Source organism: Panicum virgatum, chromosome 8N, assembly GCF_016808335.1.
Source record: "Panicum virgatum strain AP13 chromosome 8N, P.virgatum_v5, whole genome shotgun sequence".
NCBI classification, from domain to species: Eukaryota; Viridiplantae; Streptophyta; class Magnoliopsida; order Poales; family Poaceae; genus Panicum; species Panicum virgatum.
This window is the reverse complement of record NC_053152.1, coordinates 35,206,053-35,270,743: the sequence shown is the minus strand read 5'-3', so window position 1 is coordinate 35,270,743 and position 64,691 is coordinate 35,206,053. Positions and strand designations below refer to the sequence as shown.

At 44.8% G+C, this 64,691-nt stretch overlaps 1 pseudogene; it reads right to left on the bottom strand.

The window, feature by feature from the left end:
* Positions 1-10,750: 10,750 nt before the first annotated feature.
* Positions 10,751-52,834, bottom strand: LOC120684979 (annotated as a pseudogene).
* Positions 52,835-64,691: the final 11,857 nt, after the last annotated feature.

Genomic DNA, 64,691 nt, shown 5'->3' with positions numbered 1-64,691 from the left:
CTCAAAAAATAAAAGCTAATAAAAGTGTTACTCAGTCTGTTTTCATTCTCTAGCCCCTAAGCGGATCGACTCATTGCCGGATCATGGCTCGGTCTTGTTCTTTCCTGCCACTGAGTACTGGGTTTTTATTTCAGGCCTGAGTGACATACACAAAGTATATTCGATTCGGAAAGTTTGAAGATAAACCAGTCGGCATTTTATTTTCTTGTATACAGATGTTGCCCTCGACTCCTCTTAATCAATCGGATCCGGCTAGTTAAGGAATCGATCGATACTGTAAAAGATATATAAAGGAATTGAAATTGTATAGAAAAGATTGAGCGCTTGTTGCGCACCCGTTGCTGCAAAATTCAGGGAGATGAATCTTATGGACCACGACACGCTAAGGTCTGGAAGCTCTGCTTATCTCCAGTGCAGGTCTAGCTCTTTAGGTTCGTGGCGTGCCGATCAATTTAACCTGCAAGTGACAAGGGGGGAAAATTAATCAGTAATTGCAGAACATATCGGCTGGTGTTTCGAATAGTTCCATAAAAAATGATATCGGCCATGTAGTCCGATACGCCAATAGGATCATTGGCTATTGAGCCAAATCTCATGCAATAGCTAGAGCTAAAATTAAACAAACTCAATTATAAAGAAAGACAACTACCTTGTTAAACTCAATTTATTATCACCATTAGTCCCATCGGACTGTGACAGCGCTAACAACCAGATAATAAATCAAATAAAACTTGCCGACGAATATAATCATATAGGAGTTTATTCTTAACTCGTGACATTGATCGGCTAGGATAGCCGACTCGAGCCATAACAGATCGAATCGAACCAATGAATCTAACTCAATCGCACCACTCAAAGATCAGACCTAACCGAGACAATCTGAGATGATGAAACCAAGTTAAATGAATCGGTCGATAAGATTGGTCCTGACAAGGTACAAGATTTGATCAATGAATGTAAGACAAAGATAACTAAATCTATCGGTTATCGTGGATCTGCAAGAAAAAGGATTAGATAGCAGCCCATAGATCTCTGATCAACATGGATAAATTGTGAAATCTAGTGAAAACTCAAAAAAGATCGGACCTAACCAAGGTAGTCTTATGAGCGATATTTACATAAGAATGATAACTGGTGGATAAACTAAACAGAATTACAGCGATGCACCAATAATTAAAGCTTAACCGATCTGATAAAATAACGGATGGAGTACTACCTAGGTTTTTCTCTTCCTTATCTCATTCTCTTCACAACATGATGAAAATTATGATGTGAGCAACCTTGGAGCCTTGGAGGTAGCTAATACAAATGGTTGAAAATGTCCTTAGAATTATTTGACTGACCACATCATGAATACCATTCCAGTGCAGCTATACCAGCCATCGCCATCTATCGATATCACTTGCAGTACGTACCACTTGAGTGAGTGCGAAATTGTATGTAGAATAATGTTTCGATGACAACCGACCATATTGACTAGTGGAAGAAGTTTGGTAGGATGACAAATCTTATTAGGACGACAGGGACTTGGACGAAGACAGTGTGGTTGGGGTAGGGAAAGATAAGGACGTAGATGAAGACTGGAATAGGTCTCTCTTTTGAAACCAAAAAAAAAATCATATATTCCACCTTCTTTTTATTCTTTAATTTATGATATGATATTCCTCGCACAATTTGTTAACATTTGAACTTTGAATGCAATTATTGTTCTGTTCTTGGGACCAGTTGAATTGATTTTTTACCTTACAATTGAAGAAAAAACATCAAAAGTATAAAAGAAGCTCCAACCTGGATTAAAAGAGCTTTAGTATCGGTTGGTGGCTCAATCCGGGACTAAAGGGTCATGGTAAGTTTAAAAGAAAGGCATCACATTTAACATCTCATGTGTTGTGTAGGTGGGATGATAAAGAAGCTATACGCGAGGTAAGAGATCTTGGGTTCGAGTTCTAGGTGCAGAATTTTTTTTTTTTGCCTTGCCACAGCCCTTCAGTCATGGTTATTGACCCAGGACTAAAGACCTGGGACCTTTAGTCCTGGAATGATAGTCTCGGTTGGGAAACTGGGACTAAAGGGATTTCTCAACTGGGACAAAAAGTCATTTTCTCTACTAGTGATGATTCATGTTTTAAAAATAATAATAAACAATGTCCCCAGATTCAGTTTCTAGTGTCTGGGGCCAAGCATGCATAGTCTGCAAAATGACTGATGACCCGATGTACCAAACTGAAATATACTTTTATTTTTGGCAAAAAATAAACTAAAACATACTTTTCTTTATCGTGGCATACTTCATTTTTTGACCGAAACATAAACATACTTTTGTTTGTGCAAAACTGAAACATAGTGTTTTGTTCCATTTTAATGCAATACTTCACGAGTCTCTGTGTCTTTTCACAGAAGATTCGACAAGAACTTATTTCACAAGGATGTAATACTTTTCTCAATGAAACTTCATCCATGCTAATTTTGGGCATTAATTAAGGATTTGGTCTTATTTCCATGTATAACTACGATACCATTTTTTTCCTGCGAGCTAGCTGTGTGTATCATCTACTGATCTAAGTAAACTAGAACAGGAGATATAGAATACCTAATTAACAACAGGGAGTAGTACCTAGGTTCTCTCTTTCTTGTCTCTTTCTCTTCTCACTATGGATGAAAAATATGATGTGAACAACCATATGTATAGGTAGCTAATATAGGTGGTTGGGAATGTCCATAAAATAATTCGTATCATGAAATATCATTTCAACTGGTCATCGCCATCGATATCACTAGCTGTACCTGATTGAGTGTGAAATCGCATATGTAGAATAATGTTGAGCTCATGAAGTCGATGACAACCGACCATCAGAATAGTGAAAGTTTCGGATGATGACCAACCTTATTAGGACGACGTGGACCTTGACGAGGAAGACACAGGAGTACGATTTGGGCAGGGAAAGATAAGGACTGACCCTATCTTTTGAACAGAAATGTTATTCAACCGCACTGCTATAGGCCATTTTCTTGATTTGATGATAATGATATGATATGATATTTCTCAATGTACTACTAGTAGAGTAGTAATTATTGTTAGTAAATTACTCCCTCTAGATCTATAAAACAAGCCATGCATTTTCAGGTTGTTCTAAGTCAAATATTTTAAATTTTGACTTACAAGTAAATTTTTATATGTTGAGTTGTGAGATGTGAAAGTGGTATGAATAGATTCATCTCGAAACGTGGTTTCACAAAAACTATAGTTTAGCTATATTTTGTAACTATTTTAGAGCAAAATGTATTAATCAAAATGTATCTTGAAGAACGCGTCAATGTCTCAAACGACTTAGTTTCATGGACCTTCTTTAAGCGCTTTTCCATGCAATGCAAGGTAGTAAACCTGCCATGTAGGAAATTGTCTCTGCATTTCCTTGTCAATGTCTCGGACGACTTAGTTTCATGGACCCTCTTTGCACGCTTTTTCCATGCAATGCAAGGTAGTAAACCTGATGTCATGTAGGAATCGTCTCTACATTTCCTTGATAGCTTACCCCGCCTTGTTTCGGGTAACTACTGGCCAAGAGCCCAATATATAATCGACAGAAATGAAACAGTGCTACATGCAAGCCACACCATACCACATGCAGTAGTAATTTAGCCTGTGTGATAAGCAGCAACCTAGCAAGCTAGAGGAGAACTAAGGTATACGTATACTAATAAGTAGTAGTACGCATCATTATGATTATTCTATATACTCTATTATGGAGAGTTAGTTGGTCCGTTTCAAAATGTAGGTTGTTTTTATTTTTCTAGATATATTATATTTACTATGTATCTAGACATAACGTATATCTGAATGCGTAGCAAAATGAATGTATCTAGAAAAGTCAAAACAACCTACATTTTGGAATAAATAGATTTTGACCAGAGTGAGGAGTAATTAGTTAGATTCAAAGTAGCAAGTTACATTTAATTATTATATGATGATCAGCAGGTACGGATCGATCTCCCATGGCGGCGGAAATGGTTGGAATGGTGGGCTCCGCCCTGGCTCAGGAGGGCGTGACCGGCGTATCCTCCTACATCTCCAGCAAGCTCGACGAGACGGCGTCCAGAGCACACCTGATGGCGAGGCTGGAGATGGCACTCTCCCAGCTGGAGTTCGCCCTCGAGCGGACAGGGGAGCTGCCGATCACATACGTCTCGCTCCTCCGCCGCATGAAGATGCTCAAGCGCGCCTACGCCGAGGGCACGGACCTGCTCAACAAGCACAGGCGCCCGCAGCAGCGGGAGCTGGAAGACGGCGGCGGCGTTGATCTGGGCAGACCACCGCCGGTAACTAGTGTAACGCGTCGTCACCCCTTCCTTGCCTGGGTCGGCCGCGCCAGAAACCGCCTGCTGCCGGCGGCCTCGTCGTCCCTTCTCGGCTTGATGACGAACAAGGCGGATCACCTGAGCTCCTCCGTCGTCCAGACGTTCGAGTGGTACGCCGTCTGCGCTGACAGGTTCGCCGCCGACGCAGAGTCCGCCGGCCTCCCGCTCCGGCGCGACGCCGCCGTCCAGTACCCGCTCGTCCGGCGGCTCCTCGAGGGCAAGACGCTCCGGTACGAGACGGCGGCGAGAGGGAGCCGCCGGCGGCAGCTGCACAGCCTGGTGGTGTGGCCCGTGCGCCTGGAGGAGCGCGGCGTCGAGGCGCGGCTGCTGTACCAGTACCTGGACAGGGAGCGGCCGGAGCGGCGGTTCCGCCTTCGCCTCGTGCTCCGGCTGTCGGAGGCCACCGACATCGTCGGGATCGCCATCAGGTGCCTGCAGGCGGTGTCGGCGCAGTTCAAGCTCGCCGTGACGGAGTGTGCGATGGGGGAGCTCGCCCTGCTACCTGATCACCTGCAGGACATCTCGCATTCCTATGGTCCGCCATTGGACTGGAGCGAAGAATCGTACGCCGCGATCACGAAAGCGTGGCGGCCAGACCCGATCTGCTGCTGCGCTAATAACGACGGCAAAGGCGTCTCGCCGTCGCCGCATGGTGTGCCGGAGCCAGTCATCGCCGTCGGCTTCGGCTGCTACGTCTCAGCTCTGGAGTTGACCGCCTCATCGCTGCACGGCGGCGGCTCGGCCTCGGCGGCGGCGGGCGGGAACGAGGATCATCACCACGCGCCGCCTCTCTACATGGTGGCCTCGTTCGTGCCTCACCATACGTGCGCCGCCGGAGCTCCGCGAGGGCTTGTGCTCACCTACGGAGGCAGAGAGGAGTGCGTCGGTGGCGGCAGCATACAGCAGGTGGAGGAGGCGGTGAGGTCGACGGCGATCGGCAGCGTCGTCCGGCAGCCGGAGCCGGCGGACTACAATGTGAGCTTGTACGCTATGCATGGTTTCGCGCGCATCACTTTGCGCAAGGCGAGCGACGAGCTGGCATGGGCGAAACGGGCAGCGGCTCCAACTCCAGGACGTGGCCGGAGCGCCGCCAAGAGAAAGCGCTAGACGGAAATTAAAGCCAGGTGCTAGTCGTTACTACTAGGCGACAAGAAGGCGTAGTCCTATATTTTCAGCCCAGACTAAGATTTTAAATCGCCGGCTAAGCCTGTCGTAACCCAAATTTGTTAAACGTGATTAACATATAAATCACACTATCACGAGTACATCATTAACATAGCATCATGCATATGTGTTTGCATGCATCTATTTAATTTTATGCCACGGTCTAAGTGATTTTTGTGAAGGAAATTCAGCTATTGCTATGCAACTGTGCTCCAAAAAAATTTATTCAAATACTAGACTTCAAATTATGATTTTACAAAAATTTTGCAGAATTTTGTGACAACAAACCCGAGGCATAAAATTCTTGGAATGTTTAAAAACTGCAATTTTATTTATTTTTCTGGGAGCAATCTATAGTAGATTTTAAATGTTTATTGCTGTAAAATGATCTTTATTAATTTTTCTTGCTTCCGTAAAATTTTTGTGAATTTTGGAGCCAGAGAAACCTTGGTTTTTGAATTTTGAAGTTGAACCGGTGGTCACCTCAATATAAATCAATACATAGGGGCTCGAACCTATCTAAAGTTTCGTATTCCTTGCACCATTGAGTTCATAATCTCAGCGACATCCTATCTACAAACAACCACCTCGGGGGTATCCCTCGGTCAGCTTGGCAGTTAAGCACTAATAGTTAATTCTCATGGCAGAAATCTGTTAAAACAAGCTACAACAACTTTTCAAATTTCTAAGATGTGATTCCTCACAATCGGAGTTCAGAATAGTGTTGTTAACATACTGCAAGAGATCACACCATTAGGAATAAAATTTATAAGAAGCCCTTTAGTGAAACCTCCTTCACACCTCAACAGATTTTTCTAATATCCTGGTGAAGACATCTACCACTAGATTAAACAGAAGAGGGGATATAGGATCTCCCAGTCTTAACGCTTTCCTAGGGCTAAAGAAAGAACTCTCTTCCCCATTTAAATTTACCCCTACAGAGGCTCCTTCACTAAAAGTTCCATCCAGTTTATCCCAATAGTACTAAACTTCCTAGTTTTTTGAACCTCAAAAAGAAAGTCCCAGCTAACTCTGTCATAAGCCTTCTCATAGTCCAGCTTGAGAACCACACCAGGCTTTTTAGAAGAATGTATACTATGCACAATTTCGAGTAACTACCACACTCTCTAAGATATATCCACCTTTAATAAAGGCACTCTGATTGGTGGCCACCTATCTAGAACAAACTTTACTTAACCTCAAGGTAAGGACCTTTGAATTTTTTTTAAAACTACAGTTAATTAGACAAATGGATCTAAAGAACTTCATGTTGTTAGCATTGTCCACTTTAGGAATTAAAGTTAACATGGCAAAGTTAAGTCTGCTAAGACTTAGCTCCCCTTTACAAAAGTCATGGAACATCCTCACAATATCATCTTTGACCCAATCCCAAAATTTTTGGTAGAACAAGAAAGGAAACCCATCAGGCACTGGGGCACCATCAGCATAGCAGCTAAAAATACCATATTTAATCTCAACTTCTGAGAAAGGGGCACAAAGGATTTCATTTTCCTCCATAGAAACTAGCTCACTAGAAGACCAGAAGTCTCTACCAATACCCAACTCACCTCTCTTTTCTTTAGCAAAAAGGTCCTTATAGTCCAGAGCAATTTTCATCATCCCAGTTTGGTCATGGACCAATCCCTGGGGCCCCATCAAATCATCAACTCTCTTTTCTTACTCCTATAGTTGGCCACAGCCTGGAAGTAAGCAGTGCTTCTGTCTCCTTCTAACAAATCTCTATCTCTAGACCTTTGCTAGCCTTAATTTCTTCAAGGCCCCAAATTTTATTTAGTTCTTTAGCTATTACATCTAGCCACTTTTTCTCATCTTCCTCTAGAACTCTTGTCTTAGCTTCCTTATCTAGAAAATTATACTCTAAAGGTAGACTCACTTTCTCTTTATTCATTGCTGCCACTTCATTAGCAGCCCACCCTCTCACCATGTTTCTAAAAAATCTAACTCTAAATTGACAAACCTCAGTACTTTTTGTTTCACCACATGGGGCAGACCAAACTTTATCCACCTTCTTAAAGAAAGACTCCTTCTCTAGCCACCATTTTTCAAAATGAAAACGCTTCTTCCCAAAACAGACATTATCCCTAGAATCAAGCACTAGCGGGTTATGGTCGCTTGTCAATCTTTCCAAAGCTCTAACTCTAGTGAGGGGAAAAATCGCCTCCCAACTTGTAGTAACAAATATTCTATTGATCTTTGCTAAAACTAGATTATTAGAGTCAATTCCATTTATGCCATTGGAAATTATACTCGTCCCTTTATGTGCCATTGACCCCACATGTCATAGGCACAAAATAAATCCCTATATACCATCCGGTGGCACATAGGGGATGAATTATATTTTTAATGGCATGAAGGGAATTTACACAAATTATTATCCTGATTGGTAGTCCAAGTGAACCTCTTATTGTCTAGATCCCGCTCAACTAGTGCCCATTTGCTCACCCACTCATTTAAAGCATTTGTCCACTTGTGGTTAATAAGACAACTGCTTTTATCACTACTAAATCTAATTAGGTTGAAATCTCGAGCAATAAGAGTAGGGCCATCCCATTTTGACATCACCAGATGTAACTCATCTAAAAAAGATTGCTTGCCCTCATCATACGGAGACCCATAAACAACTACAAGTTTCCAAGAGAACCCAGTTTTCTTATCCAAAATGGACACACTCATAGAAAAGTTCAGGAGATCACCTACAGTTAATTTGAACAGATCTGAGTTGGCTCCAATGAAGATCCCACCAGCGGACCCTCTAGCTAGGAGAAATGTCCAATCAAAAGGGGTTAGACTAGTTAGAGACTTCAAAAGGCTAGGAATAAAACTATCCTTTTTGGTCTTCATTCGACTCACTTGAGCTGGGAACCTACAATGTTTGCCCAAACCACTAATATTCCAAAACAACCTTATCATTTAGCACATTTCTTATAATTTTTCCTAACACCTACAGCTTTAGTTTTATCCTCAGAAACTCTACAGTTGGATGTATTAGAGGTAACCACAACATTGGCAGTGGCTAAGCACGGGGCATCTTCCTGGCCATCCTGATATTGGCTAATCTCAAGCTGCTCCTCCCTGGTAATCAAATCAACATTCAACTTACAGGTGGCACAATCATTAGAAAAAGAGGATCCCGTCTCTTTTTCCACATATTCCATATGTTCAAACATAAATCTACCTTTATTATATCACTATTAACATCCAAACTAACCTTCCTAGCAACAGAAGCAAGATCAGATTTAACAAGAGGTTTGGAAGAAGAAGGTTTCTTACCTTTAGGCAGATCAGGACTCCACTTCCTCTTGATTTCTTGTGCCTAAAACAACATAGGTATATTATCATTCAAGTTCCTCTTGCATTTCCTTACTGCTGCAACAGGACCCCATGCTTTTTCCTTTTGTTCTTTTTTCCCATTGCTGGCTGGGGCTGGTCTGTAGACTCTGGTAGTTCAGGCTCCCCTTCATCCCGGGGTACTTCTTCTCCCTCTTGGACTTTCCCATCTTCATGGTGAAATTGTATATCCAATCCATATGTAAGTTGATCATTTCCACCCCCACAACCATTTCCTCTTCATCCAACAATCTATCATCACTCTCGAACTTGTCATCCAATTCCATAGATTGTAAAAGGTTCGGACATTAAGCCTGTGACACCTCATGAGTACAAAAAACACTCTTGAGGGTGAAAAACTCTAGATATGATTTTGACAAGACTATTAGATTTTGTTTTAGTTTCACTTGACTTCTGATCTTGAGTTTTATCTTTCTTGTTCAGATCATTGCTAGATCCCGCACCCCCGAGGAGTTTGTGTGCCCTCGTTTTCTCCATTGGGATCCTCACCTAGGAGGTCATCATCATCTAGACCGGCATCACCATTATCCTCATCTCCATCCTCTCCCCCTTCGTCTCCATCACCACTAGACTTTTTAATATGTTCTACCCCTTCTGTTTCAAAGCTCATCAAGTAAAGCTTGTCACCCATTTCCATAACTCTCTACAAGGGAACTTTTTGTATCTTTACACTTCAATTTAACTTTGACCATACTTAATGAGCTAGCAAACAAAGAGTGTCAATCTACTTCAACTAACTTGTCCATATAGGAAGAGATTTGTTTAACTGTCACCCAATCACACCACTTCGGTGGTATCCCTCTGATCTGCACCCAGACCTTAGTCAATTTACTAATTGGTTCCATGTCACCATTCCAAACCATGAGAGAGGCCATCACCCCCCCTTCAGGTACAAGTATGTGATATCAGTGACATTGTTGTCCACACTCTTGTGAGGTGGGAACTTTATCAGATAGCAGTATTCTTCCAACTTGATCACTTGCCAGGGCCAATCCTTGTCCATCTGCTCCTTTAGATTTTTCACAATGCCTTCCTCATTCATCTCTCCTTCCTCAATCACAAAGAACCCATAATTTTCATAGCCTCTCTAGTGTCTAAACCTACCCTTCCTAGCTTCTACATCCACATGGTGAAAACCAAACCCACTATTGGCACATCCAGAAAACTGAGCTGCTGTAATTGGATATTTCCACATTGGACAATCAGCTGAAACATGATCTAATCCATGACAGATGACACAAATTCTTGGCTTGCTACAACATCCTGAGTTAAAATGACCAGAGTCCCCATAGTTGAAATAGAGCACATGAGGGAATTTTTTAGCACAACTACCTGATCCTAAAGACGAACTTGGATCAACTTGCTTCCCTTTATCTCGTTGGGGAATTTTAGTTTGGTTCAACGCCTACTTCATGGGCTGGTTTTTGCTCTGAGGCTGCTTCAGATCTACCTGAGCTTGCTTATCAGGTTGGTTCAGCTGGTGTTGATTTTGATTGAAGTGTTATGGCAGCCATCCCCTTCCTCCAAAGTTCTACCCCCTCTGTGGTGGATGGTTGGGCTCCGGATAGTAGCCATATGGACGGGGACGATGATATGGAGTATGCGGGAAACCTGGATGCCGTGGGGGGGGGGGGGGGGGGAACCAGCCTCCTCCCCAGCCCTCCCACTCCTCCGCAAGATTCCTTGGTCTACGCTCGCCCTAGGGCCGTCCCGATAGAAACGGGGGCCCTGTTGAAAAGTCTAAAGCGGGGCCTACTTGACTAGCAAAATAAGATATGAAATAAACGAATACAACGTAATATATTACACAGCAATGGATAACATCAAGAATCATACCTACTTAATCTTGGTTGCATAATCTTTACTTGAATAGCATCATTCTTTTCGTGTTTCTTGAAATGAAATTTTCAATGATAGACTCATAATCAATATTTTCTAACATGTCACTCTCAAGTGCTATGATGGACAAATCATTAAGACTTTCTTGTGTCATTGTAGAACACAAGTAAGACTTCAGTAGCTTCAACTTAGAAAAGCTCTGTTCTGCTAATGCAACAGTCACAGGAATGGTCAATAGACTCTATAAGCGATGGTTGCATTGGGAAAGCAATCATGCCGCTTCAAAAACTTCAAAATTTCAACAGGGCCTATATTTTCTTTAGGATTGAAATCTTGAAGAAACTGCAACTCCACATACAGTTCTTTAGCATCGATATCAGATTTCCCATCTCTTGTAAGGACAGTCTCAAGATTTTCATAAGAAGATTTCAAACTGTTGTTATCCAATGACTGCAATATGTCTGAAGTAAATAAGAAGCCAAATTTTTTCTGATTCCCTTGATATTGTTCAAATCTTGTTGTAAGGGAGGAAATAGCTTGATCAACAATGGATAGAAAGGATGTACCAATATCCATGTGTCATCTGGGGTTCTCATCAAATTGCCTCTTTCTTTTAATTTCATGTTTCTTACGAAAGGATGTACCAATATCCATGTCAAGTGCAATCCCTTTAGCTACCTCCAATGCCTCCGAGAAACCTATTTCTCTGTATCCTTTGAAGAAAGTAATGAGCCCTTGCACTTTCTCGATTGTAACATCTATAAGCATATCTTTTGCTTGCAAGCTTTTGCTTACTAAATTAATGGCATATAATACTTCATGCCAAATGATTGTTGCCACTATAAATTCATACTCTCCAAGTTCTTTAATTGCCAAACCTTTAGCCTCACTTCTTGTTTTTACATCATTCTCAAAATCAGATACCTGAAATTAAGAGAAACAATATGTGTGTTAAAACTAGATATGACCGAAGGTATTATGTCATTAACAATGCATCATTACCAATAGGAAATACCTGAAGTAGAGCTTCCCGAATGTCTGCACATTGAAATCTGATAGCTTTAACACTTTCAACACGACTCTCCCAACGTGTAGCTGATACTGATTTAAGAATCCATCCTTTTATGTTACCTTTTAGAATCTGCCATTTCTTAGTAGAATTAGCAAAGGTTGTGTAGATGCGCTAGATGATCCCAAAGAAATCTTTAGCTCTACCACAATTCTTAGCCATGTCACAAAGTGCTAGATCGAGGCTATGACAACCACAAGCAGAATAGAAAGCTCTTGGATTTACCTCCAAAAATTTTGTTTTTACCCCTTTATTGCATCCTTTCATATTTGATCCATAACAATAGCCTTGTCCTTTCACATTATCTATATCAAGATCAAGTCGCTTTAGCTCATTCTGTATTGCATCAAAAAGTCCTTGTCCAGTCATATCATTTACTTCTAAGAATCCTAGAAAAGGTTCTTCAATGCAAACACGAATTGAAGATACATCCACATATCTTATAATTAAAGACATCTGTTCTTGGTGGCTTGCATCAGGGGTACAATAGTATGTGTTGACACCGTTTTTTGGCACACGTCAAAGATTAGTAGAAGAGGGGAATGCCTGGTTGGAAATAATGATGGTACACGGAAGGTGAGGATCGGGTACAGTTTTGATACGAGATGGTCTCGGTTTGGAAGGCGGTGTTTTTCGTTTATTAGAATAAGTTTCTTTAGATAAAATCAATGCTTTGCCGTAATCGGCTAGGACTATGTTAGCGTGGGGTATAAATATGAACCCCTGGCCATTGTGAAAGATTGATACACATCCAAACAAACAAACTTTACTACTTGCAATTTACTTTCTCGTCGGAGGCTTCGCCATCTTTTTTCTTTCTACGAGCTCTTTCAAGCTAATCAAGGACGTCTCACATTCGAGCGACTTGGCTTGCTGGTAAGTTTTCGTTTACCGAGTAAATCTGAGCTTTAGCTTCCGGGCGCATCGCTGTCGCTTCATTCAGATCTATTCAAAATTTAAAAAATTTATCTAAGCTTTGATCTCTGGGCGCATCGCTGTTTTCTCGTTTAGATTAATTCACAAACTACCCGGCTTAGTGATCAGTTTAATCGGCTATAAGCTCCTTGTTTATCACGATAAACCTTTTAAAGCCGATTAGCTCGAATCATAAGCTTAGCTTTGTCCAGATCCATATATTCGTGGGTTTGTACATTGTTACTTGGCACGTATTGGTTCTAGATCTAGCCGTCTGATTGTTCATCGGCATCAGCAGCCCATTGCCGATCCGTAATAAATCGCTTTTATTACACGATCTTTTGTCGCCTTCTGTATCGGCAGAGCCTTGCTGATACCCTGCGTGAGAGTGGTTCGGAAATCCAGCCGATACACTCTTGAATTTGACGGTTTACTACTTCCTTGTCAATTTACAGGTCAAATTGACTGGCACGCTTGGTCTGTATTCTGAAGCATGGCGAACAGTGCCTTCAGATTCCAGTGTGTTGATTTTGCGTCAATACATCTTTTGGCACGCTCGGTGGGACACAAAACATCAAGATGTCAGAGAAGGCAGAGGTATCTGGAAATAATCAGATCCCGATCGATAAAGAGAAGTTGAAGGAAGAACACAAGGCATAACTTAAAGCAATCACAGATGCTTTTGAGCAGCAGTGCCTTTTGTTCTTCAGCACCAACAGAAGTGGAGAGGTAATAAAAAAGTTCAATTTTCCCACTTTTGTACCGTCTGAGGAAGCACAGAAGGAGGATAGGATGATTCAGTAGATGAATGAGGCTATTGGACATGCTTTCGTAAATCATGCTCCACTCATGGCCAATCACATCCACAATACTGTGCTCAAGATGCTACAAGATAGAGGGACACCTGGCTTTATGGAACTAGCTTATATCAGGGTAGTTAGATGGTCTTCTCTCCTGTTGGATTGGCTACTGGAACACCACAGATTGACCCCCAAGCTCAGGCAGAAGGGAAAGTCTTAGATGTACAACCGATTAGCACTGTAGTGACAACTTAGATTCCTCCAGTGTACACCAATTCTACACCGATGGCTACATATGCACAGGGGAACTTCATGTCAGGATACCCAGCTGGTTGGAATCCAACTACTGGACTTGGTATGCCTCTGGAATTCATGATCCCATCTCTATCGAAGCAGCCAAGTACATCGGCTTCTCAGCCGATGAACCAGCAAGTCAGTGCGTCGGCTTCGCAGCCGACTCAACCTCAAGATACCGCACCAACGACACAACCAGCGGTTATATCTATGTCAGTACCTTCACCAGCAAGCCCAAGCAATGTGTCGGCTCCATGGTCGACACCCCAACAACAGTATCTGGCGATGATGCTGCAACCCAAGTCTCCAACAGAAGTCCTGGCAAACAGATTCCCTCACGCCAATGGAGTCACATGGGTTTTCCAAGATCTTGCGACTGGTATGTGGCACCATGTGGATGTGCCTAATGTACCTAGCTTTGCACAGCAACAGATTAATCAGAAGAAGGCATAGAACAATCACAGCAATGAGATGGTGTTGTACCAATCACCATCTAATCAACCCCCTCAGCAAGCTACACAGACGCCATCGGCTGCTCAGCCGATGACCTCGCCAAACATCCAGATAGCATCGACAACCTTACCGTTGACCCCACCTGCACCACAGATAGTATCAGCTGGTGGCCGATAGGTCGACTGGGCATCCAAGATTGCTGAGGTGATGAGAGATCAGTTTGGTTTGAAGCCAAAGCAGCAGAATCTGATGTACAGAACTCCGTATTCACCTACTTATGATCAACTGCCATTGCCCCACAAGTACAAGCTTCCAGATTTCACCAAGTTTTCTGGACAGGGGGAAGTCTCCACAGTTGAACATATCAACAGATTCATTGTGCAATGTGGAGAGGCAGCTCAACACGACGCATTAAAAGTGTGTTTGTTTTCCATGTCCTTATCTGGATCGGCCTTCATATGGTTCACTACATTGCCAGTCAATTCCATTATATACTGGGCCGATCTAGAAAAGCAGTTCCAGCAGTTCTTCTACTCTGGTGTAGAGGAGATGAAGCTGATCGATCTGACCAACTTGAGGCAAAGAAATGATGAATCGGTCACTGCCTTCATTCAGAGGTTCAGAGATGTTAAGAACTGGTGCTTTAGTCTGGTTCTATCTGATCAACAGCTAGCAGAGGTTGCCTTCCAAGGACTCCTACCACATATCAAGGAGAAGTATGCTTCTCAGGAGTTCTACATCATCAGTCAGATGGCTAACAGGATGACAGGGGAGGCAAGACCATATGAGCAGAAGAGGAGCAACTTCTAGAAAAAGGTTAGCTTTGTTGACTGCTCAGATTCTTCTGATTCAGATGATGATCAGATGGTGGGATCGGCTGAATGGGTTCAGAACAATAAGAAGCCGATCTCATGTCCTTTCGGTAACAAAGAACCCGAGAAGTATGGGTTCGATATTACCAAGGCTGACAAGATCTTTGACCTGTTGCTGTCAGAGGGACAGATCAAGCTGAAGCCATACCATAAGATCCCGATAGATCAGGAGTTGAAGAATATCAAGTACTGCAAGTGGCACAATGCGACATCTCATGAAACCAATGAGTGCAAGGTATTCCGTCAGCAAATACAATCGGCTATAGAGCAGGGTAGGCTCAAGTTTGAAACACCCAAAAAGCCGGTGAAGATTGATGGGCATCCGTTTCCAGCAAACATGGTAGATGTTGGAAAAAAGGGCAATGCTTTACAAACAAAGATGCTCACATCACAATCGGCCAAGGAATCTGATGCTGTTGATCTCAAAGCATAGATGACGGCTGATGAAGCTAAAGGCAAAGGGCCACAACAGAGAGGGGAATCAGTGGTGCCTAAAAAGAAGGTCACGTCTCAGATGCTGTTGAACAAATTTCAGCATGATCAAGAAAGAAGACAGTACATGGAAGAATCTGCACGACGACGTGAAGGGCATTGGAAGTGTCCTTTCTTTGTGTATTGTTGGGAAGAAGGGTTGACTCTGCCGACAGTGGATAATTGTCCAGAGTGCAATGGTTTCTGTTGTGAAGACCAGTCATTCAAGAAGCCACGTTTCGACCAGAGGCCTCAAGGGCTGATCATTAGAGAGAGGGGTGCTGATAGACGCATCTCTGTACATGATCGGCTGGGGGGCAGGGTTTCAGTGCACGATCGGCTGGGGGGAAGGACCATGCTACGTGATCCTGCAGGAGGAAGGATTTCTATCGATGAGCGAGTTGAACAAGCTGCTCTCGCTCAGGTTCCTGATGACTACCCACATCATAGAGATCTGGAAAGAGTGCCAGTTCATGATAACATTGATCGGCCTCGATGGTGCCCAGGAGGTTTGACCAGGTCACAGAAGAGGCGAGTCCAAAGGCTGCGTCAGACAGAGGCACTAGAGGAAGAGGAAAGAAGAGAGCCTCCTAGGAGGGGAGTTAGGTCTGAAGTTTGGCGTGTCAAGCCAAGGGCTGATGAGGAGCAACCATCAGGGTCATCGGCTGTACCTATTAATATGGCCTTCATGCTACCTAGTGAGTTTATGGCTCCAGATAATGATTGTGAGGAGCACGATTTGGAAGAAGCTATGGCTCAGTTAAATTTGGAACCTATACCAGCTACTTTTGAGAAACCGGAGGATGAAAAACGCAAACATCTTAAAGCTCTGTTCTTGAAAGGATTTGTTGATGGTAAACCTGTCACAAAAATGCTGGTAGATGGGGGAGCAGCAGTGAATATAATGCCCTATACTATGTTACGCAAGCTCGGAAAAAGTAGTGAAGATCTGACCAAGACAGATATGATGCTCAAAGATTTTGAAGGGGTCGTATCTCCGGCAGTTGGAGCATTGTGCGTTGATTTAACCATCGCAGTAAGACTCTTCCTACTACTTTCTTTGTTATCAATGGGAAGGGGTCATACAGTTTGCTATTGGGAAGAGATTGGATTCATGCCAATTGTTGCATACCGTCTACTATGCATCAATGCCTTATACAGTGGATCGGTGATGTTGTTGAAGTCGTTGCTGCTGATTCATCATTCAGTATTGCATCGGCAGAAGCTTGTGAGGAGAATTATGAGAGAGTAAAGTGCTTTTCTGGTCAAGCATGGGAAGCAGAGTTTCTGAAAGTCACCGATTACGAGATATCATCGAGTTCAGCAATTGGATCTACAGATGAATCTTAGGTGATATTGTAAAAGCTGATGATACAAACATCGGCTAGGTTTTAGTATAGCTGACATAACAGGTGTTGCCTTTAGAACATAAAATGTAGGGGAAAACCAGTGATGTTGTGATAACATTGGCTATGGATGGCTGATATAATTTTTGTATCGACCTTAGAGCAATAAAATCCAAAAGGAAAATGATGTGTTGGGCAGAAGCAGAAATTGAGAATTAAGCGTTGTTTACAATACATTAGATTAAAGTTTTTCCACTACAGCAAGAATGAATAACAGTTCACAAAGATCCCAGGGCATTCTGGATTACGGAGATCGCGCGCAGGGGAATGTTATCAGCAATCTGGATCTCCTGAACGTCGGCCTCGGCAGAACCTGGTACTGTTTTGATGCTCTTGTGGAGTTGATAGGTCTGTCGGGCTTGCTCTTGTTTCTTTACTTCGAGCTGCTGAAGAGCCGTTGGGAGCTGGGATAGTCTGTTGTCCACATCGGCAATTTCCTGGTTCACACGTTCCAATTCTTTGATGAGACGATCCCGTTTGGCTTCTAGATCTCTTTTGGATAGCTCCATAGCTGCATTGGACTGGGTCAGAGAAACAATTTTCCCTCGGGTTACATCCACGAGATTTTTCAGATCATCTCTTTGTTTGATCGTTTGCTCCTGGTGAAGCCGATCAGAGAGACGCTTCTGGGCTTTGAGGACTGAGATCTGATGACTCTCAATATAGGCAGCGGGATGTAGTGCTTCTTCAAGGGATTCAAGAAGAATACCCTTCAGAGACCTCAGGATGGCACGAATCAGCTCACCATCTTGAACCAATTGGCCAATGTCTTGATTCAGCAACTGTAGAACTTCCTGGAGTTTGGCCTTTATTTCTTCAGATAATAGAGCCGATTCTGCTGATGATGTCACCTCATCTTCTGCACCACAAGTTCTAAGTTGAAAAGAGAACAGACTATTGTCTGGGCTATCTTGTGCCTAGTTAAAGAGGGAGGAATGTTAGTTAGATGATCTCCTTTTGAAGTTCTAAAAATGATGAGATGTCTTACTTGAATTCGAGGAACTTCATCGGCAGTTGGTGTAGAGATGGGTGCAAGTAGCAATGTTGAAGCACCAGGGTCAGGAAGAGCATCTTGAGAAATGATTGATGGCTCTTGCACGCTTGATGTTTGCTGGATAGAAGAATCAATGTTAGTTGCATAATTTGATCAGAAAAGGAGAGATGATTATGTTACCTGAATTGGTGAAGCAGTCGTTCTGGCCCTCTTGGAAGGGAGATGCTGGATCTAATACGATGGTGCAAATATCAAATGTTTGTCAGAAAATTATGAACAAGCAAGATAGAATACCTGGACAATCGGAGATGTTTGAGGGACAATCTCCTGGATGTCATCTTCATCCATATCTTCGGCAGCTATGTCTGAGTGTGCCGAATGACAAGGTCTGTGAGAAATGCATTATGATCAGTGGAGAGGGTGAAAGTTATTCATTACCTTCTGAACGAGGAGGAGAGGCAACTGTTGAAACATCGGCATCTGGTGCCGATGCAATGGTCAGAGTTCGACTGGAGGAGCCTGGAGTCTTCTGAATTGTTTTCTTGGTGCTGGTCACTTTTCGCTTCTTGCCAGTAGTGACATCAGCAAGAGTTGGTGCGTCGTAGCCGATGAGAGGGTAGTCAGTTAGTGGGGCATATCTGAACAGTTGCCCGCTTCTGCTGATTGTAGGAGATGGAGTACCATCAACCTAATAAGAAGATTTGTCAGAATACAGAAAGACAGTATAATATAAGAATGCAACGAGAAAAGTTTTCTGTGTTTACCTCATCATCAGCACCTTGGTAGTTTTCATCCAAGGCAATGCAGTAAACCTTCAGTGTTCCGCAGAAAAGGTGCTCTTGCCATTCTGACCACCATTGTGTGAAAGGAATAGTGGTAAGCGGCGCACTTGCCAATCGGCTAGCTGTGTCATGTCGGCGACAGGCTCCAAGCTCTTCAGCCGATTATATGTGAGAGCAGTGCCGATTGGGTTTCTCGCCTGCACCTTATCGGCAAAATAGTAGAGAGGTGGTACTTGAACGAATCCCAATTGCCTGGCTACAACTGACGGGTAGCAAAACTCATAGCCAATTGCACTCTTTCCAGAAGTGAAATTGGCTGGCAGAATTCTTGGAGATATGGCTTCTCTCATGATATTTGTGGCTTCTTCATCATTTTTTCAAGAATCAAGATTGAGCTTGAAAGGATTTTCATACTCTCTGTTGTCATCGTGGTATGCAAACCAGATGGTAGAATCTTCGGTGAAGCCATTGTAGAAGCATTTGAAGAAATCAATTTTGCCAAAGACATTGGAGTCATTGGCAATCATGATAGCTACTTCACCGAAGGAAGTGCAATGGCGAGTGATTGGATCTTCCTCTTCATCAAACTCTTCAGATGGGAAGGACAATTCTGACAGCCTGATGCCCATAGTCTTGTGCATGTACATGTTCAGCCATAGTTGGATGAACCACCAGGGACCTCCCAGATTGGAGATTGGTTGATCGGCCCTTAATTTGGCCGATACTTGGTGGAGAAGGTGATAGACTGATCCTAGCAGGTGTTTGCCAAGGGGCACTGGGTTTCCACTAGCCAAAGTTTCGGCCATCTTCAGAGTGTTGCTAGTTGGGCCTACTGTTTTGCCACGGAAGATGAATTTTTCCAACCACATGTTGAGAAAGGCAGTATGTTCCCTGACTGATATCGAGCCGGTTTTCATGTTTTCAGAGACATATCCACTCCAGCCACCGATGGCTCTGGTCTTTATCTTAAAAGTGGCTGGGTCCAAAAAATTAAAAGCTCTATCGGAGGCAGTGATGTTCAGACCCGTTAGCATCATGTCATCTAGTAAGGTTGGGGTCATTGGGCCATGACCAAACAGGAAAGCGTTTACAGCATCAGACCAAAAGAAGGAAGCCGATATGAGCATCGGCTCATTCTTAACCATTTCTGACAGAGATAAGTTGAGGCATTGGCTGATGTCATACTGCTCCCAGGTGGCTCGGTGACTGCCTGCTACTCTACGGAACCAATTTCTCCACCCAGGAGTAATATTTGGCCAAGATCTGAAGGCGAGGGACCAATCTGATGTCTTGTTTGAGGCCTTTAGCGGGATTCTGCCGGTTTCCAGATTGATTATATTAGTTGGATCTGTGTTTCCCATGGGACCTAGGCAGACCATGCTGGGTTGTTCGGACAAAGGAATGAAGATCGAATTCCTAAGGGCCTAGAAATGATGGCGGAACAAGGGAAAATCAAGAACAATCATAGGTTGCAGATTGAAATAGCAGCACAGAAGAATAAGGGGATGTTGTACCTGAGGGATCTCGGAGATGGAAGCCATTCGCAGAACTTGGGAGGAGCCTTGGATGTTCAGAGAAGATGTGCCGGAGTTCGCAGGCGGAGACGCAGATGAGTTCTTGAGTGGAGAAGAAGAGAGAGGGGAAAGATATCCTGGTGTATTTATAAGGTGACCCCACCTCAACGGTCGGGATGCTAGATTGATAGTTGCAACGGCATGAAGCGCTTTTGAGGCAACCGCTTGAAGGAAATAATTATAATTGGGAAATAATTTCGGAGCAAAAGGATATTTCACTCCGAAACTGGGGGGCATGCATTGACACCGTTTTTTGGCACACGTCAAAGATCGGTAGAAGAGAGGAATGCCTGGTTGGAAATAATGATGGTACACGGAAGGTGAGGATCGGGTACAGTTTTGATACGAGATGGTCTCGGTTTGGAAGGAGGTATTTTTTGTTTATTAGAATAAGTTTCTTTAGATAAAATCAATGCTTTGCCGTAATTGGCTAGGACTATGTTAGCGTGGGGTATAAATATGAACCCCCGGCCATTGTGAAAGATTGATACGCATCCAAACAAACAAACTTTATTACTTGCAATTTACTTTCTCGTCGGCGGCTTCGCCATCTTTTTTCTTTCTGCGAGCTCTTTCAAGCTGATCAAGGACGTCTCACATTCGAGCGACTTGGTTTGCTGGTAAATTTTCGTTTACCGAGGAAATCTAAGCTTTAGCTTCCTGGCGCATCGCTGTCGCTTTATTCAGATCTGTTCAAAATTTACCGAATTTATCTAAGCTTTGATCTCTGGGCGTATCGCTGTTTTCTCATTTAGATTAATTCACAAACTACCCCGCTTAGTGATCTGTTTAATCGGCTGTAAGCTCCTTGTTTATCACGATAAACCTTTTAAAGCCGATTAGATTGAATCATAAGCTTAGCTTTGTCTAGATCCATACATTCGTAGGTTTGTACGTTGTTACTTGGCACGTATCGGTTCTAGATCTAGCCGTCTGGTTGCTCATCAGCATCGGCAGCCCATTGCCGATCCGTAATAGATCGCTTTTATTACACGCTCATCTTACACGATCTTTTGTCGCCTTCTGTATCGGCAGAGCCTTGCCGATACCCTGCGTAAGAGTGGTTCGGAAATCCAGCCGATACACTCTTGAATTTGACGGTTTGCTGCTTCCTTATCAATTTACTGGTCAAATTTACTGGCACGCTTTGTCTGTATTCTGATGCTTGGCGAACAGTGCCTTCAGATTCCAGTGTGTTGATTTTGCGTCAACAGTATGATAGAGAAATACTTTGCACTCTTTATTTTCTTAATAATTTCAGACTTAATAGCACCATCAAGCATGTTTATCAACTCATTTTGAATCCTAGGACCAAGATAATGAACCTGAGTTTCTTCATTTGTAATACAACAAACATGCTCTTGAATAACTAGGTCAAATTCAGCCAGCATCTCTATCAAACCCAAAAAATTCACATTGCTATCATCATACAGTTTACTGCTATTACCATGAAATGCTAGATTATGCTTGGCAAAAAATGTTACAATGCCACCAACAATTCTAAAAAAACTTTTCTCCAATGGTTCTTTTCTTTCTCAAGTTTCCGCTGAGCAGTTTTATCAATAGTTTGATCCTTTTGCAATCTACTACGCAACTCATACCAATTGGTCATATTCAAAACATGATCTGCACTTGTCTCATGCTCTTTAAGTCTACTACCATGATGTATCCAGTCATTGAACCCCTCATTTGCTCGCTGGCCTTTACGGTACCAGTTTGTAAATAATATACAGCCAAAGCAAAATACTCTATCAAGTTCCTTAGAATAGACAAGCCAATCCCTATCACAGTACTCTTCATTTGAAAGAGATCTAGTACAGAAACATGCAGAAAACCTTTTGGAATACTTATCCTTATGACCTTTCTGAAATAACAAGTCTCTTTTAGGGCCCTCTTTTGCTAAAATGTCAACTTGTTTAGAATCAAGGGAATCCCAATATCTTGGATCAAATATATCAGGCTGAAAAGAATCATTATCTGCAACAGGAGAAGTATTCAAATTATCACTGTCATTATCCGTTTGCCTATTTGTTTTATCAGTAGCAGTTTCCTGACCCTCAATATTATTTTCAGTCTATCCATGACCATCTATAGTATCATTATCAACTGTACTAGCAGTTTGCAGGACCTTGATCAATAGTTTGATTCCCGGTGACCACTTGTGATTCTTTTATAATAAACCTATCTGTGGCACCTTTCTGAGATTGAATTAATTGTTCCATTATTTGCTTTCTTTTACACTTTTGAGAGCCCAAATCAAATTTTCTAGATCGATTTGCAGAAGACAAGGTTTGATCTTGAAACAATAAATGTGTAGATCAACTGATGCACACATATACAAAACATCAATCAATTATTGATCGATTCATCATTTATCAATTAAATAAAAAGAAGTAGGCTGACTTGTAGCAGTAGGTAGCACTTACTGAGTACTGGTTTACCGATCAGGACATCAGGCGAGGCGAGCAAGCTGCTGCCTGCAGGCGTGCGAAACGCGCGGACGATGGACTCGGCCGGTCAAGTCGTCAACGTGGTGTGCCGTTGTGGCGTCGTGCCGTTGCCCTGCGGCCTGCCCCTGGCTCCTGCCGTGGTACTGCCAGATGTGCAGAGACGCGCACGCGCCCTGTTGCCCCAATCGCGCAAGCGAACAGCGAAGGCGAGATGTCGTTGCGCTGTAGTCGTGGAAAAGGGAAGACAAAACGGTGAACTCTCTAATCCAACAGGCAACCAGGAGTCATGGAAACAAACGTGGGCCAATTTAATAGGACTCATGGGCTGTTGCACATGAATTTGGGGGCCCCTCAAGATTGGGGACCTGTTCAATCGAACTGGTTGAACACCCACGGGGACGGACCTGGCTCACCCCTTCCTCGCCCTGCCAAATCCTCACTCCTGTGCAAGGATCTCCCCCTCTTGTCCGCCCCCCCCCCCCCCCGCGATCAGACGTGAGGCTCAGTTTGCGAGGAGTTCCAGTCGACTGATCAGTCTTCTTCACCAGAAAGCAATCATCTACCCCGAAACTCTTCTGCTCCCACAAATCCTTCCTGGACCAAACCAGATTCTTGAGCACCTCTCGCGTGGGAAATAACTTTTAACTAGTTGAATACCCCGCGCATTGCTGCGGAAATTTGAAGCTATAGTTTAGATGACGGTTTGAGGTTATTGTTTAGCTAACATATTTGGAGATGAATTGGAAAAATATGAAGAAGATATTCCAATGGATATATGAAGACAACAAATTAATTTATAAATGATGGATGGAGAAAAATGTGAATAAGAAATTCTCAACAAATTAATTAGCTAACATAATTGTTTATGCTTTCTTTCTTCGAGGTTTCTCGTGACATCCTAAAAAGACTAGATTACTACAGATCTAGATTCTTTTGGCAGAGCGATGGGCATAGGAAAATATTTAGACCGACAAAATGGGGGGTACTGTGTACATCTAAGGACCAAGGAGGGTTAGGAATATTAGACTTAGACTTACAGAATAGATGCTTACTTAGTAAATGGGTGTTTAAACTCATCAATGAGGATGGCATTTGGCAATGACTCCTTAGAAATAAGTATTTGAGACACAAAACAATCACACAAGTTGAACATATGCCTGGTGATTCTCACTTTTGGTCGGGTCTTATGAAGGCCAAAAATGATCTCTTGAGGATGGGCAAATTCAAAGTGGGTGATGGGTCACATACTAGATTCTGGGAGGATGCTTCGCTAGATAACACCCCCTTTTAAAATCAATACCCATCCCTGTATAACATTGTGCGGAAGAAGAGTGCGACGGTAGCAACGGTTCTTCGATCGAATCCTTTGAATCTGGCCTTTCGAAGATCTTTAGTTGGCAACAATTTACAAGCTTGGCACAATTTAGTAGCCAAAATTGTGAATGTTCAATTAACAGATCAGAGAGATACCTTTTTTTGGTCTCTAACACAAAAGGGTCACTTTACAGTTCGATCCATGTATAGAACGTTGATTGCAAAATTTGATCTGGAAGTTAAGACTGCCTTTAAAAATTAAGATTTTTATCTGGTATTTACAAAAAGGAGTAGTTCTAACCAAAGATAATCTAGCTCGTCAACAATATAAAGTGTTGTTTTTGTAGTCTGGATGAAACCATTCAACATCTTTTCTTTGACTGTCAAATGGCTAGAATTATCTGGGGGATTGTACAAGTATCTTTTAATATTTCGCCACATGTGAGCATCTTTCATATGTTTAATGGGTGGTTAAATGGGATTAACAAGGAACTTATGTACAAAATTTTGGTTGGAGCATCTGCCTTATGTTGGACAATTTGGTTAAGTAGAAATGACATGGTTTTTAACAACTTTCGAGTTGTTACTCCTCTGCAGGTTAACTTCCGAGGAACTCACTGGATCCATTTCTGGGCGTTGCTGCAGAAGGAGGACGACCGACCTCACGTTCTTGTGGGTTGTCGTGTGCTTGAGACCATGTCTATGGAGATCTTTGCCTCAAATGGATGGTCTTTTAGTAATAGAAATGCTTTTCGGTGATTTTGGACTTGTGTTTGAGACTGGAACTCTTTTCTTTGAACTTGGGACGTACTTGTTTGTAATAACATACAGCTATATGCATAGTTCCATGCAGAGACTGGAATATTGAAATATATTTCCTTTTCAAAAAAATATAGAGAAAAATGTGAATAAGATCCCCGCCGGTGTGCGTCCTGGACATGGGCATAGAGTTGCAGGCCTAAGTAGCCGCAACCACGCCAAATACTGGAGGGCCTCGTTGGTCTCATCGTGGCCACTATTGCCACCATGAAGCTCTCCAGCTGCCTGTCACGAAGGTCGCCAATGGGCTCACTGCAGCACCAGCACTTTCGGTTGATGCGGCATCGGTGTTCTCGCCTTCTTGGCAGCTGCGTCGGTGCTACAACCCATGGCCTTCTTTCCACTCCTCTTCTGCATCTATTTGCTCTGGTCTGGCCTACGCCGTGACGGTACCACCAGTGAGGAGTTTATATGCAGGCCTGAGGAAGCCAAGCAGTCTATAGAATGGAACCCGAAGAGCTACGGATTACTCCCTCCAGGCCATTCTATTAGGCGCCATGAAGCTAAACACATATATACCAAGAAGAAGTGGAACATTAATATGCATACATGAATATGTGATTTTATTAGATGTTGGCCAGATTCTCAGATACCAAGGTGAGAGTTACACGTGAGAGCTATTGTGCATGCATGCAATTTCTCTCCATGGCCAATGCATGCAAAACCAAATAAAACCACCTAAAGTATGTATGCGGGCATGCAAAACAGACAGACACACATGCAAAATGGTCATTAGTCTTCTAAGCCACCTTAATCGCAACATAAAAACTATCTGGGAAAAGTAATATACACAAAAGAAAACGGGCAGTAATTGGATGTGTGCTAATGATTTTAGTGCCTCCACACACATAAACTGTTTCTTTGCTGAGATATAGTGCAACGTTTCAATTAATGACTGTTAGCGGGATGGAGGATGATCAATTACAACATATGGCTAGGATTTATCTATCTACCGAAGATCTAACGGTTGAAACAAAAAGAATGATGTGGCTTAACGTGGTTGCAGAGAAATTAAAATAAATGACTTTAGTGGGACCAACTATATATGTTTTATAGATTTATATAATTAGTAGGGGGCCTGAACCCCTCCTATTGAATAAAAAAAAGCCGCATGAGAAATGCAGGAAACCTGCAAGCCATACGCATGTGAAATAATAAGTTCTTTACTGATTATCGCTTCCCAGCAATTTGATCCTATCCTTAATTAATGGCCAAAATTTTTGCAGCATGTGTAGTAGCGTTATGTTAGCGGGGTTAACATAATGTCACAATTGCTCACTGTTAAATGAACCCAATGCAGAGGCTCCCATGTGTCATGGTCGCATGGACTACATCATTATGTGTGACAAGAACATCTATGCCATGCCAGCCCAAGCTGCCGTTGGTGCCTCTAGAATTGTGTACGTAAATTACCACGAAGCACTGTTACTAATGACTTTGTGTTGATCAATGATTATGTCAGCTATGTGTGGATGGGAATAAAAATAACAAACCAAAAAATACGGATGATGGCCAGGGGGACTCCCGCTGGCGGAGGAGCTGTTCCGTCGTGCCGGGATGATTCATTAACTCAGCTGCGCGCCTCGGTTGTCAACACTCGATGCCGAGCGTCTGCATGGCGCCGGACCTGCTTCATGGGCTAGGGTAAGGCTAGAGGGGAGTGGCTTACATTTTGTTGATGTTTTTTTACGGGCCAACACATAATCGCGCTAGGTCGCGCGGCGTGAGGAGGAGCTCCTTGCAGCACCTCCTGCGTGGAGCGGTCAGACCGGTCAGGGAGACCGGTCAGACCGGTCGCCGTGTAGAACGACGACGATCCGACGAACGCTCGCCCGGGAGGGACCCTGTCGGGTCAAATGCACGTAGGGTTGCCCTAGACTCGGCAGGCCAGCTAGAGCGTCCTCAAACGCCATGGAGACGAGAAAAGAACAGCATTTCCAGGTTGGAAAAGTAGGGTAAAGAGGAAAGGTAAAGAGATAAAAGATATATTTTTGATAGATTCGATTGGGTTGTATCCTCAATCGGCCGTGACCCTTTATATTTATAGGGTGGGGAAGACTTACCCCGCAAGGAATCCTATTTACAGATATAAATCTATTAAGAACTCTAATTATAGTCAGATTCCTCCTAGATCGGTCAGACCGGTCGGACCCACTGATCAGACCGGTCGGTCCGTGTCAGACAGGCCACAGTGCCTCGACCGGTCAGACCACTCGGTCAGACCGGTTGGTGCCAATTTTGACTGTCAACATATGTCCCCCTGTTTTTTGGTAAAGTTTGCTTGCCAAAAAACATTCTTTTGAACCAAAATTGCCTAAGGGCGACGATTAGCAATGCGTCGGCCATATATTATCTTTAAATATGCTAAATTAGGCGAAATAAGAGAACTAGCAAATGTAATAATTTCTAGCTTAAGATCAGGAAACTATTTCGGCATTATATTCCTTAGCATGTTCAATAACAAAAATCTTGAGACGGCCAATTATACAAATCATAGCTTCTTAGTAAAGCATAAAACTGATAGTCATAATATGGCAACCAAGGATTATGACCAAACCATGGATTAAACACACCTGAATATGCAGTCCATGGTACGTGCATCGACGGGATGAATGATGAAGATCAATACGATGACCGTTGATGCTTTCATGATTTTAGTGGCGAAGAATTCCTTCTTCGTTTACCTTCTAATTGATTGCTTTGTTTTTGTTCAGATATCTTCTTGTATTTATCTAGAAGCTCCTCAAAGGTCGGCTTGGTCCTATTTTTTGCACCACCAGATTTCTTAGGTTCAGACCGGTCAGACCTGTCTGACGAACTGGTCAGACTGGTCCTATCAAAACCGATTTGGTTGCTCTTATCTTGCCCCCCGGCCGAACTCAAACATTGTTCGACTACATTGTTTGAATCATGATCATCATTGAGGACAATTTTATCAATAAAACTAGCCGATGTTTCTTCAACGGTTGGCTTTTCTTTATCTTATGTCAAATCCGAATTTTTATTCAATCGTCCATCTTTTTTTATGCAAAAGACTTGCTTGATCACCTTGTGTTTCCTTTTCTGCATAGGCCAATTTTTAGGATCAAAACGATCATTATTTATAGGTGATGACTTACTAATTGCCGGCTCCCTATAGGTAATATAATTTGGGCACAAATATGTAGGAAGAGACGGCATATATGAAATATGGAACCATGGTGCACAAGAATAAGGCAAACTGAAATCAGCACCCCATGGCATATTCATGGGAGATCTATATGACGGAAACGGCATCGATGTAGAAAAATTATTCCATTGCCGATTTTTACAACGGAACTGGTGTTTTGGAGATAATCTTGGTTGTTTGGATTTATTAAGCCAACTAGCATCTTTTGCATCTCTTTGTTTTTGAGGTTTAACCAGAAACTCTCCAATGGGCTTCGGCTTTGCCTTTTGATGCTTGCTATGACCCTTAGTTTGAACGGTTTTCCAAACACCGATCTCAGATTTCTTTGGCTTAACCATCTTAGGTTTTGATTTATTTTGCAAAACCTTAGATGAACCGGTTAGACCGGTCTTAAGACCGGTTGCAATGCAACCAGCATCTTTGGATTTGTTTTGTTGCCCCCCCGAGCATTGAATTACTAGATGTAGTCTCTGTGCTCTTGCTAGGGAATTTTGGGTCAACAAATTCGGCTTGGGACGACCGAATTGTATCTTGACAAGCAACATCACAAGTTGGCAAATCTTTACAAGGATTATTAGTCGGCTTTTGAATAACTGATTTTTGAATAACAGGAATGGGATCTACACTCTTATTTCTATTGATCTAATCATCCACAAAATTAAGAAAACCACTTATGGCGCTAGCTGTGGATTTACTGTGCTTTGGTAGATCGTACACCCTCAACTCATTAATGACAGATATCTTCACTATGATGACGCCTTGTTCCGTTACCCGATAACAGTGAGGACATAAAGTCTTCTTGAGTAGCTCTTCAAGTAATCCTTCAAGTGCCATCATATCACTGGAGTTTGATAGATCGGCCATGATAGCCAGATTTTCTTCCCCAGCGGACTCGTCAATTTGTGTTGACACCTTTTACGGGCCAACACACGATCGCGCTAGGTCGCGCGGTGTCAGACCCGGGGCAGCAGGACAGCTCACATGCGTAGAATGTTCTAGAGTAAGGGATAGTTCATGGATGTACCTTACATCTTTTGTAACTACCCGAATAGGCGTTTTGGATTTCCACTGGAGATTGGGAATCGATGGACTTTCATTAGGATCTATTTTATTGACAGGATTTATCACTACTTTAGCTACTTTAGCGGCTTGGCCGGTTACCCGGAATTCGCGATTATTCTATTTCCTGATGCTAGCAATGTATAGCGGTCAAATAGGATTTTTCTCTTCACGAGACCTTTTACTTTTTTATCATGTGGGAGTTAGAATTAATCCCTGTTTACTTGCTTTTATCCATGTGGGGGGGGGGGGGGGGAAGGCGTCTGTATTCAGCTACCAAGTTTATTTTGTATACTGCAGGTGGTTCCATTTTTTTCTTAATTGGAGTTCTGGGTATGGGGCTATATGGTTCCAATGAACCCGGATTAGATTTGGAAAGATTGATTAATCAATTATACCCTGCAACATTGGAAATACTACTGTATTTTGACTTCCTTATTGCTTATGCTGTCAAATTGCCGATTATACCTCTACATACGTGGTTACTAGATACCCATGGGGAAGCGTATTACAGTACATGTATGCTTTTAGCCGGAATTCTATTAAAGATGGGAGCATACGGATTGATTCGGATCAATATGGAATTGTTACCTCATGCTCATTATCTATTTTCCCCCAGGTTGGTAATAATAGGAGCGGTGCAAATAATCTATGCAGCTTCAACTTCTCTTGGTCAACGAAATTTCAAAAAAAGGATAGCCTACGCCTCCGTATCTCATATGGGTTTCATAATTGTTGACACCGTTTTTTGACACGTGTCAAGGAATGTGATTTCGGTGAAGGAAAGGTGGCCAATTCAAAAGAAACCAAAAGATGCACAGAGTTGGAATCGGCCGATGGGAGTCCGTCCGATGGACTAGGGGAATATCCTACGAAGATGCTGATCCGCCAGCTCTGGTGCTCGGCCGATGGAGAGTTGCCAATGAAGTCAAGGAAGGACAAGAAGATCTGGACTCTACGAAAATCTTCATGATTCGGTTATAATATTTTAAGTAGTTTATCTTTTAGATAGTTTTTTCTTTAGGGTCAAGTAATGTTTGCCGTAATCGGCTAGGACTTGATAGCGCTAGGCTATATATATTGGTTGTAAGGGACCGGAAAAACTTGATACACAACCAATACAACAAACTTTACAATTCCTTTGCACTTTTTCGGCAACTTCGCCTTTTCTCTTCTTTTTTCAACGAGTTCTTTCAAGTTGATCAAGGATGTCTCACATTCGAGTGACTTGATTTGCTGGTGAGTTTTTGTTTTACCGAGAATATTTGAGCATTAGCTACTGGGCGCATCGCTGTGGCTTCGTTCAAATCTATTCAAAAGTTATCGAGTTTATCTAGGCTTTGACTTCCGGGCGTATCGCTGTCGTCTCGTCTAGATTTATTCACCAATTATCGATATCGGCTAGATTTGTAGGATTTCCTATACTTTTTGGCCATTATCATATCTAAAAACATATTAGATCGGCTTTAAGTTTTGGAGTAATACCTTTGTTATCTCAAGAGCCGGTTTAGATCTGTTTTTAGCTTCACATCATCTGAGTTACACATTTGTAACTTAGATCTTGTTATACATACACGATTGGCTGCTCAAAGCTGGTTTTGTCGTTTAGTGTATCGGCTGATTCTGCCGATACTCTCGTTTACTACGCGCTTGTATTTAATATCTTTTTGTCATCTATAGTATCGGCAAAGCTTGCTGATATGCCTATCTAAGAGATATTCGGAATCCCAGCCAATATGCTCTCGAATTTGACTTTGTTTTCTCCCTTGTCAATTTCAGGTCAAATTGACTGGCACGCTTGGTTGACTTTTCCGTGCTTGGCGAACACTTGCCCTCGGATTCCAGTGTGTTGATTTTTGCGTTAACACATCTTTTGGCACGCCTGGTAGGACACGAAAAGCTTCAACATGGTGGAACTTACTGATAAATCTGCAGTTAGTGAAGAAAACCATATTCCTGTTCCTGAAGACAAGCTCAAAGAAGAACAAAAGAGCTGGTAGAGAGATTCAAGCATGAATGCCTCAAATCATACAGCGTTAACAGATCTGGTGAGGTGATCAAGAAGTTTGATCTTCCATCTTTCCAGTCATTGACAGAGGCTCAATGTGAAAGCAAGATGATAGATGCAGTTGGCCAGGCTGTGGCACAAGCCTTCATCAAGAGTGCAACAGTCATGGGCAACACGGTGCACAATACAGTGGTCAAGACTTTTGCTGAAGGCACGTTACCAGGGTGCATGGGTCCTTGTTATATACAACTAGATCAGATGTAATATACTCCCTTGGAGGTGTCTATGGCAGCAGCCCTGCCATCTCAAAATAGCCAAGCAGGAACAAGCAACAGTTAAACTCCACCCCAGATGGTTACTGCAACATCAGCGAGTACGGCAGATCCTATCTACTCAACCATACCGCCGATTGCTACAACTGTGCAAGGTGGATCTGCGTCTGTATTTCCTAAAGGATGGGATCCTGCTACTGGGTATGGTATGCATCCGGATTTCTTTTCTATGCCACCCAAGATGCAGTTTAATGCTTCGGCTTCTCAGCCGATAGCCTCTCAGCCTGATCCATCGGCCGTACAGCCGATGGGTGCACAACAGGATGCATTGGCAACACAGCTGAATGCACAAGGCGCATGGAGTCCACAACAGATGGCACAAGCTAATGCATCGGCACCACCGTCGATGACCCCACAGCAGTGTCTTGCTATCCTGCTCCAACCCCAGTCTCCTTCAGAAGTGTTATTGTCGCAATCTCCGCATCAGAAGGGAATCAACTGGGTATTCCACAATGAAGCAATTGGATAGATACGGTATGTCAATATGCCATTCGTGGATATTACTGGTCAACAATCGGCTAACCCATCAGCTACACAGCTGATGATGACTCAGCAGACACCTAATCGGATAGCTCAGCAAGCCCAATAGATGCAATCGGCTGGACAGCCGATGAACCATGTAGCTCAACAACTTGCGATGATGACCAATGCAGTGAGTACGGTTTCCCCTCAGCAAATGCCAATAGTTGAGCCGCAAGTTGATTGGAGCACGAAGATAGCTGAAGTGATAAGGGAGCAGTTTGGTTTGAGGCCAAAACAACAGTCCATTATGTACAAGACTCCCTATCCTCCGGCTTATGATCAGATTCCTCTCCCACACAAGTACAAGATGCCTGACTTCACGAAGTTCTCAGAGCAGGGAGAAGTTTCTACAATGGAACATGTTAATAAGTTCCTTCTACAATTGGGAGAAGCGGGCAACCAGGATGCACTCAGAGTCTGTTTGTTCTCCTTGTCTTTGTCTGGATCGGCCTTTGCTTGGTTTACCACTTTGCCAGCAAACTCCATATTATATTGGTCCGATCTAGAAAGACAATTTCATCAGTTCTTCTTCTATGGGATTACTGAGTTAAAGTTGACCGATTTGACCGGCTTGAGACAAAGAAACGATGAATCAGTTGCTGCTTTTATCCAAAGATTCAAAGATGTCAAGAACTGATGTTACAGTTTGGTTCTGTCCGATCAGCAGTTGGCCGATGCAGTATTTAATGGACTCTTGCCGCACATTAAAGATAAATATGCATCGCAGGAGTTTGAAAGCTTTAGCCAGATCGCGAGTCGGATGACAGGAGAGAGTCGATCCTACGAGTCCAAGAAGCCTTTTCAGAAGAAGATCAACTATGTGGAATATTCTACCAATGATGAGTCTGAAGAGGAGCAAGAAACGATCGCATCGGCTGAGTGGATACAGAATAGCAAAAAGCCGGTGACGTGTCCGTTTGGAAAGAAAGAGCCTGAGTCGTATGGGTTTGTCATCACCAAAGCCAATAAAGATCTTTAACTTGTTATTGTCGGAAGGATTGATCAAGTTGAAGCCATATCACAAGATTCCATCGGAGGACGAGCTCAAGAATATAAAGTACTACAAGTGGCACAACGCCACATCGCATGATACATATGAGTGCAAGGTCTTCCGACAGCAGATTCAGATGGCTTTCGAATAAGGGAGATTGAAGTTTGAGACTCCCAAGAAGATGATGAAGATCGACGGACATCCTTTCGCCATGAACATGGTTGATGTGGCCAGAGATGAAGGTTCTTCTCAAGCTAAGATTCTGACGTCACCATTGGCCAAGAAATCTGGAGCTGTTGATTCTAAAGCACAGATAGCGGCCGATGAGGTCAAAGGAAAGGGTCCGATGAAGGATGTTGAAAGTTCATCGGCACCGCATAGACGTGTGACGTCTCAAATGCTATTGAACAAGTTTCAGCGGGATCGTGAAAGGCGGTAGTGTAGAGAAGAAGAGGAGTGACATGAGCAAGATCATTGGAGGTGTCCTTTCTTCGTCTACTGCTGGAAAGAAGGGTTGACATTGCCATCGGCATACAATTGTCCCGAATGCAATGGTCAAGGCAGCCGATCATATGAGGGATCATGTCATGAACCCTATCGACGTGAACGAACTCCTGTGCATTATCGGCTAGGAAAAAGAGTATCGGTGCATGATCGACTGGGGGGCAGGACAATGCTACATGATTCTGCTAGGAGAAGAGTACCTATATACGATCGGTTAGAACAGATGGCCGATGACAGAGTACAAGATGATCAGCCGATGCGAAGAGATCCAAAACGCTAGCCTGATCGCACGGATCAATCCCAATGGTGTCCAGGAGGTTTGACCAGGTCACAGAAGCGACGTGTTTAGAGGTTACGCCAGCTGGAGATTATTGAGGAAGAACAAGAAAAGTCTCTGAACATGAAAGGAGTCAAATCACAAGTCTGGCGTGTCAAGGCTAAGGCCGATGGTGAATCGGCCAGTAACAGTTCCACACCGATCCAAGCAGTCGGTTCTTCAGAAAGTTCCTGATGGATGAGTTCCTAGAGGAAGAAGGGAAGTTGGGGCATGGGTTTATGTCGGCCGATTTACTATAGGAAATTGACATCGGAGATGGTGATAGACTGAGGCCGACGTTTATTAGCGCCAACTTGGATCCCAAATACAAGCAGGAATTGAAAAGTTTATTAAAAGAATACAAAGATTGCTTTGCTTAGGAATACTATGAGATGCCTAGCTTAGATAGATCTATTGTGGAACATCATTTGCCTATAAAACCGGGATATCGGCCATATCAACAAGGAGCAAGGCGATGTAATCCTAAGATTTTGCCAGATATAAAGGCCGAGATTACACGGTTAATTGAAGCTAATTTTATTCGGCAGTGTCGTTATGCCGAATGGATTTCTAATGTAGTTCCTATTTACAAGAAGAATGGCAAACTGCGAGTGTGCATTGATTTCAGGGATCTCAACAAAGCTACGCCGATGGATGGTTACCCTATGCCGATAGCTGATATGTTGGTAGATGCTGCTGCTGGGCACAAAGTGATCAGTTTTATGGATGGCAATGCTGGATATAATCAGATTTTTATGGCAGAAGAAGACATCCACAAGACTGCATTCAGATGTCCAGGACATCTCGGTTTATTTGATTGGGTAGTCATGACCTTCGGATTAAAAAATGCCGGTGCTACATACCAGAGAGCCATGAATTATATCTTTCATGAACTCTTCGGCAAAATTGTGGAGATATACATTGATGACGTGGTTGTGAAGTCAAAGGGGTACCAAGAACATTTGGCCGATCTGCGTAGAGCTCTGGAATGCACTAGAAGGCATGGTTTGAAGATGAATCCGAACAAGTGTGCTTTTGGTGTAACAGCTGGCCAATTCTTGGGTTTTATGGTGCATGAACGAGGAATTGAAATTAGTTAGAAGACTATATCAGCTATCGATAAAGTTGAAGCTCCTATGACGAAGGTTGAACTTCAGTCATTGATCGGCAAGATTAATTTTATTCGAAGATTTATATCTAATCTTTCGGGAAAAATTCAGCCATTCAGTTCTTTACTGAAGTTGAAGACCGATCAGGAATTTGTATGGAGAGAGGAACATCAGAAGGAATTGGATGAAATCAAACATTATCTGGTAAATCCTCCGGTGTTGGTTCCTCCCTAAAAGCACAAGCCGTTTAAATTGTATTTATCGGCTGATGAACGTGCTATCGGATCGGCCGTTATTCAAGAATTTTAAAGAGCTATTTATTTTGTGAGCAGAAGGTTGCTGGATGCTGAAACCAGGTATTCTCCTGTCGAGAGATTGTGTCTTTGCTTATACTTCTCCTGTACCAAGCTTAGACATTATTTATTATCGGCTGAATGTGTTGTTGTGAGCAAAGATGACGTTATTAGATATATGCTCTCATTGCCGATTTTAAAAGGGAGTATAGGGAAATGGAATTTGGCATTGTCAGAATTTGATTTGAGATATGAATCGGCTAAAGCAGTTAAGGGTCAAGCCGTAGCCGATTTTATTGTGCAACATTGTGGGCTAGAGCTAAACGTGATAGATCTTGTTCCTTGGACTTTATTCATTGATGGATCTTCATGTGGGAATGGTTCTGGAATTGGTGTGGTGCTGATTTCCCCTCGGGGGCAAATTTTGAGTTCTCAATTCCGATTGAAGCCTCTGCAACCAATAATCAAGCTGAGTATCGTGCTATTCTCAAGGGAATTCAATTACTTCGAGAGATCAAAGCCAATGATGTTGAGATTTTTGGAGATTCTATGCTGGTGATTAATTTGTTAGTTGGGGAGTATGAATGCAAAGATGATAATTTACAATTATATCATGAAGTGTGTCTCCGGCTGCTGAAAGAATTCAAGAAGATAACCATCGAACATGTTCCCAAATTTCATAACAGTGATGCAAATCGGCTGGCTCAGCATGCTTCAGGATATCGGCCGATGGAAAGAATAATGGCCTCGGAGTTAATAGCCGATGATTGGAGGAAAGAAATTATTGATTATTTGAAAGATCCATCCCAAAAAGTGAATAGAAAAATCAGATTCCAGGCAATCAAGTATGTATTGTTGGAGGAAGATTTATATTATCGGACGATTGATGGAGTTTTGCTCAAATGCATCGATAAAGAAGAAGCTAAGTTATTAATGGGTGAAATTCATGAAGGGGTCTGTGGATCCCATCAATCGGCCTATAAGATGAAATGGGTGATTAGGAGGAATGAATATTTTTGGCCAACGATACTGAAGATTGCTTCACATATTACAGAGGTTGCCAAGAACGTCAGAAGTTTGGGAGCGTGCAAAGAGTTCCTGCGTCAATATGAATCCTATAATCAAGCCGTGGCGTTTAGAGGATGGGGAATTGACTTGATCGGCCAGATATATCCTCCATCCAGTAAAAATCATAAGTTTATCTTGGTGGCTACTGATTATTTCACCAAGTGGGTTGAAGCAATTCCTCTGAAGAATGTTACATCAAAAGAGATGATTGAATTCGTCAAAGAACATATTATCTATCGGTTTGGTATTCTGCAGACCATTACGACCGATCGGGGTACTATGTTTACGTCAGATGAATTTGAGGAATTTGCTACTGGAATGGGGATTAAATTGCTGAATTCTTCTCCATATTATGCCCAAGCTAACGGTCAGGCAGAAGCGTCTAATAAAGGGGTCATCAAATTGATCAAGAGAAAGATTGATGAATATCCTAGAAAGTGGCATACTGTATTTCATGAAGCTTTTTGGGCGTACAGAATGGCTTGTCATGGCGCTACAAAGGTGTCTCCATATCATTTGGTGTACGGACAAGAAGCTGTTCTCCCATGGGAGTTGAAACTTGATTCACGGCGTGTCACGTTTCAGAATCAATTGACGGCCGATGAATATTCTGCTCTGATGAAAGATGAATTAGAGGATTTGAGCCTTCAGCCATCGGCTGAAGGCTCTTATAAATGTTGAGGCAAATAAAGCCAGAGTTAGCCGATGGTATGATAAAAAAGTAAAAGCCAAAACCTTTGAGCAAGGAGAGTTGGTTTGGAAGCTGATTTTGCCAATAGGAACAAAGAGTTCGAAATTCGGCAAATCGTCGCCAACGTGAGAGGGACCATTCAGAGTGAATAGATGTGTTCCTGGCAATGCTTATATTTTAGAGACACTTGAAGGGGAGGAATACTCTAGAGCTCTTAATAGAAAATATTTGAAGAAATATTATCCTAGCATTTAGGTTGATGCATAGCCGATTCGTTTGAGTTATCGGTTAAGTTGTTATGGCCGATATGATATGTATCGCCCTTAGTGAAAAAAATCTACACATTCCAAAGTATCTGGATTTAGTGGAAGTCAGTAGGGAAAATAAATACTTCATTGATAATAGTATTTACAAAAGGGCCGATCAGATGATCTGGCCGATACAACAGAGGATATTCCTAGAAGATGCTACTCCTAGAAATCTAGTCATCAGCAAAAACATTACCGATGATCGCCTCTATGCTAACATCTTCAGAGATGGAAGCAGCTGCCATCTTCATGTCGTCGGCAAGATCCTCGAAAGCCAACCAATCCTCGCTGGCCGGCGGGAAGTGGGCCGGTTCAACTTGCGAGAAGTCGTGGCCGGACTCGAGCTGAGCTGTGGTGAGGGCCACAGCGGCGCCACGGCGAACCCCATGACCGGCGACCTCCCGGACGCGGTTGGGGATGTACTGCAGATGGGTGGTGTGTTATATCTATAAATTAACAGGGTTAATTAATGGGCCGCAAGTGAGTTGGGCTTAATGCAGGAGTTAAAGGAGGCTTACGAATCGGCTCCTGCGTGGGCGTTCGGGCCATCTGGGCCATGTACCTTTAGGTTTAAGTTTAGTTTGAGTTAGAGATAGAGTCCAATATGGACACATTAGTTTAGATTGTTGTCCAAGTCTCTGGACTATAAATATGTACCCTATAACATTTGTAAAAAAAGAACGTCATCACGTCTCACAACAACAATTCTCGACGCACCGCCACCCCTAATCCTAGGGTTTCATCCAAGTAAGCGCCATGCTGCCCTGATCACTTCTTGTGATCAGGGCAGCATTATTCTTACTTTTACCTTGGTATTACTCATACTGAAGCGTTTTTTATGGCGAGTAATGCTAGTTATCCCGATGTTCGTAGCATGATCTTTAGTAGATCTATCATGCTCTTTTTGTTTATCATCTACGAATATCATGTTATCTCTGCGTGATCATGTATTAATCTTACGCTATTTCTCGTTGCATAGGAATTAGTCGCGTAGAGATAACACCCTGCTTCTTTTTTATCTAGTAGATCTAATCTGTTATGGTTTGTTCTTATACTTAAGAATCAGCTTAATATCTCCTAGGTTAGGCCTTGCAAACGGGTTGGATGATCCGGCGACGTATTAGATGCTTTCCTCTGATCTTAATAGGGATTGATCTGGGAATCGGCTTTCGCTTATTCCTCTTTTCTGGTTAAAGATTGGTTATCTATTACGCTCGTTAGGCCTAATTATGTGTAGGATGTTCCGATCTAGCAGTGAAGCTTTTACTGTTGTGGATTGGATTAACTAGATCTAATTGAAGCAGTTTTTGCAGTTATTTGCTTTATCTATTAACATCCAGACATGCAGATCTGATCTGACACCGGGACTCGATCGGCTCTTTAAAGCCGATGCAAGAGTCGTCCCGGGGAGCCGACCACGGCTCGGACTAATGTTTACATGTGTTTGTGCATGCAGGCAAACCATTGAAAGCACATTTGCACCTTCCTGATCGGGTATAGGTCAGGTGGCACGCCCTGCATCTCCGGAAGGATCGGCGTGTGCCAGGATCTGGGCAGTTGACCGAGGGACCGGTGCCAGCCAGCGTCCCGGCAGCCTCCCGGCTCTTCGTGTTGCCTGTCGCTACTCGCCGGTGGGTTATGACCGACAACACATTCTGGCACGCCCGTTGGGACCTTCATCAGCAACAACGTCCAACGCCGGGATGACTGGACCTCATAACCAAGCGCCGGTTCCGCCGGTCACCAACGCTATCACGTATGAAGAGCTGACCCCCGAACACCGGCAGAAGTATGATGAGGTCAAAGCTCAGTTCGAAGCCGATCTCATCGGCTCTTTCGAGAGGACCCGCAACCACGGCATCAGGTGGAAGGGGTTCTCACCCGAAGGTGCTCTTGACAACATCGACCTGTCCGTACCATCAGAGGAGCGCACCAGAGCCCTGCGCCAGGAGACGAACTACATGGTGGCTCACTCGCTTCATCAGCACTCAGAAATCCTGGTGAACGAGCTCGAGCGTGTGGCACATCGCGTCGTCTAGGAGGTGATCAAGAACCAGTACTCCCCATCAGAACCAATCCTGGGGAGTCATAGAGGAGAGGCCCCACTTCAGTCTAGGCCGCCATTGCCATACTCGCTCACAACTCTAGGGCCGCAGAGTTTGCCGATCTACGTCGTCTACAAGATCGGCGGAGATCCCGGGGAGGGCCAGTTCCTGAGCGAGCCGCCTAAGGAGATCCCACACGGCTACACGTGCGTGTACATACCTGACAACATCAACCCAACACGCGCGGGACAGCTGGTGAGTACAGGAGCTTCAGGGACAGATGCGGAGAAACATGCATGGCTAGCGAAGTATGCTACCGGGCCGAGTTCTGAGCCCTCGGCCCCAGGAGTTCTTAGTGTGGAGCATATCAACGCAATACTAAGGGACCAGTTCGGCATTCTACCCAAGAGAAAGGCGATCAGCTATTCCAAGCAGTACCCAAGCGACTACGACTTGATCCCGTTGCCACCCAAGTATCGGCTCCCGGAGTTCACCAAGTTCAGCGGGTCAGAAGGGGCCAGCTCCATCGAGCATGTGAGCCGATACCTAACGCAGCTCGAGATGATTTTATTATCGGATCCTCTGAGGGTCCGGTTCTTCTGCCAGTCTCTCATGGGCTCAGCCTTTGGGTGGTACACATCATTGGCCCCAGATTCGATCCGCACTTGGAGGCAGCTGGAAGATCAGTTCCACACCCAGTATCACTCAGAGGCTGCTAAAGCCGGGATTGCCGACCTCGCCCAAGTCAAGTAGAAGCGAGGGGAAAGTGTGTAAGAGTACGTGCAGTGCTTCAGAGAAGTTAAGAATCGATGCTACTCATTGCGCATCAGAGAAAAGGAGGCAGTCGATCTGGCAGTTCTAGGGCTCGCTAAGCCGATCAAGGATCTGGCTTTTCAGTTGGAATTCACCTCTCTGGCGCACATGGTACAGAAGCTCACGATGTATGAACACTATCACCCTGAGCTGTACCAGGAAAAATTCAAGCGCCATGTGAATATGGCCCAAGCAGAAGATTCTGATGATTCTAGCTGGGAACAAGAAGTGGCTGTGGCAGAGTGGACCCGGGGGGCAAACCCCATCCCGTGCAAGTGGGTCAAACAGAAGGGGCTTGTGAAGGGCTTTGATTTTGACGTGGCCAAGGCAGAGTAGATATTCGACTTACTGCTCAAGGAAAAGTAGTTGAAGCTCCCAGAGAATCACAAGCTGCCAACGACGCAAGAGTTGCAGGGGAGGCCGTACTGCAAGTGGCACCACTCGTTCACTCATGCCACCAATGACTGCAAGGAGCTGCGTCGGCAGATCCAATCGCCTATTGAGCAAGGCCGATTAATTCTGGCCCAACACACGATGAAGGTTGACAGTCAACCATTCCCACATGCTAACGTGGTGGAGCTGTCGGATCTTAGAACTGAGGGCCAGAATTTTGGGTTCCAGATGAACATGGTGGGACCCATACGCCACCGTGACGAGCAGAGGTTTAGAGAGGCCGATTCTGGCAAACGGCCCCAGGATGAAGACGAGTCGGAGCAGCAACATATTACTGAAGAACAAGTGTGTCGCCGGTATGAATCGGAAGAGGAGGATACGAGCACCATGCGGGGAGAACGCTGGGGAGGCGCCAGGCTGTGCGCGACCACTGGCATTGCCCATTCTTCAGGTACTGTTGGAATTCCAGCACGATCTGATTGCCTACTATCGATGATTGCCTGGAGTGCAGGCCTCGGGGATGCCAGTCCGGCGAGACGTCGGTGTTCCGGTGCTTGGGGCCCAAAGCGCGTCACGACGACCATGTTGAGCGACCATCCAGGGATGATCTTGAGTTCGAAGGAGAGGGTAAGTATCATCATCCACGATGGTGTCCTGACAGACTCAGTCGCTCGCAGAAGCGCAGAGTGTAGCACTTACGTAATCTCGAAGTGGCGGAAGCAAGGTACCTCGACGTGCTGAGGAAGGCGCGTCCGGATCTCGCGGAGCAAGTCAGGCACCCGCGAAGGGTGGAAAGGCACCCTCTGAGGAGGGAGTGGCGCCCCAAATAGCCAAAAGCCGATGAGAAGCCATCGGCTGATGTGAATATGGTGTTCGTGATCCCATCAGAGTTTCGGACGCCCCAACCGGAGGAGTTGGCCGTCGCGCAACTCAATCTTGGCCCCAGCCAATCATCTTCGAGAAGCCCAAGGAAAAAATCCACAAACACCTAAAGGGGTTATATCTCAAGGGCCTCATCGATAGCAAGCCTGTGAAACAGGATGTTGGTCGACACTAGCGCCGCAGTTAATTTGATGCCGTATTTAGTGTTGCGCCGATTGGGTCGTTCTGCTGCTGACCTTATCAAGACCAACGTAATGCTCAATGGCTTCAACGAGCAGCCATCGGAGGCAAAGGGCGTCCTCAATGTGGAGTTGACAGTTGGCTGCAAGACCGTCCCAACTTCGTTCTTCATCGTCAACAGTAAGAGTACGTACACAGTGCTGCTTGGGAGGGATTGGATTCACGCTAATTGTTGTGTTCCTTCCACAATGCACCAGTGTTTGGTTCAATGGGATGGCGACGAAGTGGAGGTGGTCCGTGCAGATGACTCCAGCGAGGTTTCGCTCACAGACATGAATGCCTGGGACGCGGAAGGACAAGAGCCGATCTCAGGGATTGTGCTAGAAGACTGTGATCAGATCGAAGCAACAAAAAATGGATTGAGGCTGGTCTTATCCACTGGCCTCACAGAATAAACACATCCTGGCATGCTACGGAATTTAGCAAGTTTAGAGAGGCCAATCCCAGCGACCGGCCCCAAAAAGTAGATAATTCTTATTTGGAGTTGCAACTATTAGATTATGAACAAACAATAGACTGCTCTGGCAGTTGGTTAGTTGATGAGCATTCAGTTTCAAATGGTAATACAGAAACGGCCAGCCCGTGCGGTCGGCCGAAAATTTTCTTTTGTTGTCTCTCCATATTTGCTGTCGACGTGATGGGTGACGACGAGTTGCCTGCGTCCACAGTTGATTTTACAGGCGACGGCAAGTTAGGTATGGGTTTACATTAGCTGACGAGTTGGAGGAAGTTGATATCGGTCCCGGGGATAACCCGCGACCAACATTTATCGACAAAAAGTTAGACCCGAGCCTGCGTGAGCCGATGATAGCACTATTGAGAGAATACAGGGACTATTTCGCGTGGGATTATACTGAAATGCCCGGTCTCGATAGAAGCATCGTCGAACATTGGCTCCCACTTAAGAAAGGATTTTGGCCGTTTCAACAACGAGCACGACAGATGAAGGCCGAAATCCTAGAGGAGGTTAAGAAAGAGGTGCAAAAGATGTTGGATCTAGGGTTCATCAGGCCATGTCGGTATGCAGAATGGATCTCTAGCGTGGTCCCTGTACAAAAGAAGGATGGCCGATGGCGAGTCTGCGTGGATTTCAGAGACCTCAACAGAACAACGCCAAAGGACGAGTATCCGATGCCCGTCGCGGAAACGTTGATCAACGCAGCTGTCGGTCACAAAATGTTGAGCTTTATGGATGGTAATGCCAGCTACAACCAGATCTTCATGGCCCCAGAGGATATAAGCAAGACCACGTTTAGAGTACCAGGCACGATCGGCATGTTCGAGTACTTGGTTATGATCTTTGGATTGAAAAATGCCGGTGCGACGTATCAAGGAGCCATGAATTACATTTTTCATGATCTCATCGGCAAACTGGTAGAAATCTATATTGATGATGTTGTGGTCAAGTCCACATCGGCTGGGGGACATCTGGAAGATTTGTGTAAGGTATTGGAGCGGACTCGGAGGTTTGGGCTCAAAATGAACCCTAAGAAATGCACCTTTTGTGTATCGGCCGGTCAGTTCTTAGGATTCCTGGTACATGAGCGAGGGATCGAAATCGGCCTAAAAAGTCAAAAAGCTATAAGGACGATGAGGCCGCCTACTATGAAGAAGGAGTTGCAAAAGCTCATCGGCAAAATCAACTTTGTCAGACGATTCATCTCCAATCTGTCTGGACGTATCGAGCCATTCATGGGTCTCATGAAAATCAAGTCCGATGATGAATTTTACTAGGGGGCAGAGCAGCAGCAAGCTTTTAACGAAATCAAGGAATACTTGTCGAAGCCTCTAGTTTTGGTTCCTCCACAGCAAGACAGGCCCTTCTACGTATACTTATCCGTAGGCGACACCACCATCGCCTCGGTGCTGGTTCAGAAGCATGACGGACAGGAAAGGGTTGTGTTCTACCTTAGCAGGCGCATGTTGGACGCCGAGACTAGGTACCCTGAGATTGAAAAGCTTTGTCCCTGTTTATTCTTTACATGTACAAAGCTTCATCATATTTTGCTCTCGGCGGAAACAATCGTTATTTGCAAATCGGATGTCATAAAGCATATGCTGTCGGCTCCTGTTCTGAAAGGCCGACTCGGAAAGTGGATGTTCGTGCTGTCAGAGTTCGATATCCGATATCAATCGGCAAAGGCAGTCAAGGGACAGGCACTGGCGGATCTCATTGCAGACAGGATCAGCATTGATGTGGCTGCACTTTTCATGCATCCATAGGCCATGTTTTTTGACGGATCGGCGTGTGATGATGGGTGCGGTGTAGGAATTCTTTTGGTATCGCCTCGAGGGGTGACTTATTCCTTTTCCATCAGGATGACCACTCCATGCACCAATAATTTAGTAGAGTATGAGGCCGTTCGCAAGGGGATGGAATTGCTCCAGGAAGCTGGTGCAGAAGCGGTGGAAATCTTTGGGGATTCGAAACTGGTGATTTCTCAGCTCACGGAAGAATACAGATGTGAGAGCGAGGCTCTTTTTCTGATATGGATGCAGTGCCGTGAGTTGATGTCACAATTCAGGTACATTAATTTCCACTGGATACGTAGGACTTTGAACAATGAAGCCAATGACTTGGCACAGATGGCTTCCGAATACAAGGAACCAGCCGATGGGGTAGATGTAGAGGTTCAGTTTCTAAAAACTGGAGATTGGAGAGCCGATATCTTCAATTATTTGAAGGATTCGGCTCGGGGGGCACCCAGAAGGATAAGACTCAAAGCTATGAAGTATGTTCTGAAAGGAGACGACATGTTCTACAGGACTTTGGAAGGATTGCTGCTTAAATGTCTAGGGTCTTCGGAGTTGAATCGGCTCTTGCATGAGGGAGCCTGCGGTACTCATCAATCGGCTCATAAGATGAAGTGGCCGATTAGGCGATCGGGATATTACTGGCCTACCATGCTTGAGGACTTCTTTAAATATTACAAGGGGTGTCAGGCATGTTAGAGATTCGGCAAGATTCATATGGTGCCGGCATCAGTAATGAATCCTATCATTAAGCCATGGCCGTTCAGGGTTTGGGCCATGGATATGATTGGTCAGATCAACCCGCCATCCTGCAAAGGTCACCAATGGGTGTTGGCTGTCACGGTTTATTTCACGAAGTGGGTGGAGGCGGTGCCCATGAGGTCGGTGGCATCGAAAGATGTGATCAGTTTCGTTAAAGAGCACATCATTCATAGGTTCGGGATTCCCCAGACCATTATGACCGATAGAGGATCGATCTTTATATTGGAGGAATTTAGGAAGTTCGCCGATGATACGGGGTTCAAGCTGATCAGATCATCCCCATATTATGCCCAGGCTAATGGACAGGCTGAAGCATCCAACCAGAGCCTTATCAAGCTGATCAAAAGGAAGATCGATGAATATCCTAGGCGCTGGCACGAGGTGTTGTCAGAGGCTTTGTGGGCATATCGTATTTCATGTCACGGATCCATCAAGACGTCACCATACCATCTGGTCTACGGTCAATATGCTGTATTGCCATGGGAGATCACGGCCGGATCGAGGCATGTTGAGTTCCAGAATGATCTGTCAGCTGAGGAGTATGCAGCCTTGATGAGCGACAATGTGGAGGATCTCACGGAGCTAAGACTTTGGTCACTTGAGAAGATCAAGGAAAATAAGGCTAAAGTCGCTCGTGCATACAACAAAATGGTCAAGCCAAAAGATTTCCAGGTCGGAGACCTGGTTTGGGAGGCAGTACTACCATTGGGAACTAAAGATAGGAGGTATGGTAAGTGGTCTCAGACTTGGCATGGGCCGTACAAGGTTGATCAAGTCTTGCCTGGAAATGCGTACATGCATGAAGAATTGGACGGTGTCAAGTTTCCTGTAGCCGTCAACGGCCAACACCTCAAGAATTATTTTTCGAGCATGTGGGAAGGCGAATAACAAGAGCCGATGAAATCCATCTGGCTGTATTATAAAAGGCCAACACATTGAGTTGGCCAGTAAAAAAAAAGGTGAGAGAGGCCAACACGTTGAGTTGGCCAGTAATATATATATATATATATATATATATATATATATATATATATTATATATATATATATATATATATATATATATATATATATATATATATATATATATATATATATATATATATATATATATATATATATATATATGAGAAGCAAGGCAGCCGATGTGTAACCATCGACTTAAGATGTTTTTAATAGGTACGAGTTTCAGATTTAACAGGCAACATTAAATGTTCTCTGAATTGTTCTACTAGTTCAGGAACCCTTCTATGGCATGGATGGCTTCTGCGCGTATGGCGTCAGCTCTTGATGCTATGATCGCTTCATCGTCCTTGTCATTGCCTGTTACTATCTGTTGACTCAAGGTGCTTATCTCTGCGAACTTTGCCCGTATTTGCTCGGTTATTTCTTGGGCTTCTTGCTTGGAGTTTGCAATCGAGGCTTTCTCCTCATGGATTAGTCTTTGGGTTGTGCGGACCTTTTCTTCGAGTTCCACCAGTTCTTTCTTCAAAAGATTGAGTCGCCTTGTACTCGCGGAGATATCGGCTTTGGCGTCCAGAGTTGCTTTCTTCTGGTTGAGCATCTTGCACTTTTGAGCGATGTCGGCTTTCAGAGGGATTTGAGAATGCTGTAGTTCTATTCTCTGTTGTGCTGCTTTCACCTCTGCCCGAAAGAAGGGAAGATGGCCGGCTGGCCAGAGCTTGACCTGAAGTGACTCTGGGAGTTGGGATTCTATCTGCTCGAGGATTTTCTTTATTTCGCTGGAATCGTCAACTAGGGTACTAATTGGAGCAGATAGCAGATTTTTGATGTGTTGAAGCTGATCCGTGAGGTCAATCGGCTACTGTGATGGTGGTACTTTAGCTCCAGGGGCGATCAGACCCATTGATGCTGGGTCAAAGGAGAGCAAATCTGAAATATTAAAGCCCTGTGGAGATATTAGAGTTAGTTTTGGAACAAGGTGCATCAAAGGAGTTATCGGCTGATTTAGAATCGGCTCATGTAGTCTTACCTATTCTGAGGAAGAAGCAATGGTCGGTCCAGATGTGATCGGCTCAGTTGGGTTTGAGGCGACAATAGGGGCATCGGCTATGTCAGCCTGTTGGTCACGCACCTCCATCGGAGCATCAGGAGTTCCGAGTTGAGCTTCCATTAGCACATCAGCTGTTGCAGTTCCTTCGCTGTGAATTTCTGCTGGGACGATGGTTGATTCTTGCTGTTCTTGGACTTTAGTTGTTCCAGTGTCGGCTTCATGAATGGTGGTTCCCTGTTGTGCTGGGCTTCCAGTACTGAGGGTGTCTCCAGCTACGTCCTGAAAATATGATTACAGTCAACCAGAATGTATATGCGTAAGGAAGAAGTTTCGGAGGAATGAATTACCTGGTTGGTGTTGGATTCTGATTGATTCGGGGAAGGTTGTGCTGTTTTCTTGATGACTCGTCTTGTGATGATCTTCCTTTTCTTAGTTGGGACTCGGGGGCAGCACTTCCAAAGGTCTGTCTCCACTTAGAAGCCGACTGAGGTGAGTCTGGCTGAACAGTCGTTATTACTTTCTTCATTGGCGGTGATTCCTTGCAAAAAAGAACGTCCGGAGCGGTTGGAAGGAAGTAGAATGGCTCCCCGTTACTGGTCATGGGTTCTGGATCATCTTATTGCTATAGGCAAGGTGAGCAGGGTTAGCCAAGTAAAGTGGTGGAGGACTTAGAATAAATGCACGGATTCAGTACCTCTTCCTCGGGGCTTGCATATTCAGGATCAATTTGCTACTGTAGAGGTGTAAGGATCACCGGGGTGTCCGACCCTAGAGGGGGAGGGGGTGAATAGGGTCGCTAATCGCTTTTTAACCTAGGGCTCAAACTACTTGCATAAGATAAACCTAACACGTCATACGCATGCTAGTTATGACTAAGGTTTATCTATGCTACTCTCTACTTACCCCTAAAAAGACTTGCAACCTAGCTAAACCTAATCAAACTAACTAGGAAAGTAAAAGAATGCAAGGTAGAGTAAGTGCGGAAACGTAATGCGGTAAGTAAAGAGGTAAGTGCAAGAGAGATGCAAACTCCCGAGTAGACACGGTCATGTAACGTGGTTCGGCATAAACGCCTACGTCCACGGGACACCGAGGCTCTTCCGATCACCGTCTTGCACTACGCCACCAATGGCGATGCCGGCAAGCAAAGGCAAGTGCCCACAAGACACCGAGTCTCGTGCACCGCCACCGTCTCTCTCGGTCACCCGGCCGAAATCCACTACGGAGCTTCTCCACCAAGGAGGGGGCCTCCTCTTCCCCCGCACAAAGTGTCGTTGCCACTCCACACCAAGACGGAGGGTCACACGACGGATCACAAGTTGCTTGCCGCAGCAAGACTTCTCTCAAGGGAGCTCTCGCAAGAACTAATCCCTAAACAAGCACTAAGCACTCTCACAAGTGTGCTTAAGCCTATATGATGTACAATGAAGCTCTATGGTGGTTGGAGATGTTCTTGGGTGTGTTTGGGATGTTCAGCAACTCCAGCACACTTCAAATGGACGGGGTGAGGCATATATATAGGCCACCAAGTCTTGTAGCCGTTGCTCCAACGATTAGCTGAAAATCTGCGTATCACCGGAAGAACCGATGCCTCTTGGTGGGGTAGCGTCGGTTCATCCGGTCACTCACAACATGAAGTAGCCGTTGAAGTCCTGACAGCTGACGCAGAGACCACCGGTTGAACCGATGCAATGCACCGATGCCTCACCGGTTCAACCGGTGCTGAAAGAATCTTCTCCTGGACGCTGACGTCATTACACCGGTGGTATGCACCGATGCACCGTCGGTTGAACCGGTGCTGAAGAAACTTCTCCTGGGCACTTGACATCGTCTCTGGTACAAAGGACGGCCAATGCACCGACGGTATGCTCCGATGCACCGTCGGTTGAACCGGTGCTGAAGAAACTTCTCCTGGGCGCTTGACATCGTCTCTGGTACATAGGACGCCCAATGCACCGATGCACTATTTTGGACCGTCGGTTCAACCGGTGCCTATAGGCTGACTTGGCTTCGATTCCTTTCTGCACCAAGGTATTATGGCGTCGGTTCTTCCGACTACCACCGGATGCTCCGATGCCCTGGCGTCGGTTCTTCCGGTGCTCCTGAATCGAAGAGCTTTCAGGGCGCTGCCCTGAGACCCGCGAGGGGCGGCTCCCCCTCGACCCCCGTCCGCTAACCTAAAAGCCTGAATGGTCATCTTTAACAATCATATTAGTCCAAGTGTTGTGTTGTCATTCGATCACCAAAATCACTCGAAATGGCATCAATGGTGCCATGTTCGTTACAATCTCCCCCTTTTTGGTGATTGATGACAACACAATCAAAGCAAGCATAATTTGCACAAAATTGACAAATTTAACAACTTGATATCAATTGAAATTAATTGAAAACCGCTTACGCTTGCTTGGATGTTTACCACCATCCAATGACGACTTGGCCTCCCCCTAAAACCATGATTCCCCCTTTGAACCTCCCCCTATGTTGCTACTTCTCCCTCATGACTTGATTCACTTAGGTATTTCTCCCCCTTTGGGATATGCTTCTCCTCTTTGAGAAGATACCTTGCTTTGATCCACATTTCTCCCCCTTTGGAATCAAATCACCTAAAAGGTCTTGCTCCAACAAAGGTCTTGCAAAACAATATAGCTTAAGAGAAGATTAGTAGCTTAGGGAGTTAGTTCCATGACTCATGATCCAAAAGTATGATATCAATGAAGATACCAATTGAAAATTTACTATGGTGGATCACAAAATCACGAAACTAGCATGACATGAGCTAAGCTTTCCATAAGTATTGTGCAAAAAATGATAATGTGAAAATCAAGTGCACAACTAAAAGTAATAACTAGAAAGCTTAGATCATATCATGCACGGAGGTAGCTCTAAAGTAAATAGGATATGACAATGATACCAATTTAATTAGTTTAGAACCTTGCATACCTCCGGGGGTTTACTTTTGTTTACCTTGCATGTACCAATTGAAAGTGATTTGCACAAGATACCACTTGTAAGTCTTTTTGAAGAAAAGCACTTGGTACACCAAGGTTAAGCAAATGTATGAGCACATAGCCTATGAACTTAGATATGATCATTTAAGTTCAATAGAGCATGGCTCAATATGCATGAAAGCACAATTTATTTAACCACTTTTAGAGAGTTATTTGTTCACATTGATCGTGAGAAACATTCTCTTAGAGTGTTAACTCCATGTGAGACTACAAAAGATAAACTAGAAAACATGTTAGTCTCAAAATCACAAGCTATAAAGTTAACTCCCCCTAAAAGTGTGCATTTAGTGTTTGAATCACCAAGCAAATGTATACATATTGATTTTGACACAATTAGGAAGTTTACCCCATAGCATGTGCTCATGGTACACATATGAATCGAAGAGCTTTCAGGGCGCTTTCAGGGCGCTGCCCTGAGACCCGCGAGGGGCGGCTCCCCCTCGACCCCCGTCCGCTAACCGGGTAGCGGAACCCCCGTAGGGGGCGGCCCTTTGGGCCTAGCTACGCCTATCTTCTCTTTGTCATCATTTGAACCTAAAAGCCTGAATGGTCATCTTTAACAATCATATTAGTCCAAGTGTTGTGTTGTCATTCGATCACCAAAATCACTCGAAATGGCATCAATGGTGCCATGTTCGTTACAAGAGGGCCTAAAGCTCTTCTGAATACATGATTTTTCCACATTCCCCACCATGTGTTAAAACCGATTGACGAGGGAGTAAAGGACAGATCGGCTGGTATTGAAATGTGGAGGTTGTCAAACATGCTGTAGCATCTTGAACTGGTAAGACCATCGGGTAAATCGGCTCTACTCTCCACCAAGTGGTGAATATGGAAGTGGGGAGGGACTTGTCCTAAGCCAAATTGCCGAGCTGCTACGACTGGTTGACAGGTTTCATAACATGGTTTGATGATTCTGTTGGAAGTACTTATGCCAACAGGGAGGAAGCCAGGTCGGATCATCAGGGAATATAGATGCCGAGTGCTGTCGTCATTGGCGAAGCTGTCTAGCCTGAAGGTAGTTGGGTTCTCAACGGCTTCAGATTCAGTGAATGGAAAGTAGAGGGGATTGTCTAGACCTTTGTAGAAGACTCTAAACCAGTTTGCTGCATCTGTCAAGTTCAGTTTGCTACCAGGGAGGCTGAATAAGGCTTGGCCATAGCTGGTGCATCTAATTTGTTTGCCATGCTTGTCGGGGAAGGAATTCTTGGCTAGGCTTTGAAAGTTTGGAATTTGATGCTGGAAGTAGAGTTGTGCCCATAACTGAATGAACCACAAAGGGCCTCTAGTTCTGAGTTTCCTTTGGCTGAGCAAACTAATTGTCATCAGATGGAGACATCTATATGTTTCTCCAAGAAAAAATTTGCCTAGGCTGGTGCGGTTGCCATGGGCTAGATGGTAAACCAAAGGAACGTAATTCTTAGTTGGAGCTAAGGAGGGACCACAGAAAATAAAATGTTCTAACCAAAGATTTAAAAAGGCTGTGTGTTCCTTTTTAGTTACTCGACCTTTTGTCTTCATGTGCTGGTTCATGTAAGTACTCCAGTTTGTGCAGTCTGCCTTGGATGAAAGTTTGAAAGGGGACTTCTACCATTTTGTGGGCTGCAGTATCAGGGGAACTAATGTCCAGGCCAGTAATCATGGTAACATCTAGCAGAGTAGGGGTCATGGGTCCATGACCAAAGAGGAAGCAGTTTAGAGCGTCGGACCAGAAATAGCTGATGGTTTTCAGAAGGTTTTCATCTTTATCAAGGGTGGATAATGATAAACTGAGTGCGTCAGCTATGTTCAATTCTTGCCACAAGGGCATATGGGGTTTCGCTACTCTGTTATACCATGCAATCCAGCTCTCGGGTGGATTAGGCCAGGCTCTTAAGTAGTCGGCCCAGGAATTTAAATTAATGTCTTGAATTACGAAGGGAATTCTATTCGCTTCACAAGAGATTAAATCTGTGGGATTCTCATAAGATCGTGTGTCAAGACAAAAGGATTTGGGATTGGAAGGATGCGGCAAAAGGATGTCTGACACCTGGAGTTCAGAAATTCAGAAATTTATATATGGTGTCATATTTTAGAGTTTAATTCATTCGGAAGATTAATGAGCTAAGGAGAGTTGAAAGGACAGACTGAATATTACCTTCAGGCCGAGGATTGCCGTATCTACGATTGGAGATCTCGCTGTTTGAGCTTCAGAGTCTGCCATGGTTCAGATCTGCTAACTTAGGGTTTGGTTATTTTGCGGGCTTTGGTTCAAGTTTTGGATACTATGAGTTTGCGCTCGAACTTATGGAGTGGGATTCTCGAATTGCGCTCGGATTTGGAATATCTATGTTGAGTTGGATTCAGAGTGGGGGTGATGTTTTGTTCTTATGCGGGTTACTCCCAGTTTTGAATTTCGTCGGCTCTTGAATATTGGTAAAGCCTGATGCGATGCCATCGGCTTTTGGAGGGTTGTCCGAGCAAGCAATTAAGTGATAAGGAAGAGCGATTTGACAAAGGGGCGAATCCTTCGGCTCGATCTGCACTACAGTACTACTCCTACAGTACTGCCTACTTCTACCATCTGTAGGTACCTAGGTGCCTACGGTGCTTGGGGATTCGCGCCAGCACGTTTCTGCCGTCGCCGTCATCGTCGCTGCCGCCGCTCTTGTCGGCGCTGCTGCCGTCGCTGGCCTCGTCGTCGCTGCTCCAGCCGCCGCCGCCGTTGCTTTCCTCCTTGCTGTCCTCCTCGGAGGAGCCGAGGAATTGAAAGGCGCTTCCGGCCATCGGGTCGTCTTCGTCAGAGGAGGAGTCAATTTCCTCTTCCGAGGAGGAATCGACTCTGTCCCAGGAGAAATGGTCGTCACTACTCTCCTCCAGCTCTTCCTGGAACAGGAGCCGGAGGTCCTCGCCATTGGTCTTGGGTTCGTCGTCTTCAGAGATGACCCCGAAGTCGAACTCCTCTGCATCCCAATGCAGAGGAGCGAGCACCTCGTGCGCCGCCGTCGGGTTGTTTTCCGGCGTCGGCTCTTGGCTCTCGGAGATGGGGTCGAGGGAGGAGACGGAGGAACTCGAGGAAGGGGGGGAAAGAGGGGAGCCGATGGAATTGTAGCTAGAGGAGGAGGAGATCGCCATGGCTACAGGAGGCTTGGGTGCTCTGCGCTGTTTGGCCGAGGGAGGAAGACGAGTTTGTGGAGAAAGGAGTCGATTCAAGGTGAGATTAAATAGAAAAAAAATGGAAGATGAATCGGCACTTTCACATTCTGCGAGGAGACGGCTGCAGAGACGTTGCTTCTTCCGTGGTGGTTGTAGTGCGTTTTAATGAGCATCAACAGGAAGATGAAGCAACGAGATGGTTTTGGAATTATCATTGCCAAAACCAGGGGGCATGTGTTATCGCCATAAATTAACAGGGTTAATTAATGGGCTGTAAGTGAGTTGGGCATAATGCAGGAGTTAAAGGAGGCTTACGAATCAACTCCTGTGTGGGCGTTCGGGCCATCTGGGCCATGTACCTTTAGGTTTAAGTTTAGTTTGAGTTAGAGATAGAGTCCAATATGGACACGTTAGATTAGATTGTTTTCCAAGTCTCCGGACTATAAATATGTACCCTATGACATTTGTAAAAAAAGAACGTCTTCACGTCTCGCAACAACTATTCTCGGCGCACCGCCACCCCTAATCCTAGGTTTCATCCAAGTAAGTGCCATGCTGCCCTGATCACTTCTTGTGATCAGGTCAGCATTGTTCTTGCTTTTACCTTGGTATTACTCGTACTGAAGCGTTTTTGATGGCGAGTAATGTTAGTTATCCCAATGTTCGTAGCATGACCTTTAGTAGATATATCATCCTCTTGTTGTTTATCATCTACGAATATCATGTTATCTCTACGTGATCATGTATTAATCTTACGCTATTTATCATTGCATAGGAATTAGTCGCGTAGATCTAATCTGTTATGTTACACACTGCTTCTTTTTTATCTAGTAGATCTAATCTGTTATGGTTTGTTCTTATACTTAAGAATCGGCTTAATATCTGCTAGGTTAGGCCTTGCAAACGGGTTGGATGATCCGGCGACGTATTAGATGCTTTCCTCTGATCTTAATAGGGATTGATCCGGGAATCGGCATTCGCTTATTCTTAGGCCTCTTTTCTGGTTAAAGTTTGGTTATCTATTACGCTCGTTAGGCCTAATTACGTGTAGGATGTTCCAATCGAGCAGTGAAGCTTTTACTGTTGTGGATTGGATTAACTAGATCTAATTGAAGCAGTTTTTGCAGTTATTTGCTTTATCTATTAACATCCAGATATGCAGATCTGATCTGACACCGGGACTCGATCGGCTCTTTAAAGCCGATGCAAGAGTCGTCCCGGGGAGCCGACCATGGCTCGGACTAATGTTTACATGTGTTTGTACAAGCAGGCAAACCATCGAAAGCACATTTGCACCTTCCTGATTGGGTATAGGTCAGGTGGCACGCCCTGCATCTCCGGAAGCGTCTTCGTGTGCTAGGATCTGGGCCGTTGACCAAGGGACCGTTGCCAGCCAGCGTCCCGGCAGCCTCCCGACTCTTCGTGTTGCCTGTCGCTACTCGCCGGTGGGTTTTGACTGACAACGCAGTGATGGTGTCGCCGCGAGCATTCACTGATCCGGTCGCGGTGGCGGCTGCTGCATGGAGGGCTTGAACCTATGACTCCAAAGCTGAGGCAAAGGAATCAGAGATGAAAATTCAAGAAAGGAAAGGGCAATGCTTCAGGAAAAAATAACTTACAGGCAACCCTGGAGTCGGCGGCGGTGAGCTGGGCCCGGATGACTGCCCGATCGGATTGCGCCATTTCCAGTTCGGCGGCGAGGCGCTAAGACCTAATGGTCTATTGGGAGTAGTTCTCCCGAGCCTCGTCCCTCTCGCGAAGGAGCTGGCGAATGAATTCTTTGGTGCCCTCAGGAACACCAGGGAAGGGGGGCCCCTCCGAGCCGGAGGAGTCCGAAGAAGAGGAGGCGTTGTCGCTGTGCAAAGATTGGAGATCAGAACCAGGCAAGAATGTGGCAATTAAGAGATGAAAAGAGGGGCCTTACCCCAAGTGGCGGCAGATCGCCGGAGGAACGTTAGAAGGACCTTCATCGGAGCGCTTGACGCCCGCCATTGCTACAGGAAAGCCTAGGGTTTTTTGTTAGAAGGAGGAAGAAGAAGGTGCTGTTGTAGCTGGTGAAGGCTTGTTACCGATGCCAGGACAGAAGGATGATATTTATAAGCAAAAACCGAAGGGGTGGATCGAATGAAAAGACGGAAAGTGAATCGGCGCCTTGGATTTGTGCGGATGGAAGGCAAAAGGTCAGGGGCAAAGAAGAGTTTTACCTAGCTGTACTAAGCGTGTCGTGTGCACGGGGTACGATGAATTGCTTTAAATGCAGATCATGAAAAGGCGATCATGAATCGAAAATAGTTTCGGTACAAAATAAATTATTCCGAAACTGGGGGCCATGTGTTGACCGTTTTTTGACACGTGTCAAGGAAGATGATTTCGGTGAAGGAAAGGTGGCCGATTCAAAAGAAACCAAAAGATGCACAGAGTTGGAATCGGCCGATGGGAGTCCGTCCGATGGACTAGGGGAATATCCTGCGAATATGCTGATCCGCCAACTCTGGTGCTCGGCCGATGGAGAGTTGCTGATGAAGTCAAGGAAGGAGAAGAGGATCCGGACTCTACGAAAATCTTGATGATTCGGTTGTAATATTTTAAGTAGTTTATCTTTTAGATAGTCATTTCTTTAGGGTCAAGTAATGTTTGCCGTAATTGGCTAGGACTTGATAGCGCTAGGCTATATATATCGGTTGTAAGGGACCAGAAAAACTTGATACACATCCAATACAACAAACTTTACAATTCCTTTGCACTTTTTCGGCGACTTCGCCTTTTCTCTTCTTTTTTTGATGAGTTCTTTCAAGTTGATCAAGGACGTCTCACATTCGAGCGACTTGATTTGCTGGTGAGTTTTCGTTTTACCGAGTATATTTGAGCTTTAGCTACCAGGCGCATCGCTGTGGCTTCGTTCAAATCTATTCAAAAGTTATCGAGTTTATCTAGGCTTTGACTTTCGGGCGTATCGCTGTCGTCTCGTCTAGATTTATTCACCAATTATCGATATCGGCTAGATTTGTAGGTTTTCCTATGCTTTTTGGCCATTATCATATCTAAAAACATATTAGATCGGCTTTAGATTTTGGAGTAACACCTTTGTTATCTCAAGAGCCGGTTTAGATCTGTTTTTAGCTTCACATCATCTGAGTTACACATTTGTAACTTAAATCTTGTTATACATACACGATCGGCTGCTCAAAGCCGGTTTTGTAGTTTAGTGTATCGGCTGATTCTGCCGATACGCTCGTTTACTACGCGCTTGTATTTAATATTTTTTTGTCGTCTATAGTATCGTCAAAGCTTGCCGATACGCCCATCTGAGAGATATTCGGAATCCCAGCCGATACACCTAAGGCAATACAAACCAACACACAAGACGTAGGGTATTACGCAACTCGCGGCTCGAACCTGTCTAAATCTTTGTGTTCATTGCACCATCGAGTTCCAGAGCCGTTGATCCCTACCTACAAACCTTACTGCTAAGGGTATCCCTGAGCAGGCTTGGCAGTAAACACCGACAGCTGGCACACCAGGTAGGGGACTCGGAGAGTTCATCATCGAGTTCGATGGCCACTTTCGCTTTCAGCACCATGGCGCCTCCTCAAGGCGGTCTTCATCTTCGGTTCATGGGTCTATGTCGCCAATGGTTCAGGCGGCTTCGATAGCCACTTAACGAACTCTCCCACGCTGAAGAAGTCCATGTCGGAAGACTCCAACAAGCTCGCCAGATCTCATGATCGCGGCGTTATGTTGCTTCCCGACCTCACCAAGGAGATCGAGCCGAAACTCGAAAACAACTCGAGTTCTACTGGGACTCAGATTGATCTCAAACCAAAATCCACTCGGATTGGGACACCTTTTGCTCAACCCATTTTCGAATTGCGCAATTCATCATCTGTTTACAGGCAGATCATTAGATCCATCTATGAAAGTAGCATGGATCGCCTACTCCACATCGAAAACCAATCAGTCACAGCTAGTCAGGAGGCACCTGTTTTCGACAAATATCCAGATCCAGTCGAGTCACCACAAGACAGCCTGGACTTCATCACCAATGCACTGGCTAAGATGCACCTCAAATCTTGCCGAAGCCATATCCTCACAGAACTACTCGACAATCTGCGAGAAGTCGCCAGCATTGATGATCTCCTGTTTCAACACGGCACTCAACCGAAACTAAGAGGGAAATTGGCTCCGGTGGAACTGTCCTAGCTGATTACGAATCAGACCTGAAAAGCTTCTCTCACGAGTGTTTGGTTCTGGTAATCATCCATCCCGGGGGTGCTCCAAGCCACCATGATCCAAACGAAGCCTTGGATCAGATCTCAGTAGACAATCTGACCCAAGATGCTCCAGCTGATGAAGACGAAGCCACTCGCACAGCCCGCAGGGCATGAAATCAACGAAAAGAAGCATGCAGGGTTCATGCAGCTGAACGTGCTCGAATTCCACCACACAACCTCAATAACGAGTTCAACAATGTCGCAGATTCGGTTTTCAGAACACCAATTGCTGCGATGACAGAAGCAACCCTGCGACTCATGACGATGCCCCAGAATCCAGAGATCGACCAAGAAATAAATCTCACCAAGAACGCTGTTGAACAACTCGAGAGACAAAACCCGCTGTCCTCACTCCATGGCACACGATCAAGGGCTACCGCAACAGTCATACCTCAGGCAAGCCATACCCCCGGAGGCCACCAGCGTCAACGACAACAGGAGTAGCAGAACCGAAGAAATCAAGAGGATCTAGAAGTCGCGAGCAGCCATCACCGCAGGGGTGGCCAACCTCCAGTAAACCAAGCCCCTGGGCCTCAGCCAAACCACAACAATAGCAACCGCGAGCACAACAGGGAAGAAGTAGCCGATTCAATCGTGGACGCACGGGACATCATCAACGCAAGACGCAGAGCACACCTTGCGGACAACTCCGATTGCTTCCAAGCCCTAAGCCGGGCTTTCGACAACATCGAGTACCCAAAGGATTTCAAGCCTACGAACATCCAAAAGTACGATGGTAAGCAAGACTCTGCTCAATGGCTATGTTTATACTCGACCACTATTAGTGTTGCAGGGGGAGATACCAACACCAAGGTCCTCTACCTCCTGATGGCCCTGGAGCCCGCACCCCTCACATGGCTCGAAAGCTTGGCGCGCGAGTCAATCCACTTGTGGGGGGACCTCAAGAAGGCGTTCGTTGACAACTTCCAAGGGTCGTTACACCGAGTAGCTACACGCCATGCCCTGTCCCTGATCAAGCAGGAGCAAGGCGAGTCGATCAGATCCTATGTCTAGCGCTTCTTCGACACAAGAGCTACCATCCCCAACATCACCGCCGACGACGTCATCGACTACTTCCATAGCGGTATCACCGTCCAATCCCTGTACCGCGACTTTGGGCGTAATCGCCCCAAAATAGTGGTAGATCTGCGAGACATGATGCAGCACTGGGCAGATGAAGAGGAGCAAGAACGCAGTCGCTTTCCCCGCTGCAACAATGACAACAACGGGAAGCGCCACAACGACCGTGGAGGGCCCAGCAACCAGCGGGATCCTACGCGCAAGCGTAAGTCTGACGACACTGTTGGCACTATGGATCGCACACCGCATGGCAAGAAGGGCGACAAGCCACAGGATTAGTTCGACAAGATCTTACACAACAAAAGATGTCCAACCCATTCCAAGAGCAACCAGTCAATGTGGGAGTGCACGATCCTGCGCAAATCCTTCCATTTGGCACCTGCAGCTGCTCTAAAGAAAGAACAAGACAAAGATGATGAAGACGATAAGAAAGATCATGACGGTTTCCAATAGCAGCAAAATGTCGTCAACGTCATATTTGGAGGAGATCCTAGCTTCTCCAAGTGAGCTCAGAGAGATCCTCTCAGTCGAGCCAGCAATTCAGAGGCCACTCAAATATAGCGAGGTCCCCATTACCTTCTCCAGGGAGGATCAGTGGACCAGCTTCTCTGAACCTGGAAAGTTTCTGCTAGTACACGATCCAGTCATTCAGGGCTCCAAGCTTACTCGAGTATTCATCGACGGTGGAAGTGGGCTCAACCTGATCTTTGCAAGCACATTGGTAAAGATGGGCCTCAACTATATGAGTCTGCTTACTCTAAGAAAGGCTCCGTTCTACGGCATTGTCCTCGGGAATTCCTCTACACTAATTGGCTCGATTACTCTCCCAGTCACGTTTGGTACAGAACAGAACTTCCGGACAGAATATATCAAATTCGAAGTGGCTGACTTCGAATCTTCCTACCACGCTATCTTGGGAAGACCTGCACTAGCCAAGTTCATGGCAGTACCGCACTATGTTTACCTACTCCTCAAGATGCCAGGCAACATAGGAGTCCTTTCACTACGGGGAGACCTCCTCAAGTCTTTCGAGTGCGACAAGGAAGCAATAGATCATGCCTCTACTATCCAGGTTCCTAGCTTTGTCAGTGAAATACTTGCTGCCGCTAAGGAACTCTCACTCAAGGAGTCGAAGCCTTCCAAGAAACCAAGCCAATCATCGGTTAAACCAACCAGTGATGTGGGCACCAAGACTATCCAATTACAAGAGGGAGACGACTCCAAAACAGCCATCATCGGAGCAGGACTAGGTGACAAATAGGAACTCGAGCTCGTCAACTTCCTTAGGGCCAACCGAGACGTATTTGCGTGGAAACCAGCAGATATGCTAGGGGTGCCCAAGGAGTTGATTGAGCATGCCTTGAAGGTCGACCCTAAAGCCGTACCAAATAAGCAACAGTTACGGCATTTCTCACCGGACAAGCGAGAAGCCATCAAGAAAGAGCTGGCAAAACTACTCGCAGCAGGGTTCATCAAGGAAGTCTATCATCCCGAATGGCTGGCTAACCCTGTGCTCGTCCAGAAGAAGAATAACAACGAGTGGAGGATGTGTGTTGACTACACCGATCTAAACAAGGACTACCCAAAGGATCCTTTCGGGCTACCACGCATTGATCAAGTAATCGACTCGACAGCAGGATGTGTCCTGTTGTCCTTCCTCGACTGCTACTCAGGGTATCATCAGATCGCCCTAAAAGAAGAAGACCAAATCAAGGAGGCCTTCATCACCCCTTACGGGGCATACGCCTACAAGACCATGTCCTTCGGCTTGAAGAATGCTGGTGCTACCTACCAGCGTGCGATACATCTACGCTTCTCTGACCAACTACATCGCAATGTTGAAGCCTATGTTGACGACGTCGTTGTCAAAACCAAGACCCAGGATCAATTTATTACTGACCTAGAAGAGACCTTCAACAGCCTCCAAAAGTTCCGTTGGAAGCTCAACCCAACCAAGTGCGTCTTTGGTGTACCCTCTGGAAAACTACTCGGATTCATCGTCAGTAACCGAGGAATTGAGGCTAATCCAGAGAAGATCAATGCCATCATGGCCATGGACGCTCCAGCTACCATCAAAGATGTCCAGAAGCTTACAGGCTGCATGGTAGCCTTGAATCAATTCTTGTCCAGGCATGGCGAACGGGGATTACCCTTCTTCAAACTCCTAAAGCGACAAGATAAATTCGAGTGGACTACGAAAGCCGCGGAAGCACTCGAGAATCTCAAGCATCATCTCCAGTCACCGCTGATTCTAACAGCTCCACTACCCGGTGGGGAATTACTCCTCTACATCGCTGCGACTACCCATGTAGTCAGTACGGTGATAGTAGTCGAACGCCCGGAGGAAGGCCACGCTTACGACGTTCAGAGACCAGTCTACTTCATCAGTGAAGTACTCTCTGAATCAAAGGTTAGATATCCATCAATTCAGAAACTTCTGTATGGAATTTTAATCACCTCCAGGAAGCTCTGGCATTACTTCGACAAGTACAAGATCTCAGTAATAACTGACTTCCCATTGAGGGATATACTCCACAATCGGGATGCCACTGGAAGGATTTCAAAGTGGGCAGTTGAACTGGGAGCCTTGGAAATCAACTTCAAGCCAAGAACAACAATCAAGTCACAGGCACTAGTCGACTTCTTAGCTGAATGGTGGGAAAATCAGATTTCAGCACCTCACAATGTTCCAGAGCATTGGGTAATGTACTTCGATGGCTCACTCAAGCTCGACGGAGGCAGCGCTGGAGTTCTATTCATCTCCCCCAAGGGAGAGCAATTGAATTTCTCTTGGCATCAAGCGACTATTCATTTATGGCAATTCTCTACTCGTTGTCCAACAAGTCAATAAGGAATGGGACATCAACAAGGATACCATGGACGCATACGTTGAAGAAATTAGAAAACTTGAAAACAAGTTCTCCGGATTGGAAATCCACCACGTCGATCGCGACAACAACGTGGGAGCCGATGTCCTTTCCGAACTTAGATCTACTCGAGCAGCTGTTCCACTGGGAGTTTTTGTCTATGAACTTCATCACCCATCAATTAAGGCACAAAGCCAACAAGCCACTAACACGGAGGCCCCGGCCACAGTCAGAGAAGTACTAATGATTGAAGAAGATTGGCGGACTCAGTTTATCGACTTCATCAAGGAGTTCAAGCTTCCACCACATGTTGATCCTAAAAGCGCTGAAGCTTCCCACATCATCAGGCATAGCAAGGGCCTGGTCCTCATTGGTGACAACCTATACAAGCGTTCTGCTTCAGGCATCCTCATGAAGTGTGTTACCCTTGAAGAAGGAAAAGACATCCTCCGAGAAATACACGAAGGAGTTTGCGGTAATCACGCTGCATCAAGGACACTAGTCGGCAAGGCGTATAGGTCAGGATTCTTCTGGCCAACAGCTGTTTCGGACGCAGAAGACCTGGTCAGACGGTACCCTGGCTGCCAATTCTTTGGCAAGAAGACTCACGTCCCAGCACATAACTTGATAACAATCCCTCCATCATGGCAGTTCGCATGTTGGAGTTTGGACATGATCGGACCATTAACCGTGGCTCCAGGAGGATTCAATCATGTGCTGGTAGCAGTCGACAAGTTCACCAAGTGGATCGAGTACAAGCCCATTATCAAGATCTCATCCGACAGAGCAGTGGATTTCATCTCTGACATTATCCATCAATTCGGCTTTCCTCACACCATCATTACAGATCTTGGTCCTAACTTCACGTCACGATCTTTTTGGGATTTCTGTGACAACTCCTGCATTGAGGTCAAATATGCCTTAGTAGCTCATCCTCGGGCAAACGAACAAGTTGAGCGAATCAATGGTTTAGTACTTGACGGCTTGAAGAAAAGACTCTACGATGCCAACACCAAGAAAGGTGGCAAGTGAATTCAAGAACTTCATCATGTAGTCTAGGGACTGCGAACCCAGCCTAGCAAAGCAACTGGACAATCTCCTTTCTTTCTCACCTATGGGTTAGAGGCCATACTACCGGCAGACATCATGTGGACATCTCTAAGAGTGGAAGCTTATCAAGAAGGAGAAGCAGATGAAGCTCGACAACTCGAGTTAGATTCAGTCGAAGAGGCCAGAGTCAATGCTCTAACTCAATCAGCTAGATATCTCCAAGGAGTCCGATGCTACCATGACCGCAACATCCAGCAAAGATCCTTCAGCATTGGAGATCTAGTTCCACGAAGGATTCAGGATGAGACAGGACTGCACAAGTTAAATTCCAGACGGGAAGGACCATTTATCGTAACTAAGGTTACAAGACCAAGATCATACAGAATCACTGATGCAGATGGCAATGAGGTACCGAATTTTTGGAATATTGAGCACTTGCGCAAGTTCTACCCTTGATCCAAGCAATATGGTCATGTCAGTTGATTACTGGCATATCGACTACATTAAAGGCAATTTCTCTAGCTGACAGCATCACCAGTCCAGGATAGCTTACACAGTTCTCCATCAGGATAACTACACAAGCCGCATCCTTGTCCTTAATATAAGGGCGCAACCTACTCGCCTAGCTCGAGAAGGTGTATGCATACTTTTACTAGTTGTCCATCTTGGGTAACTTGACGGAGTTCACCCTAACATGTCAACTATAAAGAACTCCAGCCTTACTGTAAAGGCAAAACTACTCGCTCGCTCGAGTATGTTATGGATACTACTACATTTTGTCCATCTTGGGCAACCCGACAGGGTTCGCCCTAATAGGTCAATCTTAGTAGTTACTCCAATCTACAAGTTAGATACCTTACTCTCCTCGCTCGAGTAAGTTTTGGATTTCTTTCTGACATTTACGTCTTGGATAGCCCGACGGGGTTCATACCTAATAGTTTTGCCTTAAGGATTACTCCAGTCCTTGGTTAAAGGACACCTTACTCGCCTTGCTTGAGTAACCTTTAGATATCCCTTTGACATTTACGTCTCGGGCAACCCGACGGGGTTCGTACCTAATAGTTTCAGTTTTGTCTTGTGGATTACTCCAGACCTTGATTGGGACACACTACTCACTTGCTCGAGTTGTTTAGGGATACCTTTACAAGTTTACTTACTTGGGTATTCTACTCGCTTGATCAATTAGTTCATACCTATTCTGCGGTATCAGATCATGCTTCTGAAGACACACCAACAGGATACAAATTATGAACAATGACAATAACTCAATGAAGATTATAAAAGTTGTTACAAGCAGTCTACTCTGCCATGTTTTTCAGAATCTCCTCAGCAGTCACTTCCGACTCCTTACAATAGTCCCGGAATTTCTCATCAGAGCAATTGAGAGCTATTCCTTTAGCTATGGGAGATAAGTTGAAGTGAGGCAAGTAAGACTTAACAACTCCTATCATGTGAGTCAGATAATTCTTGAAAGTTGCCGTCATGACATCAAAAATCTTCTAGGGAGCTTCTTCTAAACGTTCCACTAGGGAATTGCTATTTGACAACCCCTTCTCAGAATCAATCACATCCACAAGAGCTTGAGCTGCTACTACTAGTCGAGTATGGTCTTCTGGAGAACCTAATGGGAAGATATCTTAGTAATTGATTTGACAAAGCAAAATCAAGACAAAAGATTGAGTACTTACAGGCTTGGGAAGTCTGCAATTGCTTTTAAAGATTGGAGTTTTCTTCCTGAAGCTTTGATCTTTCTTCTTCAAGATTCTTGATCTGGCGCTTCATATCACAAATCCCCAAATGATGCTGTCGATTTACTTCATAGAGCTTATTACAAGCCGCAAGGGACTCATCCAGTCATTTGGTAATCATGGCTCTCTACTCCTCCAAGATCTTTTGGTTGTCTACAGTCTTATACAGAGCATGAGACTTAAGGAAAGATCGATTGGCTACATCCTGTAACATACAAGACAAGTTTGATCAGACACAGATTACTACTCGATGATGACAAGTAGTAGCTGGAGACTTACCTTGGTAAATTTAAAGCTCCATTGCATATAATCTGCGAGCTTCTTCATGTTGTCTACAGTCAACAAAGGATCATCGAACAAATCTTTCCCCAACTCATCCTGGGTTGACTGAGGCATAGACTGGAAGGGAACCAGTCTAACGGAAGGACTTTTCGATGCTTCAGCCCCATTACTTCCGAATCCACCAGCATTGGATGCTCCTTCAGCAGTCACAGGAGTATGATCAGGTGCTTTAGGGCTTGGTTCACTTGGTCTTTCAGCTGTGCCTACACTTGGCAAACTGGCAGCTGGGGTCTCGATTAACCCAATTACAGGTGACTCGAGGGCTGATCGACTAGTTCCCTCAGAACCACTCGACATCCAGTTGCGAAAGTCTTGAACTTGATCTTTTTCATTAGCCGGAAGATATTGGATTCTAGCCGAGCAAGATTCTGAATAAGAAAGCTGAGGCAAACAGGATAAAATCAACAGAATATTATATACTTTCTGGACGGCATCAAGACGAGGAACTTTTCTCTGCAACAAAGATCCGGGACTTGCC